The sequence below is a fragment of the Chiloscyllium plagiosum genome, unplaced genomic scaffold, assembly GCF_037043375.1.
Source record: "Chiloscyllium plagiosum isolate Xiang-an unplaced genomic scaffold, Cpla_swu_hap1 HiC_scaffold_17, whole genome shotgun sequence".
In the NCBI taxonomy this organism is placed as follows: Eukaryota; Metazoa; Chordata; class Chondrichthyes; order Orectolobiformes; family Hemiscylliidae; genus Chiloscyllium; species Chiloscyllium plagiosum.
The window spans coordinates 23,409,409-23,481,497 of NW_028270155.1; the positions used below are offsets into that span (position 1 = coordinate 23,409,409).

Sequence of the window (72,089 nt, forward strand, 5' to 3'; positions counted from 1 at the left end):
TCTGAATTCCTGATTATTATTGAATTCAAATTCCACGATCTGTTATGGCAGGATTCATGCCTGGGTCCCTGGAATATTCACTGGGTTGCTGATTAACAGTGCAGCAATAATACTACAAGGCTGTCATGGAGACTCCCCAAGCAGGTGTTCTACTCCCAACTTTGCAATGGCAGGCGAGCCCTAGGTGGACAGAGGAAGTGCTTCAGGGATACCTTCAAGGCTTCACTGGCAAAGTACGGCATTTCCACTGACACCTGGGTCTCAATGGCCCAAGAATCACTGTCCAAAGTGGCGGAGGAGCACCTGGGAAGATGTCGAGAACCTTGAGACTTACCATCAGGAACAATTGGAAGCCAGCCAAAAAAACAGTGATAAGAGTGCACTGCTACATTAATGCCTCACCCACTCCTTTCAATTACCACTACCTGCCCGAAGTATAACAAAAACTGTGGTAACTGTTTCGGTCTGTACAGCCAATGTTGGACTCACCCTGAGAAATGGAAGCGAGTCATCCTCGTCAGTGAGGGACTGCTGATGATGATGATGATGATGATGAGGCTGTCACCTCCCATTCTGTGTATGGTGGAGTGGAATTCAGTATCAGAGGCAAGTTGCTAATGCTGCAGCTCTGGGAAAGAGCTGAAATGAAGCTGCTCATTAGCAAATCAGATTTGTAATGTTTGTAATCTGTACTGTGTGAATATTTCCTTATAAATGTATGCAAACATTGGCTCCAGTTCTTTCCTTCATCACCTGGCTTAATTTCTGCTGTACGTAACATGGCAGAATAAAACAGTTGCCTAAAGTTGAAGGATAGGTTCAGTCCAAGTTCTTATTTACAGATATGTATATATGACAATGATGGGCCAGCATCTGTCACCATTGTGCCAGGTAATGTATGCCCCTCAGATGCTGCATGCAATTGCATCTCACTTGGATAACATAAAATTACAGGTAACTCACAATGCAAACTGAATCAGCTAACTCCTTCAATATTACATTTATTAGCTTTGGCTTATTCTTAATATTCTGATAAACTGAGCAAGATTGTTACTCATCATCAAGCCCATTCAACACCATTCCAGTGCTCCACTGCTGCAGCTCTCAGTCCAGCAAACATACGATATTAACATTTTCATTTTTATTTTCATATCATTTGTGGTTTACCTTCTCCCTATATCCGTAACCTCCTTCAGCCCTAAAGAAATCTCTGCATTTCTCCAATTCTGAATGTGTGAACATTATTTTTCACCACTTTAGCCACCAAGCCTTCAGGAGCCAAAAGTTCAGAATTATGTTCCTGTCACTGTCTCATTTTCTAACTACTCCTCTTTTAATATGGCAATTAAACCTACCTCTTTAACTAGGCCATTGGTCATCTGCTCTAATATCTTCCTGATTTCAGTTGTCAATGTTCTTGTGCGATGGCTTGTAATGTTCTATAATCTTAAAGATGCTACACGAATGCAAGTTGCTGTTATGCCATATACTATGTTAAAAATCACACAACACCAGGTTATAGTCCACTAGCTTTCGGAGTGATGCTCCTTCATCAGATGAGCGTCGCTCTGAAAGTTAGTGTGCTTCCAATTAAACCTGTTGGACTATAACCTGGTGTTGTGTGATTTTTAACTTTGTACACCCCAGTCCAACACCAGCGCCAATCCAAAACATGCCATATGCTATGCATTTGTATCACAGGGAATATGATCAGTACAGTGAAAGGGAAAAATAACTGTAAGAGCTAACAAATACATGCCTGTTAATCACCCATGAGGAAAAGGCATTCATTATAGGAGGGTATCAAAGGTCAAAGGTGAAGGAGTTAGATTAATAGATTGTCAGATAGCATAATCAAGATTGCACTGGTGTGGCAATTGCAATAATTACGTCATTGCACCATTAAATATAAGGGCAGCTTGCTAATGAGAGACCTAATATTAATTGTATTTTTCTGTACCACCATGGTGATAAACAGTGGGAAAAAGAACTTACTCATTCTGGTTGCCCAAGCAATACAAATGCAATTTGTTGCTTTATATCTGGCCTAATTGTACTTGATACTGAGCTGCAGAATATGGACAATATTACCTTCTCAGCAGTGACATCTATTAGCTTGATGAACTCAGGAATTTCCAATGATTTAAATTCAGAAATAATCTGAAAAGTAGTAATCATCTCAGTTTCTAGGAATGTAAGATCTAAACAAAGGCACTAATGATGCCCTCTAGTCTTCACTGACATGTTGCCATTAAGTGACTAGTGAGTAAACCATGCTATTAAAATACAGCTGCTGTATCTTAGGCAATTTTACAGTTTGCTGCCTCTTGACACAATTAGACAAGTAATTATGAAAAAACTTTAAACAAAGTGACATTGAAAATATGGGACAAAACTTGTTCAGTGGCTGCTCAACAGCTTTCTCGGTGGCAATAATAGATCCTATTGAGACTAGTAAATTTAATGAGATATAATTCTCATAATAACACTTAGAGTACAAAGCTCCACTCTAAATAGGAGTTCAATAGAGGAGGCAACCATTATTTCAATGTCTAAATTAATAGGTATCAGAGATAGTTGCAAGATTCCACATTCAGTTTTGACTATAATTTGATGGTATGTAATTCATCTTTTTAATATGGTGTTGTTGGCAAGGCCACCATGTATTGCGCACCCTCATTTCTCTTGACAAAGTGGTGGTGATTTTCCTTCTGAACTGTTGCAGTTAGGTGAAGGTTGTCTCACGATGCTTTGGATCGGGAGTTGCTGAGTTTTGATGGAGTGACAATGATGATACAATTATATCTATCGACATCAAGATGGTGTGGGACTTGGAAGCATTTCAGTAAATTCTGGTGTTTACAGGCAACTGTTTTCCTTGATCTAAGTGGAGGACAACTGGAATATCAGATTTCACCTGTTAGAATCATTCATGTTGTTTCACATTGAGGAATGACGGAAGAGAATTGTGCAATCCTGCCAAGTCACGGTATGTTACACCTCACTAAGTAGAAAGAATAATAAGTGAAAAGAGTGGGAGCCTTTCAGCTTCCCATGCTTTCCATAAGGAAACATACAGAAAAGCTTGAGTGTTTTGAAGAAAAAAACAAGGGAGTGCTGAAAATAAATTGTCAGAGTGAAATAAAAGCAGATTTCTTCTAATGTCTTGGAATTAATGCACATTGTGACTTACAGTGACTGCATCGAACTTCTTTTTGCTTTCGGTCAATTTTATAAAAGGAGGAAAAAGTCTTAAGGAGAACAAGAATATATACTTGCTTTTCAAGCTTTACATTTAATAAAGTTAGGAACCTTCTCTCCCCTTTCACTTTTGTGTGTGCACAGTGTACTTGTTAGCTGTGTTTCAAAGATACACAGTCAGAAAGAATAACCAGCTGAGAGTCACATTAAAGCCTTGTATTTTAGATTCATTATTTCAAAGTTATAAGCAAAGTACTCAGAATACACCAAAGTGCTTCACAGCTGAAGTGCTATTTGAAGTGCAATCACTGTTGCTTTGTGTGTGCTCACTTCAGCCAACATCTGCACAGCTAGGTCCCAAAATCATAAATGAAATCAATAACTAAATAATGGTCAGAATGGTTTTTAGGAACAGCTCCTAATTCAAGGCTACGTATTCCTCTGAAGCATGACAGTGGCTCATTTTTAAGCATTCATTCATGGGGCATGAGCAAGACCATTCATTGGCAATTCCTATTGCCTTTGAGAAGATGGAGTAAGCCATCCCCTTGAAGAGGTGCAATCCATGTCATGTCAGGACACCAAGAATTCATGAATGTCAATGTGGTTTGATCCCAGTTCCACTGAAGTTATGATAACAGAGCAGGAGGAATTCCATGTCAATGTATTTTGGTGGTGAATGTTGCATGAAACTTTTATATCTACATGTTTCATGTGACAACACCTCTGATAATGGTGTGATCTTTATTTTACTGAATTTTAGCCAAGTATGTGTGCTCAAATTCCAAGCATGTTTTGCTTTCACAATCTTTTTAACTCAGAAGCAAGAATGCCACTAACTGAGCCATGCTAAATATATAGAGAAGCTTGTGTCTATGCCTATCTGTAGAAAGAAGACTAAGAATTGTGTTGAATTAAAAAGCTATGAATACATTGTATTCTTGATGTATTAGAGCTGTGGTTCAGGAGTCCTTCGGGTCCTTAGGTCTATAGAAGCTTTCTGGGGTCTGCAAGTTAGGGAAGGAGTAGCAGATTAGGGTGTGCTGAGAGCAAACAGAGAAGTGGAAATGAAATGTAACAGTAGGAAGAGAGCATGGTGTGAGCCAGAGGGGGGTGCGAAGTGTAGCTATCCTGAATGCAATGGAGAGTGGGCTGACTGTCTCACATAAAAATGGTGCAGGTATCGAGGTGTCCATTGCACAAACATTACCCATCAGAGTTGCCAGTAAGAAGTGTTGGATTTTTGCCATGAAGGAGGCAAACAAGAGCCAGGTCTGTTTTATTGTATCAGTAAATTGCCTGCAGTGAGAAACTGACTGAAGTGCAGGCCTTCATTATCATGGAGACATGTTTCTTGCCTAATACATGTTAGTGGATGCAGAAAAGGCAGCCTGTTTTTGACACACATCACAGCCACCGCTTATGCTGCTGGTTGTTCTGAGGGAGAAGGTTTGTGCCAAAATCTTCGACTGCTCCACAGGGAACTGACCTATCACTGGGAGGCCTGGCATCCATGAGGGAGTTGAGCAGAGTTGTCATCCAGAAGGGTGCAGGAGGAGGGTGCCTTGCCATGCAACAGGGGCACCTCTGAGTTCAACAACATAGACAGGCCTATGAGCCACCTCATCCTCTTCAAGACTACACAACCAATCATCAACCCTGCTTCTTTGCCTCTGCGGCATCTTCTGGCCTGGAATTCCAATGGCCTGGTGTGGTGGCCTGCTTCAACATTGAGGTGGGTCCTTGTGACAGCTTCTGCAACATTTTTGGTGACATGATGGTCCGGCCCAGAATTCCAATAGTCCAGGATTTGGTGTCTTCGATGTCGGCTTTCTACAGTAGTGGAGAATGTGGTTCCTTGACCTTGGAAACCCATGAGCAGGAATTGAACAAAGATGAACTTGGTCTTAATTTTTTTTAATCTATGATTTCTGTTGTTAATATAGGTGCCAGATTATGGTGATTTAAGCACTTATCACTGTATTTTTTTGTCGATATACAAGTGACAACAAATTACTATTTAAATTCAAAGCATCTTCCTCTGTCTCCAATTGTTCCTTCTTTCTTGCATTACTAAGCAGACTCAATGTGCTGAATGGCTTACATCCCATAGTCTTATCCTGCTCCAGTTCCTCTCCTGATGAATTATTGACCTCAAAGTCCAAGCTTTTCTGGAGGGTCCAGTTATGGACAATGTAGCAGACCGCCAGAGTGAGGTGGAGCCCTTTCAGAAGAATTCTGCTAGGCTCCACCTGAGGATTAAGGCAATGGATTCAGCGGCCTCTGAGCCTGCAAAATACCAACAGTTGCCAGTTCAATCTGTTTATCAGTCATGACAGAGAAAGTTTCTATTACCATACTGAAGCACTGGTGTACAGCTACCAATGAAATATTACAGAAGTCTTCACAAACCTTTCTGACTCTATTAATTGTAACAGGTCAGCCAGGTAGATCTCGTAGAATATGGAGTTACCTGTTTGGGACTGAAAACCTGGTCCAGTCAGGAAACCCAAGCTGACAGATAAGAACAAGTGTGTCAGACATTCTGTTCATTCTGAGAGCTGGCTCTGAGGGAGCAGGATAAGTGTCAAGGATTCTCCACACGTAAAGAAAGGGTAACTTAGTGATGGGATACTGACCTCTGTGAAGTTTCAGTGACCATTGTCTTCTTTAATATTGGTTTTTAAGTATCTCCAGGTATCTTCACCTCGGCCTATAGATCTTGTGTTCAGGTTATTGTCTCCTGCTACACTCCAACCTCCTGATTCCTGGCACTAAACCCTCTCATGTATGCTGCTGCTCCTCATCTGGAAAGACTCAACATCTGAGGGTTGAACACCCATTTTCCAATTACACTCACCCTGCTACGCAGATGGAGTCCAGACAGCATTGCCTACTGCTCTAATGTTGATGTGATGCCAGGAAGACAATGTCCCCCTCAACAGGCAAGTTTCGTATTGTTGGCTCCTGCCCTGACCTATGATGGGCCCTTTAGCATATGAGAAGTGTAAAAATTCTTGAAATTTTTCTGGCTTCCATGAATTTCCCCTGTCTTGTTCCTCGATTACATACCGTTAGTTGTTCAATTATGGTGAATGTCAATTGCCGCATGGAAGATTCAAAATTGTCACATAGTCAATCCCTCAACTACTTCAATTGCACAGTTTGTGAATATGGACACACATACTCACTCACTCACTGAGAGATAGAGGTAGAACAAAACGTAACATCTCAAAGTTTGCAGATGATACCAAGTTAGGTGGGAGGGTGAACAGCAATGATGATGCAGGAATGTTTCAGCATGATCTGGACAGGTTGGGTGAGAGGTCAAATCAATGACAGATGCAGTATACTTTGAATAAATGTGAGATTATTCACATTGGAAGCAAAAACAAGAAGGCAGATTACTACCTGAATGGCTGTAAATTGGGAGAGGGGAGTGTGCAGTGGGACCTGGGTGTCCTTGTGCACCAGTTGCTGAAGGTAGGTATGGAGGTGTAGCAGATGGTAAAGAAGGCAAATGGTATGTTGGTCTTCATTGCAAGAGGTTTCGAGTGCAGGAGCAGGGATGCGTTGTTGCAATGATACAGGGCCTTGGTGAGGCCACACCTAGAATATTGTGTGCAGTTTTGGTCTCCTTTTCTAAGGAAGGATGCTCTTGCTCTTGAGGGAGTGCAGCGAAGGTTTTCCAGGCTGATTCCGGGGATGGTGGGACTGACATATGAGGAGAGATTGATTAGATTAGGATTCTCATTGCCTGAGTTCAGACGAGTCGGGGGTGGGGGGGGTGGGGGTGGGATCTCATAGAAACTTATAAAATTCTAACGGGACTAGATAGGGTAGATGCTGGGAGGATGTTCTTGATGGTGGGTGTGTCTAGCACTAGGGGTCACAGAATGAGGATCATTTAGGATGGAGATGAGGAAACATTTCTTCACCCAAAGAGTGGGTGGACCTGTGCAATTCATTGCCACAGGAAGTAATTGATGCCAAACCATTGAATGTATTCAAGAGGCAGCCAGATGTAACACTTGGGGTGAATGGGATCAAAGACTATGGAGAGAGAGCAGGATTAGACTATTGAGTTGAGCAAGCAGCCATGATCGTGATGAATCTAGGAGCCAGCTCGAAGGGCCAAATGGCCTCCTCCTATCTCCTATGTTTCTATCTAATCTAACAGTGTTACTACCACGTTTCGCTGCCAGTTGCTTCCTCTCCAGCCTGAACTCGAAATCATGTTGTCAACTCTGGTGGTAAGTTTCAAGTGAGATCAGCTTTCTGCAAGACAGCAAGGGCTTTTAAAATATTTAAGTAGACACACCCAGCTCAGTATGTTCTATAAATGAACACTTGTAATCTTAAAAAAAAGCATTATGAAAACATCTCATTATTTCCTGTGAGCATCAATTAGTATTATAAGTTGGATGGGGGTTTTATGAATACTAATCTATTTGATGTGAGGCTGTTTAAGCAGGGAATTTGGAGAACCAAGATGAAGTATAGGTGGTGCTGTTCACCCACTTTTTTCTAATTTTTTTTTAGTTTTATGAGGTCAGAGCTCATTGTGCAAGATGAAAAATCCAGGAAGTTCCCATTTTTCTTTCGTTTTCAGCACTTGCTTTTCTCTTCACGATGGCTGCATCGGTGCAATTTCCTTTCGAGGAGGATCTTGGCTGTGCCATCTGTTTGGAATTGTTCACAGATCCTGTTACAATTCCCTGTGGGCATAACTTCTGCATGAACTGCATCAAGAACTACTGGGGTAAAGAGAAATCCCACACCTGCCCTGAATGTCAGGTGAGCTTTCTTCACAAGCCTTACCTTTGCAAGAACATTGCCCTATGTAATGTGGTGAAAAAAATTTCCAAAGCAGAGGAGGTAACTTCTCAAGGGACCTGTTTTGACCCAGATGATGCTGTGTGCGATTTTTGCGTTAGCCTGAAGATTAAGGCCACTAAGTCCTGTTTAGATTGCAAAGCATCATTCTGTGATGCTCACTTTAGGCCTCATCATGTAAATGCTGCACTGCGCCACCACAAGCTGGTAGATGGCATCAAAAAGATGGAGAACCGAGAATGCAAGAGACACAATAGACCACTGGAACTGTTCTGCAGAACAGATGAGACTTTCGTCTGTTGCATATGTATAGTTCAAGAACACGGAGAGCACAAGGTTGTAACTGTAGAGGAGGAGAGAATAAGGCAGCAGGAAAAGCTGGTAGGTAAAGAGGCAGCATTGAAAAGCCTTGTAAAAATAACTGAAATTGAGATTGGAGACTTGCGAAAGCAAACCGAGTCAATTAAAGACACAGTAGTCACAGTGCAAACTGACATTGCTGCCAAGTTCAAGGAATTGGTCCAAGATATTGTAAAAGCAAATACTACTGTCGCTGAAGTAATAGAGAAAGAGAAAGAAGTGGTGTTGACTAAGACTGAAGAAGCCATTGTCAAAAAGGAACAGAAATGTGATATGTTGAGAAAGAAGAAACTTCAGATAGCACAACTTTCAGGTATTAATGACAATTTCAAATTCCTACAGGAGATTAAAGCTTTAAATAATGAACATGAAACGGCTTTGTCGCAAGTTATCTGTGATACGGATATTAGTTTGGTCAGTTTAAGACAAGTTGTAGTTAAACTCAAGGAACAACTGGAGAGTAAATGCAATGAAATTGTCAAAAGTCTAGGCACCGAAGTGGCAGGACTGAGGCAGCATTGGCCAAAGCCACCAGAATCAATGTCCCGGACGGAACTTCTCATGCACTTCCGCCAATTGACGTTTGACTCAAAGACAGCACACAAGTGCCTCTCCCTGACCAATGGGAACCGTAAGGTAACAAACATCTGGCCAGAGGAGGTTTATGATGTTGATCATTCAGAGCGGTTTGATTGTTGCTGGCAAGTATTATGTGCAGAAAAGTTGGGTCAAGGTGTCCATTATTGGGAAGTTAAAATCAGTGAAGGTAGCTGTGCAGGCGTGACATATAAAAGCATAAAGAGAAAAGGACATGACAACTCATGTTTCATCGGGAAGAACGACCATTCTTGGGGTATACAGGTGTACAGTACACATTGCTCAGCATGGCATGACAATACCGAAGTTAAAACAAATTCTGAGAAGTATGAACAAATTGGTGTGTACCTGAACTATTCTGATGGAAATCTCTCATTTTATGGTGTCAATGACAAAGTTACTTTAATGTACAGATTCCAAGCTGCGTTCACTGAGCCATTGTATCCAGCTTTTAGACTTATAAATAGTCAGTCATTTTGTTATATTTTTGGCTGAACTGGGCAACATATTATTTTAGTAAGGCATAGGGGAACACTTCAATATCAACATAAGACATTCACCCATTAAAATTGTTTAAAGGTACATTTTTCCCAAGTTATGGAGTTTATCAGAGGCTAAGCCGATGGTGCAGCAGGTGCGAGACAGAGCTAAGCGATTGCATAACCAATGGATCTGTTCCAAGTTCTGATGTCCTGCCACATCCAGTGGTCAATGGATAATGGTCATGGACAACTAAACAATTCACTGGATGAGGAGGCTCCAGGAATATCCCCAAATCCATAGATGAAGGAGACAAGCACATCAGTTAAAAAAGAGATAAGCCTGAAACATTTGCAATAATCTTTAGCCAGAGGTGCCAACATCACAGATCCTAGGCTTTGGTCACTTCGATTCATTCCACCTGATATCACGAGAGGACTGAAGGCACTGGATACTGAAAAAGCTTTGGGCCCTCACAACAGTCTGGGAATAGTACTGAAGACGTGTGCCCCAGAACTTGCTGTGCCCCCAGCCAAGCTATCTTTTCCAGCACAGCTACATGACTGGTATCTTCCTGACAACATGGAAAATTCTCCGTGGATGATTTATTAATACGTGTTTCCGAGATATCAGCGTATGTACTTTCGAAAACATCTAATGTATTAGGAAACAAAACAATTTTTTAAAAACCTTTGCTAAAATTAATTGATAAAATGTTACAAATGAGACCTGGTATACTTTAAGATGGTGACTGCCAGAGATTAAACCCATGCTGTCAGAGATGCCTCATCATTGTGATCTGTATTTTAAGTGCAGTTGTTTTCTAGCCTTTGACTTTCATTTCAAAAAGAAAATTGGAAGGCATGCATGATGATGAAATCATATGATTTTACTACTGGTTTTGTAATGAGCCACAGCCTGGAGAGAGAGAGAGAGAGAGAGATGTAAAATATTTACAATAGCATTCATTGCAAAATGATCTTTTTGTTTAAAATCACGTGTGAATGGTAAACTATGATTTGCTCACAATTCGCTGCAGTTAGAAATGTGAGGGTTGGATTTTTTCCAACGAGGCAAATTGCTGGCCATAGGAGGAAGCTGCTGCCTGCATTATTTATTCCCCTGAACCATTCGCATTGTCCAGTCCCTGATGATTCTTCGGTCTAAAGACCCTGGAGCAAATCCAAATGCAGCTGCAAGCCTTTTGATCTTCCGGGATTTGCAGCATCAGATTCGAGTGCTACTTTTTTTTTGCTTGCCGATAGCAATCAGTAGCTTGGAGGTTCCCAGTGGTTCAAACAATAAACAAAGAATTGTGGATGCTGGAAATCTGAAACAATTCAGACATTTCTGGAGAACTCCGCAGGTCTGGCAATGTCTGTGGAGGGAATGAGGAGTTAATATTTTAGGAACAAAAACAGAAGTTGATGGAAAAGCTCAGCAGTTTGGCAGCATCGGTGGAGAGAAATCAGATGAAACTTTTCAGGTTAAGTGACCCTTTGTTAGAATTGTTGGTAGGAAAATGTTTTTTTATGAAGAAGATAGGGTAGGGGGAGTGGTTAAGCAGTGAATGATTGGTGGAGATGGAGCCCAAAGAGAGAGAAGAACACTTGGTCAGACAAAGGAGTGGATAACAATCTTGCTAGTGGGGTGAATAGCTATTAATGGGGACTGTTGTGGCAAACAGTGGGTTGTGTGTAACAGCAGACTATGTGATAGCAAGGTCTGGTGTGTGGGGGGTTGGGGTAAGGACATTGGAGCCATAAAGTTATAGAGTCAGAGTCTTAGAGACGTACAGTATGGAAACAGACCCTTCAGTCCAACTTGTCCATGCTAACCAGATATCCTAACCCAATCTAGTCCCACCTGCCAGCACCTGTCTCATATCCCTCCAAGCCCTTCCTATTCATATACCCATCCAGATGCCTTTTAAATATTGCACTTGTACCAGCCTCCACCACTTCCTCTGGCAGCTCATTCCATACATGTACCACCCTCTGCATGAAAAAGTTGTCCCTTAGGTCTCTTTCATATCTTTCCCCTCTCACCCTAAACCTCTGACCTCTAGTTCTGGATTCCTCCACCCCAGGGAAGAGACTTTGTCTATTTATCTTATCCATGCCCCTCGTGATTTTATAAACCTCAATAGGGCAACCCCTCAACCTCCGATGCTCCAAGGAAAACAGCCCTAGCCTATTCAACCTCTCCCTATAGCTCAAATCTTTCAACCCTGGCAACATCCTTGTAAATTTTTCTGAACCCTTTCAAGTTTCACAACATCTTTCCGATAAGAAGGAAACCAGAATTGCACGCAATATTCCAACAGTGGTCTAACCAATGTCCCGTACAGCCGCAACATGATCTCCCAATTCCTGTACTGACCAATAAAAGAAAACATACCAAACGCCTTCTTCACTATCCTATCTACCTGTGACTCCACTTTCAAGGAGCTATGAACCTGCACTCCAAGGTCTCTTTGTTCAGCAACACTCCTTCAGACCTTACCATTAAGTGCATACGTCCTGCTAAGATTTGCTTTCCCAAAATGCAGCACCTCGCATTTATCTGAATTAAACCCCATCTGCCACTTCTCAGCCCATTGGCCCATCTAATCAAGATCCTGTTGTAATCTGAGGTAACCTTCTTTGCTGTCAACTACACCTCCAATTTTGGTGACATCTGCAAACTTACTACCTATACCTCTTATGCTCACATCCAAAACATTTATATAAATGATGAAAAGTAGTGGACCCAGCACCAATCCTTGTGGCACTCCAGTGGTCACAGGTCTCCAGTCTGAAAAGAAACCCTCTACCACCACCTTTCAGCCAGTTCTGTATCCGAGTGGCCAGTTCTCCTTGTATTCCATGAGATTTAACCTTGCTAACCAGTCTCCCATAAGGAACCTTGTCCAATGCCTTACTGAAGTCCATATAGATCGCATCCACCACTCTGCCGTCATCAATCCTCTTTGTTACTTCTTCAAAATTCTCAATCAAGTTTGTGAGACATGATTTCCCATGCTCAAAGCTATGTTGACTATCCCTAATCAGTCCTTGCCTTTCCAAACACATGTACGTCCTGTCCCTCAGGATTTCCTCCAACAACTTGTCCACCACTGACATCAGGCTCACTGGTCTATAGTTCCCTGGCTTGTCCTTACCACCCTTCTTAACCAGTGGCACCACGTTAGCCAACCTCCAATCTTCCAACACCTCACCTGTGACTATCGATGATACAAATATCTCAGCAAGGGGCCCAGCAATCATTTCCCTAGCTTCCCACAGAGTTCTAGGGTACACCTGACCAGGTCCTGGGGATTTATGCACTTTTATGAGTTTCAAGACATCCAACACTTCCTTCTCTGTAATATGGACATTTTTCAAGATGTCACCATCTATTTCCCTACAGTCTATATCTTCCATGTTCTCCTCCACAGTAAACACTGATGCAAAATGCTGGTTTAGTACCTCCCCCATCTTCTGCAAAAGGCTGCCTTGCTGATCTTTGAGGGGCCCTATTCTCTCCCTAGTTACCCTTTTGTTCTTAATGTATTTGTAAAAATCCTTTGGATTTCCCTTAACACTATTTGTCAGAGCTATTTCATGTCCCCTTTTTGCCCTCCTGATTTCCCTCTTAAGTATACTCCTACTGGCTTTATGCTCTTCTTAGGATTCATTCGATCTATCTTGTCTATACCTGACATATGCTTCCTTCTTTTTTTAACCAAATCCTCAATTTCTTTAGTCATCCTGTATTCCCTACACATACCAGCCTTTCTGTTCACCCTAACAGAACGTACTGTCTCTGGACTCTCGTTATCTCATTTCTGAAGGCTTCCCATTTTCCAACTGTCCGTTTACCTGCAAACATCTGCCTCCACTCAGCTTTTGAAAATTCTTACCTAAAACCATCAAAATTAGCCTTCTTCCAATTTAGAACTTCAACTTTTAGATCTGGTCTATTCTTTTCCATCACTATTTAAAAACTAATAGAATTATGGTCGCTGGCCCCAAAGTGCCCCCCACTGTCACCTGCCCTGCCTTATTTCCCAAGAGTAGGTCAAGTTTTGCACCTTCTCTCGTGGTATATCCTCATATTGAATCAGAAAATTTTCTTGAACATGCTTAACAAATCTCTCTCCATCTAAACTCTTAACACTATGGCAGTCCCAGTCTATGTTTGGCAAGTTAAAATGCCCTACCATAACCACCCTATTATTCTTACAGATAACTGAGATCCCCTTACAAATTTGTTTTTCAATTTCCCTCTGACTATTAGGGGGTCTATAATACAATCCCAATAAGGTGATCATCCTTTTCTCATTTCTCAGTTCCACCCAAATAACTTCCCTGGGTGTATTTCCGGGAATATCCTCTCTCAGTTCAGCTGTAGTGCTATCCCTTATCATAAACGTCACTTCCTGTCCTCTCTTGCCTCTCTTTCTGTCCTTCCTGTAGCATTTGTATCCTCGAACATTGAGCTGCCAGTCCTGTCCATCCCTGAGCCATGTTTCTGTAATTGCTATGATAGCCCAGTCCCATAATCCCAACCATGCGCTGAGTTCATCTGCCTTCCCTGCAGTTTAATTTATCAGTCCTACCTTGTTCTCTGCTTTGTCTCTGCCTGCCCTGACTGTTTGACTCGCTTCTGTTCTCAACTGTACCAGTCTCAGGTTGATCACTTTCCTCACTATCTCCCTGGTCCCACTCTCTCACCTTACTAGTTTAAATCCTCCTGAGCAGCTCTAGTAAATCTCCCTGCCAGTGTATTAGTCCCCTTCCAATTCAGGTAGAATCTGTCCTTTTTGTACTCGTCACTTCTACCCCAGAAGAGACTCCAATGATCCAAAATTGTGAATCCTTCTCCTATACACCAGCTCTTCAGCCACACATTCATCTGTTCTATCCCCCTATTCCTACCCTTGTTAGCTTGCAGCACCAGGAGTAATCCAGGTATTACTACTCTCAAAGAACTCCTTTTTAAATTCCGGCCTAACTCTCTAAATTCTCCCTTCAGAATCTCATCCTTTTCCCTTCTTATGTCGTTGGTTCCAATGTGTACAATGAACTCCTGCTGGCCCCTCTCCCCCTTAAGAACATTCTGCACCCTCTCTGAGACATCCTTGATCCTGGCACCAGGGAGACAAGACACCATTCTGATTTTTCACTGCTGGCCACAGAAACATCAGTCTGTGTCTTGGACTAGCGAGCCCCCCAAACACAATGGATCTCTTGGAACCCGATGTACCCCTCATTGCGCTAGAGCCAGTCTCGATACCAGAAACTTGGCTTGCATGCTGCATTCCCCTGAGAATCCATCACCCCCTACATTTTCCAAAACAGCATACCTGTTTGAAATTGGGATAGCCACAGAAAACTCCTGCACCACCTGCCTACCTCTCTTATCTTTCCTGGAGTTAACCCATTTATGTGACTGTATCTGCAACTTTTCTCTCTTCCTATAACTGCCATCCATCACATCCCCTTGCTCTTGTAAATTCCTTATTGCCTCTAACTGTCTCTCTAACCGATCCATTCGATCTGATTGGGTTTTGGAACCAGCAGCATTTATTGCAGATATAATCCTCAGTAACATGTAAATGCTCCCTAAACTCCCACATCCAACAATAAGAGCATGTCACTCTATGAAAGGCAATTTTTGCTTCTTTCAATCTACAGACACAGAAAATAGCACCATCTTATTATTGTTAAACTTGATATTGAATCCAGAAAGCTATCAAATTCCCAAATGGAAAATGAGATGCAGTTCTTCCAGCTTCCGCTGAGCTTCACTGGAGCACTGCAGCAAGCCTGAGGCAGGATGTTGGCCAGGGAACAGGATGACTTGTTGAAGTTGCAGCCAACTGGAAGCTCAAGGTCTTTTTTCCAGACAGAACGTACGTGTTCTGGGGAGCGGACACCCAGTCTACGCTTTGTTTCCCAAGTGTAGAGACCCCATTGTGAGCAGCAAATGCAGTAGGCTAGATTGAGTGAAGAGCAGGTAAAACGCTGCTTCACCTGGAAGATGTGTTTGAGGCCTTGGATACTGAGAAAGGGTCACTTGATCTGAAACATTAACTCTGATTTGTCTCCACAGATTCTGCTAGATCTGCTGAACTTCTCTAGCAATTTTTGCTTTTGTTTCTGATTTACAGCATCTGCAGTTTGTTTGGTTTTTAAAGTATTGGAGAAAGTGAGGACTGCAGATGCTGGAGATCAGAGCTGAAAATGTGTTGCTGGAAAAGTGCAGCAGGTCAGGCAGCATCCAAGGAGCAGGAGAATCGACGTTTTGGGCATGAGCCCTTCTTCAGGAAGAAGGGCTCATGCCCGAAATGTCGATTTTCCTGCTCCTTGGATGCTGCCTGACCTGCTGTGCTTTTCCAGCAACACATTTTCAGTTTTAAAATATTGGGTCCAGTCTTCTCCAATAGTTAATTGCCTCCTGGTCGGTTGTTGTTAAAGTACAAAAGCTAGCTATTTCTTGGCTAATCCCAGGTGAATGTGGTCACCATCTTGGCCAGTGACGTCTGGAACAGTTCACAATAGCAATTTAAGTGCCTTGAGTGACCGATAAACAGAACCCACACTGGATTTGTGTTGGCTCATTTCTCTAGGCTCTTCCTGACATCGTTGGAATAATTACTGAAGACTGAAAAGTTTTAGTGTCTCTTCCTTATTAGTATAGACATGATTATGCACTAATGCCTCACCGTGTGCATGAAGATTACCCTTTGGCAAATCAAAATCCTTTGATTTAAATTTGATGAAGAAATGAGATTAACAGACCCTGGAGCTGAAAAATACAAACTTCACCATAGTCCTGTCAAACCAAAAATAATGTGGTGTCTTTTTGTTGGTAAGTGAACATCACATTTAATGGGTATGCCATTGACTTGCCTTGGGTTCTGCTCCTTCATTTTAACATCAACTGTGCCATTTTCATGCTGCAGAGCCAAACCATCTCACATTTTTCAGCCGACTTTCTCTAGCTGTCATGTATGTAATTTACTTTTTGGACATCTCATAGTTTCTTACCGTTACAGTTTTCCCAGTTGCCTGCTCTCTGCCTTTGCTCTGGGGTCCTTTCTGTTTTATTTACAATGTTACTGCTAGTTTCTTTCTTTCCATTCTCACTAACGTTATTATTTTCTTCCTGTCAGCCTCACATTTCCTCTCCTCAAATTTGGCTACGAGAACTGAAAAGTAACATATGAAGCAGAGTAATAAGTCACAGGAGTTATTATCTGCAGGACTTTGCAGGGAGTGACAATTTGTATTAATTTGTTCCTCATTAAGTGTTGTATTAACTGAACTTGTCTTCAAATTGCTGATCTAGTATCCTGGAATTTGAAGGTTAAAAAAAGGAGAATAAACATTTTACATTTTACTTCTGTTTTTATTACTTATTGAGTCAATTAGTTAATTATTATATATTGGGCAGCCTTTCTTTTCATAACAACATGTTCTGTATCACCTGGTACCAACAGTCTAACTTTGGCATGGCAGAATCACATTTGCTGCAAAGGAACACAGTAGGCTGAGAGGTTGCACAATTTAGAGTCACAGGGTCATAGAGATATACAAAATGGAAGCAGATCCTTCAGTCCAACTCATCCATGCTGACCAGATATTCTAAATTAATCTAGTCCCATTTGCCAGCATTTGGACCATACCTCTCAAAACCCTTCCTATTCATATACCCCACAATTAACATTGAAAGGGTGTTGCAAGGACACTTCTTGCACAGGGAGAAGAACCCAGTTCATGGATTAGAGGAGGCTGCATCTCAGAATTGCTTGCTGTTAACATTCACTCACGTAGCACCTACCAGCATGCTCACAGCATGTCTGCCTTCTTAACTTTGCCTTGTCTCGCCTTTTAGCTCAGCCACATGACCGAGCAGCTTGCCCTACTGGTCAGCAATCCAGTGGGGTAGATCACAGTAAGGCCTGGTGTCTCCATAGAAGCCAGGCTGGAGTAGGTAAGGCGAATGCAGTATGGAAGACAAACAGACAAAGAGTCATAGAGCTATGCATTTAACAGACTCTTCAGTCCAACTTGTCCATGTTGACTAAGTTTCCAAAGCTAAGCTAGTTCCACTTATCTGCATTTAGCCCATATCCCTCTCAACCTTTCCTATCCATGTACTTTCAGAATGCAGCTAACACTATCTCTGGCAGTTTAGTCCACATACGGACAGGAGTCTGGCACTTCTCGTCTATGGCTGTTCAGTTATGTTGCTCAAAGGAGCTGGTTATGGCCAGACCATCCAGAAAAACTAAAAGGAAAGCGAATGTGAGGAGCAAGGTGGCCGCTTTTGCAGGAATGACTCTCAGGAAGCGAATTGCGGGGATTTTCGGTTACAGGCTATGAAGATGATAGGAGAATAATAATTGTTAAAGGGGGCAAACTGTATTTGTGAAGGGGTATATGGTAAAGCATGGTTAGGAATGGGTTACATGGGAGAGGTATTCATCCACAGTCAGGAACATTCTGGCTTTCGGAGAGAGGAGGCGAGTGGTCTCAGCAGTGTCTCATGCTGACATACCAGGGAGTCAGTCAGGGAGAAGGTGGCTCCTACAGATGAGTTGGTCGGGTACTTTGGGTGGTTTGAAGACAATGGGATTTAGGGAAAATGCTACCAGAAATGGGATCTGGATGTAAGGGGCTCACCAACACCTAGAGCTGCTGGATGGAAACCACTGATCGAAGAATGTTTGAAGTCATCTTCCATTGAGCTGGAAATTGAAACTGTGCACTGGGAAAGAAAATGAGCACATGCAGAATGAGTGGGAGGTGACTGCAAAACCCATTGATGTGAGGACCTTTACAGAGCGACAAAGTTACACAGGCAACCCAAGCACTTAGAGGACACAGATCTCAAGACTCTCAATCGCTTGTGACCTGAATGCATTGGCTCCCTGTTTTCCATAGACTTCCCTGCCCCAGACATTGCTGACCACTTCATTCAACACCAACACCTTTACCCACAGGGGCCAGGGAAAAGCTAGGGATGATTAACCAAGAGGGACAATGATGCCAAAAGGACCCATTGTCCTACATCTGCCTTGTTCTCTTGCTTCCACGTGCTGCAGCAGGCTCTATCCACAGACTTTGATCCATGGTCTGTCCTGTGTGTGAACATGATGTGAGTCATCATGCTGGCACAGTTACAGCTGGGGCTACACAGTGTCTCAAACAGATGTATTACAAAAACTGTTCATATTTATGCAAATATGGGATTTCATATTCAGTACAATGTCAGCTGTGTTACCAATGAACCCTGAAGAGGATCTATTTTCCTCCCATTGCATTTTTGTGTTGTCCCGGGTTCTACAGTTGGAGCGAAGGGGTTCTGTATGGCAGAGGAGCTCATTAGCCTTGGCGGTTTGGTCAGGCAATCCTTAGGACATTTTATACTTGGATGGTCCAGATGGGCTGAGGGTCTCTTTCCCAGAGGCAAGTTGACCCTCTTTGGCTTGTACTTCCAAAGGTCTAAGGTGTCAGGAAGGGTGGAGATGGAGGGCCCATCCACCTCTGGATGACCTGAAAGGCCTATGTGTGGGTTCTTCTTCCAGCCGAGTGCATCCTGGCACCATCTTATTTTGTTGTGAGGAAGGGGCACCTGGAGTGAGTGCTCATCCCCTTGTTGCCGTGCTTTCAGTCATGAAGACCAATGGTGGGGTGATGGGGCACAAGTATGTGCGCCTCTCTGGCAAACTCTGAGATTGTTGGACTTGACTCCCCATGGCAGCCACCAACCGATCCGTCAAGATCCATAGATGACTCACCCCTGAGGCAGCTAGGTCCTCGTAGTGTAGGCACTTTCCTGCAGCCTCTGGGTTATGAGGGCCATTGCCTCCCACAAAACATTCTGCTGTTCCTGTGCCTTCCTCTGCACTTGGACAAACTCCCTGGTTGATAACAATACAAGGTCCGATCCTGTTTGGGGCTGAGCAAGTACCTGGTTTCCCATAGTTCTCCACAGGCCAGTGATCCAGGGTATTTCTTACTTGCCCTAGCAGCAGAGCTGTTGCAGTGAGGTGCTCACCGGATTCTTTTTTCTTTATATTCATCCATGAGATCAGGGTGTTGCTGGCTAGGCCAACATTTATTACCCATCCTAATTGCCCAGAGGGCACTTAACAGTCAGCCACATTGCTTTGGGTCTGAGTCACATATAGGCCAGACCAGGTAAGAATGGCAGATTTCCTTCCCTAAAGGATATTAATGAATCAAATGGGTTTTTCCAATTGATTCATTGCCATCATTAGACTCTTAATTCTAGATTTTTTAAAATTGCAACCAAATTCCACCATCTGCCACAATGGGATTTAAACCTGGGTCTCTGGATCAATAGTCTAGTGATAATACCACTAGGACATTGCCTTCCCTTTGTCAAGGGGACATAGAGTACGTGAGGTGGCAGAGCGAAGAATACAGCATTTACCTTGACAGAGTGGAAAAGATCATTGGCTTCCTTGCAGTTTTACTCACCATTCCTTCAGCCCATAGATACAGCACTGACTCAAGCAGTGATCTCAGACCAGGTTTGCATGGTCCTGGCATCATGGCCTCCTCTGGGTAGAGGAAGGCCCTCCTTTGGGCCACTCATTCCACCCAAAGGGCTGTGAAATCACTGAGCAGGTTCCAGAGAGAAATCAATAGATTTCCAGAGACTAATGACATGAAGAAATATAGAGAGTGTGCAGGAGAGGGACATGGACCTCTCATTGAACCATGGAGCAGGCTTGCTACGCTGAAAGGTCTAAATTTGTTCATATGTTCCCAGACTATGTTTGATGATTTTTCCCTTCCAGGAAAAATGGACCTCATTCCAGGTCCACTTATTCCAGATCTGTTCATGGAGTCCTCTCCTCAGCTAGCATTTGTTGCCAGAAGCAATTCACTTTAACTTTTCAGGCTGTACTTAGCTGAATAAAGAAGTCTTGCTTAGATATCTGTGAGGAGTCTGGGTAGTCTTGTAAATTAAACTGATTTACCTAGTGATCTACTTCTAGGTAATATTGACTCCTTTCTGGTAACTTTATAATTTTTATAGAATCCCTACAATATGGAAGCAGGCCATTTGGCTAATTGAGTCCACACCAACACTCCAAACAGTATCCCACCCAGACCCACCACATCCCTGTGACCCTGCATTTCCCATGGCCAATCCACCTAACCTCCACATCTTTGGACTGTGGGAGGAAACTGGAGGAAGCCCACACAGACATAGGGAGAATGTGCACACTGCACACAGTCGCATAAGGGTGGAATTGAACCCAAGTCCCTGGTGCTGTAAGGCAGCAGTGCTAACCACTGAGCCACACTAAAACTCAGTAGGCCCCAGATGTGGCTTGAAGCCACAATTGCTGGTTTAGGAGGCCAGTGCCATATCCACAGGGGTCACATTCGCTGACTGAAGGTCTGTACATGTACAACCATTTTAAGTGGTAAATTAAGATTACATAAAAATACCATTGCCAGTCTGTTAAAATCTTATTTTGTGGTTTCAACCCACTCATTAAATGATGTATTTTTTGACATGTTGCAACACACAGCCATACTGACATCTGGGAATTCTGCTACCAAAGTCGCGGAGGGAAATCTTTCACTAAGTTGGCTTTAAAAAGAAATGTCCTTATGGCTTTTTTTACAAACATATGGCTTATTGGTTTGAAAAGATATTTGAAGATTTTTACCCCTCTTATTACACTTTCTTTTGCTTTTGTGCAAATTTTGGCTTTTCAAGTTGAAATGCTCCATTGAATGAATTCAAATGCCAACACTGAGCATTCTTAAGTTAAGGATCAAGTGATTAAATGGGGGTTAACTGTTCACGGTACTGTAAAAGGACATGGCTATGTTGGTGGAATGAGTGATCAGGTACCAGATGAAGTTCAATGTAGCAAAACGTGAAGTGGTTTGTTTTGGTAGAAAGACCCACTTTGGTAGGAAGGGAGAAAGACAATATTAACTATAGGCGGCAGAAGAGGATCTGGATGGAGTAGAATTATAAAAATCCTCCAGGATGGTAGCAGCCCACTGAGTCCACACCAGCACACCCAATCCCTGTAACCCTATATTTCCCATGGCTAAGCCACCTAACTTGCATATCTTTGAACTGTGGGAGGCAACTCACACAGACACAAGGAGAATGTGCAAACTCCACACAGTCACTTGAAGGTGGAATTGAAACTAGGTGCTTGCTTGCTTGCTGTGAGGCAGCAGTGCTAACCACTGTGCCATCCAGTAGATAGAGAGAAGCTGTTCTTATTTATGAGGAGAGCATGAAAGAGAATGAGCAGATTTAAAATGATTTATAAAAGAAATAAAAGTGACTTGAAAAATATTTTTCACACAGCGAGTGATTAATTTCTAGAACGCACAACCTGAAAGAATGGAGGGGAGTCACGTTCAATTGAAGCATTAAAAAAAATTAAACTGTAATCCAAAAAGGAAGAACGCACAAGATTATAGGGAGAAGGCAGGAGAATGGCACTGCGAATTGCTCACTTGGAAAGGTGGTACAGACACAATGGGCTGCATGGTCATATTCTGCACTATAACAGTACTGTGAGTCATGACTTTCCAATAGCATGACTCAGCTCAAACCTCAGAAGATATTTTTCTTCTAAGGCACCTGTACAATATTTTCCCATTTTCACCAATAGCCATCATGAACCTTCTCTGAAAGTAATTGCCAGCTTTAGAGCTTAAAAGCACTTTGGTGTGGTGGCCTCACGCCCACTCAGATTTAAACTTGAGTTCAGAGGCAATACCCAACAGATGTGTAAGGGGAAACTTAAAAATGAAATTAGGAGAGCAAATAAGAATGCCATAAAATAAAGGAAAATCCTAAGTTTTTTTAAATTTCATGTTATTTTATAAGTACGTTAAGAGTAGAAGGATAAGAAGGAAAAGACTAGAACCCATTAAGGACCACTGTGGTAATTTGTGTGTGAAGCTGGAGAACTTAGGTAGGGTTCTAAATGAATTCTTTGTGTCAGTGTTTACTTGTGAGAGGAAGGATGTGGGTGTAGAAATCAGGGAGAAGGACTGCAACATAATTAATAAAATCATCATAGACAGAGAGAAGGTTCTGAATAGTCTGGCAGGCTCAAAAGTAAATACATCTCGAGGGCAGGATGAAATGTATCCTGTTGAGTGTGGCAAGGGAGGAGATAGTAGGAGTGCTGGCAATAATTTTCAATTCCACTCTGACCACAGCCAGAGACAGCCAAAATGGCCACATCATTCAAGAAGGGAGCAATGGATAAACCAGAAAACTATCGGTCAGTCACTCTAACCTCAGTGGTGAAGAAACTTTTGGAAGTAATTCTGAAGGAATTAATCTGACTTTGGAGAGGCAGGGATTAATCAAAAACATTCAACATGGTTTTGTTAAGGAGAGAAGCCTAACTAACTTGATTGCATTTTTCAAAGTGATGACCAGGTGTCTAGATGAAAGAATTGCATTTAACATAATTTACTTGGACTTCAGCAAGAATTTTGATAACTTCCTGCATGGGAGACTGTTTGCAAAGGTAAGAGACAATGGGATCCAAGGAAACTTAACTCATTGGATCCAGAATTGGCAGAGTGATAGGAAGTAGAGGGTGATGGTCAAAGGGTATTTTTCTGACTGGAGGTCTGTGTCCATTGGGGTTCTGCAGGGATCAATGTTGGGACCCTTGCTGTTTGTGGTATGTGGTCAAGAGAACCTAACCCTAACTCTAATCCAAAATGGGACCCTAACCCAAAATCAGACCGAACCCAAAATTGGACCCCAACCCAAAATCAGACCCGAACCCAAAATCAGACCCTTACCCAAAATCAGAACCGATCCCAAAATCAGACATTCTAAATTGGCCTGCAGCCAGCAAAATCAGACTTGACAGAAAATTAGCCAAACTAAATTAAATAGCAGCCAGCAGCTATTGGCTGCACAGAACAGTGGAAACCAAGGTCATGGAGGTCACAAAAGTTCAAGGGGAACTGGTTACAACCAGCCCAAGGGTTATGTATTGGAGAATGACTGGCATCTTGACTGCCCGAGTATGTGCACTTCATATCTCCAGTATGGCTACAGTGAATGATATTGTTGTGACCAAGTTGAATGATTTGATCCCATTGGCCAAAGGCCAAGAACATTCTGGAATGTATTGGCTGAAGGGGGATAAAGTGAAGACTCAGTGAAGGCTCAATGAAGATTCAGTGAAGACTTGACCTGGCCCAGCCCAGCGGCAGAGCTCTGATCACCTGGAAGAAAGAGAGAGAGAGAGATGGAGAGGGAGAGAGAGAGGATCCATGCTGACCAGTGAGACCCATCTTGGTGGGAGACAACCAATGACTCAACTCAAACATAGGGATCATTGCAGATAAGATCTTTTCTCAGATAGTCAGAGAGAGAGAGCAAATACTGTGGGAATTTGGGACATGTCACGTGCAATTTTAAGAAGGAACATTTCATTAATAAAATTGAGCTGAACTGCAAACTGAATTCTATGTCCCATTATCCACCTCACTGTCAAGAATACCTCGGAAAAGAGTTTTTCATACATAAACTGCCCAAGTGTTCACAGCGTGGACAACATGTATATTTAAATGATTCAAATTAAATGTAAAAGAGTTGATCAGTAAAGTCACAGATGGTATGAAAATTGGTGAGGTGGCAAATAGTGAGGAGGATAGTCTTAGATTACAGGAGAATTACTATGGGCAACTCAGTGCCAAATGGAATTCAATCTGGATAAGTGCGAGGTGATGCATTTGGGCAGGACAAGTGAGACAAGGGAATACTTGACGAATGGTAGGACCCTAGCAAGCACTGAGGATCAGAGGGACACCAGTATACACAACCACTGGCCCTTAGGATATGAGGACAAGTGAATGAAACAGTTAAGAAGGCATATGTATGTGAGAAACAGAACTCATCACAAATCAATCAGCCTGAGGCAAAGCCTTGGAAACAAAAACAATTTATTACAGGCTTGCAAGCACCGGACGCTTCTGTAATCAAGCAGAAATGTGCGCGAAAACAGAGCATGTAAGCAACCTTATTCATTTACAAGTTGCAGAATCACGCCTCCCTTTTCCCATCCTATCATATGCCGATTACCTCACTTGTTTTTCTCTCTAGTTATTTTCTTATCTGGCCATCCTGCTGTTCTTGTATGACTGCATTCTTTGTTCCTTGTTTGTTACAGCTTGTTCTTTTTATCCATTTTCTCTTGTCATACTCTAAGCTTTATTGCGAAATGTCTATGCTGCTTCTTTTTGTGGTCAACTACAACACTTTAAAGTTATTTCCTAGCTTAAAACTATTTTCTTTAAAAGACCCTCTATATTCATTAAAGTCTTAGCCTTAAGTATGCTACATGCTACAAGAATCCCGCGACCATTTGTATAATGTTCCCCTTCCCTTCCCCCCCACTACACCCCCTCACCCATCTGCAAAAACAATATTTCTAATCTTCCACATGTAATACTTATCTCTATTAGTGAAAACATAGAATTTTAAGGCAGAGAAGTTATGCTGGAATTGTATACAAGGTTAGTTAGGCCACATCTAAGGTATTGTGCGGTTCGGGAATCTATAGGATGTGATTGCTTTGGAGATGATGCAGAGGAGATTTACCAAGATGTTGTCTGGGCTGGAGAGTTTTAGTGATGAAGAGAAATTGGGCTTGTTTTCCTAGAAACAGAGGGGGCTAAGTGAGGACATTCATTTGATATGTAAAATTAATAAGGATTTAAGAAGGGCGGACAGGAAGGAGGCCCCTTGACAAAGAGCAGGAGGTTAAGAGGGGATTTGAGGAAAAAAAAAAGTTCACTTGATGGCAATCTGGAACTTATTCCTCATGAAAATTCCTGGCCTGAAACATCGATTTTCCTGCTTCTCGGATGCTGCCTGACCTGCTGTGCTTTTCCAGCAATACACTCTCAACTCTGATCTCCAGCATCTGCAGACCTCACTGTCTCCCATCTGGAACTTATTGTCTGTAATGATGAGAAGCAGAAGTCCTCATAACAGTTAAGAAGTTTTTAGATGTGATACTTTTGATGCCAAGGGAAACAAAGCAATGGGCCAACTGCTAGAAAATTGGATTAGAAATGGTGGTTGTTTTATATCAACACAGACTTGATGGGCTGAAGAACCTTTTTCTGTGCTGTAGGTCTCTATGACTCCATGATATTGAATTGGCACTGAAGAAGCTACCTCTTTTTTACAAGAGGGGAAGGACTTCATAGGTCATAAACACCTCTACATAACTGACTAAATCTTTCTACCATTGAAAATTACAATTAGTATATTGTGATAAAATAGATATAAATTTGAACATTTTACTAATTTCGATGTCCTGGTTTCGCAGTTCTGGAAATTTCAGGGAAGTTTAATTTTAATATCATGAAAATGTATGAGGCTGTCTAGGTTAATCTGCTACTAGACTGCCAGAGAGATTTGAATGAATAGGCATGTGGTTTAATCAACAGACCTAAGATACCATCAGTCAACAAGCTACTTTGAAAAACTGATAACAGGATTATAAAAATGATCTCCACACCACAGAAATGTTATACTTATCTGCATGTATGGTTCATGGTGGTATATTGTGGAAAGTGGCGTCGACCATGTGTAGTGGAGGGTTCAACAACTATATATAAAAACAGCTCAATTTGCTGCTTAGTTGAGCTTTCATCTTTGTTCCATTTATAATGAACTATTTGTCGTGTCAAAATGGAAATCTAGCATCAATGGATCAAGAACTGTCCGAATGATTAACTACATTAGGATGTTTTAACCTTCGTTTCATAAAGGGATTTTGATTGTAATAAGGTTTCATTGTAGTCATAAGGGAAGAAATGTTAATTCTCATTTAAAATTAAATTAAAAATGCTCGCTCATTATAAATCCATTTCAAATTATAAAATTAATGAAGATTAGGGTTGATTACAGATCCAGAGAATATTCATAGTTTCATATAGGTCATTAATTAGAATATAGGAAACTCTGCAATTAAATATTTATAACTAAGCTGCACTAAATTAATATTTCTCATGCTATTAATTTGAGATAGCTGCACCAATGCTTTTAAAAAAAATCCAGTTTTGAAATTCAAAAAGACATTTATATTTTCTTCAAGAGCCTGACCCTTCTTTCGTTGAAATGACAAAGAAAAGCATCCTTCGATTTAAAAAATAGCTTAAAAAAGAGTTCTGAGAGACTTTGAGTTGCCAAATAAAGACTTGCATGCAATGATTGGTGGTCATAAAGTTGAGCATGTAAGGCTGTGCATTTCCTTGCTGTTTATGGGCATGAATTAGGATAAATAATAAGACCATGTTATCTAAAGGATAGTCTCACTAAAATAATCAAAGAACACTTTATACTTAGCAGTTCTGTTTCCAACCAACATTCAAGATTCATTCAGACCCGTTGGGTAAATAAGTGCCCTCTTTTGAGGTTGGATTAGGTTAGATTCGCTACAGTGTAGAAATAGGCCCTTCAGCCCAACAAGTCCCCTCCGACCCTCTGAAGAGTAACCCAATCAGACTCATTTCCCTACATTTATCCCTGACTAAGGCACCTAACACTATGGGCAAATTAACTTGGCCAATTCACCGAACCTACACACCTTTGGACTGTGGGAGGAAACCGGAGCACCCAGAGGAAACTCATGCAGACACGGGGAGAATGTTCAAATTCCACACAGACAGTCACCTGAATCCAGAATCGAACCCAGGTCCCTGGTGCTGTGAGGCAACAGTGCTAACTACTGAGCCACCGTGCTGTCCATGATGAGGTCTGTTTAAATACATGTTAGCGTGTTTAAATTATTTTGTGATAATTTTTCATTTTTGTGCCTTGGGATCTTTTCCCAACATTAATGTTCTTCAACTGGACAATCAATGCCTTTGGATGATGAAACCTCTCCAGGAGCCTGCATGCAAACATTACCAAGGTTTATTTACAGGATTCCTGCAATGTGACAGCTCTGTCCTCTGCTGGTTGAATACCCAAGTATGAGTTCCAATTAGCAATGGTGTAGATGGGAGACCATCACACCCCACCCCCCACCTACAAACTCACTGTGGAGGAGGGCCTTAAATTCCACGCTTGATTTCCACAGTGTTAGCCACCATACGTTATAAAGATATGAGACAAAGCTCAAATATTTTGATTACATCCATCAATTCCTTGACATCATGTTCCCAGAGGAAAATGCCTGTCTTTGTCATCTTTGATTTGCAAGGACAAATGCACTAAACATCTGCCAATACATGGTCTGATTGTCTTGGTTCTGTACTCAGATGTGTTGGCATTTGCAGGTTGATGCGAAACACCTCTTGTGCAATGTGAACAACCTCACGTTCCTTCAGTGGTCCTCCTCTTCTTCCAGATATCTCAGACAAAGGACAAATTTTACTGGGAAACTAATAATGGTGCTGAGGAGAAAAGGATAGCTAAAACAATTGACAGCATGTCTAGTTATGAAATTAGTGCTATGTGAGGGAAAAAATGAGTCAAGCATTATGTCACAATTGCTGCATCAATCTTACTTTCTTTAACTTCATTAGTAAGGCCTTCCCATAAATGTGGTACAGGTCAAAATAACAATGTAAGAAATGGATCTTAGAATTAAATCTGAAAATTACTGTTGTAAATAGGAGCTTTTGGTGCATGCCTACCAGAAACACATGTCGTGCATATAAAGGGTGAGGACTGAGAATGTTGAAATGTATGCTCCTCTTTACCATTCTGTGTCAGACCCCACGAACTGGCTGATGTGCATTACTATGAATGGAAAGCTCAATTCTATGGTCCAAGGAAGATGCATTTGAATTGTTGTTGCACCTGAGTAAATAATCCCCAGTAACCGGATATATATTAACAATTATAATCACATAGCAGATGAAGATAACTTGTATTTCAAGATATTTTATTAATAAAAACTTGCTTTTGTTGTTTCTATGTTAAAAGCAATCACTTTTTTAGCTGATTAAAAGCATTTTGTAACTGATTTCTGGCAGTAGACAACAGTCTTTTCATTTGACTGAATATTTAATTCTCCTCATGGAAATTATAACCAGATGCAAAAGCTATTATAATTTAGGATACTGGGACCATGGTGTTCTGTTCTATTCTAAAATATTTTAAACAATGAATAAAAATGATTTAACTCAGTATATGTTGGAATCCAGATCCTTGGTCTGCATCTGAAATCCTCCTTTCAGTTGTATGTGTTCTTTGAGCATGAACTACAGCTGCTGTACTTCTGCAGTGTTACAGCCTAATATCACACATCTGCCACGGGATTTATCCAGAAACCATGACACACCTTCGGAGATTGTCAGTTACTTTTTTCAGCAAATCCGGCTATGCATTCAGAAATTGAATCGGTTTAAGTTGGATCATAGAGGAAGAAAATCCTACAATCAAAATTATCAGAACCAAAATGTAAACATGTAAAATGCTATTGCAGCATCACTGGAGAGCTTCAACCTCCTGCTGGATGGTAACACTCTTGGAACCGTGAAACTCATTAAAAGACAATTCAATCCAGTACACCCCATTACCCTAAATATGACTTACATATGGTGAGCTCCTTCAACTGTCACTGCAAAGTGATTTGAACATAAAATGCTTCAAAAAGCTTTGCAGTCAATCCATACATTACTGATTGAAAATGCTTACTGAGCATCACCATCAATAAATACATATATTAACTCTTATGCAATTAAGTAGTAGCAAATATTGGTTTGTATTTCTTTCTCCTCCTCAAATTGTCCAAATTATTTGATCAAAATTCTTTGTCATATTGTTCTATAATTTACAAATGCTAGGAACTTATTGCCATCTCAATATGCATCCCAAAGTGTCTCAATTCTCTGCTACACAGAAACATATGCCAAGTAGGATTGTCACCAGAGCAGCAGAAAAATACTCATTAACAGTCCAGCATTTCATGTCTATGTTAGAGTTTACTCAGGAAGTCTGAGTTGCTGTGGCAACATGTACTTTTATAGGCAATTTACAGTCTGGATAGTGATGGTAGAAGGTCCAACTTTCTTTCCATGACATGGCTGTTCAGGAAACTCTGCCATTCCTACCTCCTGCCATTAGTGCATTTTGGAAAGATTTACCGGTTGATAGTTGTTGTGCATTTATGTACATATGTTGGACTGTCAGTTTAAGAAGGCAAAAGTGAGGACTGCAGATGCTGAAAATCAGAGTCTAGATTAGAATTGTGCTGGAAAAGCACAGCAGCTTAGGTAGCATCTGAGGAGCAGGAAAATCGACGTTTCGGGCAAAAGCTCTTCATCAGGAATGAAGGCAGAGAGCCTCCGGGGTGGAGAGATGAATGGGAGGGGGGTGGGGCTGGAGAGAAGGAGCAACGAGTACAATAGGTGGATGGAGGTGGAGATGAAGCTGATAGGTCAGAGAGGAGGGTGGAGCGGATTGATGGGAAGGAAGATTGGCAGGTAGGACAGGTCATGAGGATGGTGCTGAGCTGGAAGGTTGGAAATGGGGTAAGGTGGGGGGAGGGGAAATGAGGAAACTGATGAAGTCCACGTTGATGTCCTGGGGTTGAAGTGTTCCGAGACGGAAGATGAGGCGTTCTTCCTCCAGGCGTTGGGTGGTGAGGGAGTGGCAGTGGAGAAGGCACAGGACCTGCATGTCCTTGGCAGAGTGGGAGGGGAGTTGAAATGTTGGTCCACAGGGTGGTGGGGTTGATTGGTGCAGGTGTCCCGGAGATGTTCCCTAAAGCGCACAACCAGCACAACTCTAATCTAGACGCTGGCACTTTAAGAACCCAACCACATGATGTAATTATGATGCCATTGGCCAGTTTGGAGGGAAGCAGTTAAGTCTAGCCTGTTGTCGTGTACAGCAAACAACTTGTATAATAGAGCTCTTGTTGTTCTTAAACACTTTGGTCTCCTATCCTCTTGAATTGTATACAATAAGAAAACTGGTGAAAAGGATAAAAACTTCTTTGAGATTCACCAGGTGAATCCAATGATTCATCCAAACAAATTATGTCCGAATTGTAGATCATGGAAGTGCTTTCAAAAAAAGTAGAAAAGAAGCCAAAAGACTTCATTGGTGCACTGAAGCAGGTACCATCAGTAAAAAAACAAGGAATTTATTCCAGGGAAGAGGACAACAGTTCAAAAGAAGCTTGTGCATGTTCTCCACCCTGAAGGAACATGGAGTAATGATGACCCTATACAGACAGAAATATTTTGAGCTAGGGAGATACACTAGGAAAAAAAACAGGGAGCGACAGGAGTACCTGGTTTTAAATGAAGATGTAGTGATTGGAACCAGGGCTAGATGGAGCTCATTGACTATGAGATGAGTCCGGTCTGACAGATAGAAACAGGAGAATCAGAAGGTTTCATCAGTCTAGGGACTGGCTTTGAGCTGGCTAGTCAGAGACCATGTGCACATGTAAATAATGGGTGACTTGGTGATGGGGTACTGATCTCTGTGCAGTTATTTCAGAAAATAAAGTAGTGATAAAATCTTCATGGTGCATCGTGCTATGCAAGCCCTTTCCATTTAAAGAAATATACAAAAGAGAGGGAAATGTTGACTCTGTCCGACTGTATGATAAAAATACAAAGAGCTGGAACTCTGACAAAGAGAGTTATTTGTTCAAACTAACAAAATTGAAGCAGATACAGTCATCCCTGCATTCCTGAGTCTTATGGCAGCAAACATTTCTAATCTCCTGTGGAGTCTGATACAATGACAGAAGTTGAGTTCCAAAACTTACGAAGAATTAATAGGGATTCGACAGGATGACTGCTCACTCATGCCTTTGGTGATTGCTGAAAGGCTAAAATTTCACAAATGCAATGAGCGTAAAGGTGAATCTATCCCCCAGTTTGTAGCAATGTTAAAGACGTTAGCAGAATTCTGCAAATCTGGAGACATCTTAAATAATGCCATCAGAGTCATGCTGGTGTTTGGTTTAAGTTGTGAAGAAATCCAGAAAAGATTACTCACAGAAAGGACCCTAGATTTAAATAAAGCGCTGGAAATAGTCTCGATTGAACTAGCAACCAAGGAAGCCCAACAGCTAAGCTTGAATACGAGGGGTCACAAAGTGGTGCTGAGAAAGGTCACGAAACGGTGGCTGAGGGGCAATCACTAACAGACTCAAAACTGCCATCGATGTCAGAAAAAATCACGCAAGTTGATGGTCTAAATAAGCTGTTTGCAGAAGCTGTTGAAAACAGGGCACATTGAATGGGTATGTTTGAGAATCAAAAACAATGTGAAGAAAAATAAACTCATGCAGAAAATGTATAGAAACTGAACAATAATAAGAAAATCTCCGTGGTGCAAAAACGACATGAGAAAAGCCCATCTTGTGACATCAAGCAAGATTGGGTCACTCCCTTTGAATGACAAACTAGCAATGGAGGTGGACACTGGAGTGGGGTCTCTTTGATAACTGAGAGTGGGTTTCAGAAGCAGTTGAGCCAAATTATGCTGCAGCCCTCAAAAACTGTACTAAGAATGTGCACAGGTGACGTGGCGCCATTAAGAGGTTATATTGATGTGAATGTTAACTTATATGGTCTGTCTTAGGATTTATCCTTAGATGTCACCAAAAGAAATATTACAGCTATATTGGGAAAAACATGTTTGGAGAAAATCAAATGCAACTGAGCTTATCGGATTCTGAGACTGATCTCTCTCACAAAATCTAAACGTGCAATTGTTTTCAGTGGAGGTCTAGGAAGCATGGAAAAGACCTCTGTCAAGTCGAGAATCAAGGATGAGAATCTTTGGAATGCTGCGTTCAATCTGGTCTCCCTGCTATCGGAAACATGTTATTGAACTTCAAAGGGTGCAGAAACAGTTTACAAGGATGTTGCTGGAGTTGGAGCATTTGAGCTACAGGGAAAGGTTGAATATACTGGAATTGTTTTTTCCCTGGTGTGTTGGAGGTTGAGGGGTGACCTTGTAGACAGTTATAAAATCCTGACAGGCAGAGGTAAGATGAATAGCCAAGATCTTTTTCCCAAGGTGGGGGAGTCCAAAACTAGAGGGAACAGGTTTAAGGCGAGAAGGAAAGATATAAAATGGACCTATGGGACAATGCTTTCACACAGACGGTGGTGTCTGTATGGAATGAGCTGCCAGAGGAAGTGAAGAAGCTGGTACAATTACAACATTTCAAAGGTACCTGGATGGGTACATGAATAGGAAGGGTTTAGAGGGAAATGGGCCAAATGCTGGCAAATGGGACTAGATTATTTTAGGATATCTGGTCGGCATGGGCGAGTTGGACTGAAGGGTCTATTTCCGTGCTGTATATCTCTATGACCCTATGATAGTCTAAGCAAAATATTGCAAGGCTAGGTCAGTGCCTTATACAAACAGACCAAAGATTGAGACAGAGCCTGGTCAAAGCTGGAGTCCTTGAACTGATAAATGTGAGTGATTAGGCCATGTTTATTGTGCCAGTGATGAAAAAAGATAGCTTGGTACACTACTGCGTTGAACCCAGGATATTATTCAACCATAAAGGTACAGCAACTAAATTAATATATAAATTATACTGCAGCCAGAGTAAGCTCAATTGTGTCAAAGTAGCTAAGCAGTAAACAGTTCTGTTACCTGCACTAAAAGTGAAACTTAAACCCATGTGGATGGGTAGTAGGACCCTGGGAAGCGTTTTACTGCTGGTGGCCAATTATGAAGCTGCTGCTGAAGACACTGCCCAATTGAGGTTGATGGTCCACCTTCCAGATGTGCCAGTGTGGTCAGAGGATCAGGAGCTCTCCTGTCTCAGCAATGTCAGCATTAAATGTGATCACTGCTGAGGCTGCAGAATTGAGAGACCATCAAGATAAAGTTGAAATTTTGTCTTAACATGCTGGGGCAATCAGATTGAGCATCTTCTCACAATGGCACCAGAGCCAGATGGACAGCCTAGCTGGCACAGGTGCCTTCATTGTCCATGCAGCAATCTTTCTGAGGGAGACTGGGTATGTTTCAGGAACACTCTTTGGGATTATGAACAGCTTGTCCGACTGCCACATACAACTTGAATATCTGGCACCATTGAAGGCAATCCAGAGATGTACATCTGTCAACCCAACTAAAGGATGAAAATAGTCATCATTCACAATTGTAACTGTATCAACAAAATGCTCACCAACTTTAATGACTGGTTCAAACTCCTATCTATTGGGCCTATCATATAATAAATATGATAGAGTTTCTCCTCATGGCTCATGGCATTCACATATGTAATGTCAGCTAAAAGGTAGTGTTCTTTTACACCCTATTTTAGCAATAACAATAATTGCACACCATGAATTGGCCAAGTGATTCGGCAAATTGCTACATCCAGTTTTAACCAAGTTTTCTATATACTCATTAAAGGATTCCTTCCCTTATATGAGGACCATACAGGACATTTTTTAGTAATACTGTTTGCGTGTCCTCATTTGATTTGCTAGCCCATTCACCAATACACCACTCAAAGGAACATAGAGTTGCAATGACCAGAATTGGACACAATGTTTGACTGTGATCTAACCAGAGCTTTGTCAAAGAGTGTGTTTGTGCAGTGCAGAGGAGAATGAGCCAGCGTGGCACCGAGAGAGGTCCTGCAGCATCTGCAGTGGCAGCATACACAGGCAGCCTGAGGTCTCCCAGCATTTGCGGCAATGTTGAACATGGGGGAAATTGAGCCATGCCGGGAGAGGAAACCCATTGTAGTAGAAGAGATCAGTATGGAAGAGATCGAGCCCTTGTGGACATTGTAAGGCCTGCATGGCTAAGCACTAAAGAACAACTGTAATGTTGGACATGCAATTTTATGTCTTTATTTTTCTATCATATAAGGACTATAATGTTGAAGTTCTAACTTTATTTCTTTTTTTCTACTTTATACATAAGATTTTGTACTGAAGTATCTTTGTACCTAAGATGGCACCAGAAATGGCGACTTTGTACACTGTTTACAGTACTCCAGTATCCCTGTACTTGACTACACATGACAATAAACCTAATTCTAATTCTCGTTCTAGATATTTGCACTGCATCTTTATGTACAGGTGATCTAGACCTACTACCATTACATGAATCAATATATATTGAAATTATGTACTCATGCAGTTATGTTCAATTTTAATGACATCATGTATGTAAACATTGATAGTATTGCCATGAGAACATTTCTGGACATAGCTTTCACAAGCATCTTTGTTAGGTTCCATGACACCTTTAATGGAATGATATCTAATCTCCAACACCCAGCATGTTTCTGATATGTAGATGGTGCATTGCTATACTTAAATCCACAGCTGCATATTAGAATTTTGTTACATGTCTCAAATGAGCTTCCTTTCTGTTACATTGAGAAATCTGTAACAATTAATCTTATTGTCAACCTTGCAAATAGGGCCCAAGCCATTTGCCCACAATGCAAGCTTGATGCCGAAATAGGACGCATCAAAGACATCCTGCAGGATAATAGCTATCCTAATCAGATAATTTCTCACTCTATTTCATGCAAACTAATAAATGGACATGAGGCCATCACTCTGCAGTCTTGGAAATTGCCCAATTCACCTCAGATTAATGAAAAGTTTTCTCAAATTTTGTGTGACAGATGAAGCAAAGATTCACTCTTGTTCTATGTAATAGCAACCCAAGTGGTATTTGCCACTATAGAATGCTCCCATCAAACCAGAAAGATATTTTGCCGATCATGCATATGAGTAATGTGAGTATTTTAATTTCAATGCTAGGTGCGTGGGCTGTGCATCACAAAGAATGACAAATCATATCAAACAGCAAATCCCTTTAGGTGTTCACAACACACAAGGCATTGACTGTACCCAGTCAGCTAATGCTTGCAAAACTCATGGCACAGTCTCCAACATCAGAAATAATTTTGTGACTGGATTGCTAAATAATCCGGAATGGGCTAAGGATGATGCTGGAAATTGAATTAATTTTTGTCAGTCAGACGTGCAGCATGATTGACTTATGGCTGCAAATCCACTAATATCATTTATTGTATCCGTTGCTCCCGATGCGGTCTCCTCCACATTGGGGAGCCTGGGCGCCTCCTAGCAGAGCGCTTTAGGGAACATCTCCGAGACACCCGCACCAATCAACCAAACCGCCCTGTGGCCCAACATTTCAACTCCCCCTCCCACTCTGCCGAGGATATGGAGGTGCTGGGCCTCCTCCACCGCCGCTCCCTCACCACCAGACGCATGGAAGAAGAACGCCTCATCTTCCGCCTCGGAACACTTCAACCCCAGGGCATCAATGTGGACTTCAACAGCTTCCTCATTTCCCCTTCCCCCACCTCATCCTAGTTTCTAACCTCCAGCAACACTGTCCCCTTGATTTGTCCGGACTTGTCCGACCTGCCCAGCTCCTTTTCCACCTATCCACTCCACCCTCTCCTCCCTGACCTATCACCTTCATCTCCTCCCCCACTGACCTATTGTACTCTATGCTACTCTATCCCCACCTCCACCCTCCTCTAGCTTATCTCTCCACGCTTCAGGCTCTCTGCCTTTATTCCTGATGAAGGGCTTTTGCCCGAAATGTCGATTTTGCCTGTCCTCGGATGCTGCCTGAATTGTTGTGCTCTTCCAGCACCACTGATCCAGAATCTGGTTTCCAGCATCTGCAGTCATTGTTTTTACCTTATGGGAATTGAAAGCCAGCTATGTTAAAACACAGAACCCTGCTCTTTACAGATAAAAAGAAAATGCGAGTAGTTCACCTTTACCTTGGTATTCTAATGAATGTCCTGATGAGTGCAAGATGAAAAGCTTTACCTTTTTTCAGCAACATTTCAGGTGTGTATCAGCAAACAATTAGTTCTTTAATAGTTTATTGAGTAAAAATGAAATAGATGCATATAATTCACTTTAATTAATCAACACATTTGATGCCGAGAAAAATTTTAAATTAAGACCATTTTTATTTTCAAACCTTATTCAACTATTAACATGTCATTGCTTTCCTGTTTATTTCCCTTGATATAATGGTAATTGAAAGCTAGGAAGTCTGGTTCAGGTAATCTCAATATTTTGAGTCATTTATTTTATTTTGGACTGAGAATACACCAGTCTCTGATCTTGGTTCAAAGAAACTGCAGAGCAAACTGCTTCAATTCCAAGTAATTCAAATCCCTGGTTCCTTCCACCTCAAGAGTCAATGCACTTCCATTGGACTGACAATCTGATACTGTGTGGTAGTTGAAAAGGACTAGGATAGAATCAAATTTAAAAGTTGAGAGATTGCAAATGACTGAAGATCAATTTGATCTAAACTAAACATGATACCTGATCTTAAGCCAAACTCCAGTGTCAGTAATAGAAATCTTTTGGAACGTGCACATCAGTTTAACTCCTTCAACACCTGAATACTTTGTAAGCTGGAGTAGTCACTGTATAGAATATTTTTCTTCTGTACTTTAAGTTGACTTTATGTGAACTTTGCCTATTATTTTGAGTGACAGTAATTTCTGTTGGATAAAATTCTAATCAGGATTATTTATTATTATTTTCTTTTTGATTAGGAAACTTGGTGATCTTAAAATTAGAACTGTTCTTTCAGCTGTCACACTATGGATAGGTTCCAGGATATTTATTCCATGTTTTTCTTTTATTTTAACATAAACCTATTGCAGTATGTTCTGCTTGTATTACATGTTTAATTATACTAATAAGTAGCGCCTCGACTTACGAACTTAATCCGTTCCGGGATCCGGTTCGCGAACCAAAAAGTTCGCGAACTGATTCAATTTTTCCCATTGTTTGGATAGTGTAAGAATGCTTGGACGGCTGTTCACAGCACACGCGCCAAAGACGAACTGAATGAGATCACGCCTGAGAGCTTTTGCGTTCAACAAGCGCGTAGCAAAGCAGAACAATGAAATCACGTGGTCGCACACAGGCTTTTTGTGTTCGTACCTTCATTCGTACCTTGAATTTCGTATGTACATTGAAGCAAAATTTTATGCTACAATCCTGTTCGTAAACCGATTTGTTCGTGAACGGGGTCGTTCGTATGTCGAGGCGCTACTGTACTCTTTTTGTCATAGCTCCAACTCACTTAGAATTTCACAGAATTCCACTCAGTTAGCATCCATGTCCTTGACACCTTCCATTGACAATCACATCTCCTCTTCAAATCCTGTCCATTGATTCCCTGCACTTTGAATTTACATTCCACAATCTAGGGTAGAGTCTTGCGCCCCTCCCCTCAGATGAGTTTGGTGGAACAGTTGTCACTTAATCAGGCAGCAGGGTGGCTAGTGGGTCTGCCACACAATGAATTAAGGATCATTAAGTAATGCCTACTTAAATTTCCCATCACACGTGTTGTGGACTTAGCCAGCCCACTCAAAACATTCTTAAGCAGGCCGCTCAGACCATAACTTTGCAATTTGTTTCGGTAAGTGTACAGTGAAAATTACCCAGATTAAGTTAGCTAGGTTGACTACTAGATTTTAAAACAGACAAAAATTTGATGCACAGGTTGCACTGAAACAACACTGCCAGTAGCATTGAGGGTGAACATGGCAACATGAAATCTCCCCTTCACATATATAAGCTTACTACCTTTGGTGAATCCATGTCTTTCTACATAACCATGTATTCTGAACATTTTCCAATAAGTTTCCCACCACTGAGGTTACATTAGCTAGCCTTGTTGCTCTCAATTTTGCCTTATTTAAACATAACTATGTCCATGAAGGATTCAAAATGATGGGCCAGACCTTCTGGTCAGAACCTCTGCTGTTGTATCCTCCGGCTTTCCTTAACAACTAATACAATTAAGCATAATACATAAAATACAGAAACTTTAATCATAACTGTAATATATACAGTCTGGACCTGGTCATTTATCTACTGTTAAAGCTAATAAATCCCTTAATTTTTTAATTGTTAATTGCACCTACTATCACACTCCTGCTTTCTGATTGAAACTGTCTGTATGGTCTCTCCTGAAAATGGACATAAAGTATTCACTGAAAACCATCACCACATCCTGTACCTCCCCATGCATTCCCTGATATGGCCTACTCTCTCTTTAGTTCTTCTTTTCTTTAAGTAATTATATAAAATATCTTTGAGTTTTCCTTGATTTTACTTGTCAATGCACTGCATGAACTTTCATTAATTTCTAATTTCTATTTTAATTTCAACTCTACACTTTTTATATTCTTCTAGGTTTTCTGCAGTATTGAGCCCTCTGGTATCTGTCTTGAGCTTCCTTTTCATTTCCTTTATTCACTCCTCAGCTATCTGATTGCAAATCACACCCACTGAAATCCAGCAGGAAGTGAAGTTATTAGATTCCTTTTAACAAAGCATCAATCATATTTCTGATCCCTCTGAGAACAGCTATATGGCTAAGGCAACAAACGTTGCCAGTGACAGCCTGGAAGGAGCTGGAGGCTAAAAGTTGATAGTCATGTTCACCTTCAATGCCACTGGCAATGTTGTTTCTATAGTGTAGACTGGCTGTAAGATTCTCTGAAATAGCTGTGTAACTCTCTCCTGCTGAAAAGATAACCTGCAGACCATGTGCTCAACAGCTGTCACTCGGCTAGCTGGAGAATGACTGGCACATTGGTGGATACAAGCAGATTGTGCCTGGTGCTTTTAGGATTCCTCAGTTTCTATAACTGGTAAATATATGACAGAGTGACTTCACACAGGTCAGTTCTTGTACCAGTGATTTCCTGCATATCTGACAGCAGAATTTGAATTAAATTCACTTTTTAACAAATACCTAAGCTGATAATTATTTCAGTTGGCAATTTATATTATGTAGCTCTTCACAATTCCTTCAAGGTCAACGAACTTGTAAACAACATAATAGTAAAAATATTTTATGAATCATTTGAAGCGCACTTTATTTGTCAGTAATAATTTCCTCATTATACTTGTTCTCTATGGACAATGTCAGTTTGCCTCTGTCAGACAAAATATGAATATTACATGCATTTATGGAATTCATTATGTTTAAACAAATTACATTTTTGATCTATTTTAATAAGGAAATCATGTACAACATTGATGTATTGTGTATTATAGTCAGAAGGTAACTTTGAATAATTGCTATGTTACAACATACCTATTTCTTGGTCCATAGCCTTCTATGTTAGAGTAGAACTGTTTATTATTCAAAAAAATGTCAGATCTTACAATATTCTTGCAACTCATGGACTTTAAAAAAAATCATTTATTTACCAAGCAGCTTTATTATAATTTGCTTGACCTTTTGTGGATGTCTCAAGTGCTCATTATTTAAATGAAAAATACCACCTCAAGCACTCCCAAGAGATTAATCAGCAGAAAAGCTTAAATGCTTGTGAGGAAGGGAAGGAAATGTCAGAAAACATTAATTTAGAAGTAAATCTGTTAAAAGGCAGTGTAAAGTGGAAAATAGCAACACCAAAGTGTAATTTTTGAACCAGTTCTTGTGGACCTATCTCTAAGTGCATTTTAATGTCAACTTGTGGAGGTTGAGAGTTAGTAGTTTTGAAGCATTTGAGATCATACATTTAAGGGTTAAGGCTCTGTAATCAGGCTTACAAAGTTTGAGTCCATCAAAGTTTCTGTTCTGTGTTTTGGGGAATTTCAGAAGCATATCTAAAGAAGGCTATGCCTTTAATATTCTTGCTCATTTCGCCTCTCTTACCATTTGCCATAGAAATAATAATCACCCCAAAAACCTATGCCAATATCTGATTCCTTTTCACTAAGAAAAATTATTCCATCAATAGAACACTTGGAAATGATTGACACCTTCATTTTATTGGTAGCATCAACCCAGTGTTTGCATTTCCTCTCTCATGATTAGATAACCTGCAGCCAGATAATGCCAACAATTTAGATTTATAGTGCTCTTAACATTGCAAAGCATCGCAAAGACATTTCGTTGTAAGTGATTGCCAAAGATGTGGCCAAAATAGAAAATTTGTGGAGGTTGTTGGATGTGGTGAGTCAAGCAAATTATTTGGTTTTGACACTGGTGGTGAAGTGGAAAGGGAATGGGGACAAGGTTTTATTGTTTAAGGGATTGTAGGAGAAGAGGTGGTGAAATAGATTGGATTTGGAAAAAGCAGCTAGTATTGTTAAGAGTGTAGTGCTGGAGATGGCTTGAAGAAAGATTGATTTTGGCCATATAGAATGTATCGGCGAGGGCTGACATTTTGTGTAGGTGTCAGAAGTCTCAGCCATCAGCTGAAAGTGGACAGGAGTCCTGTGTCACCTGTTTTAGGGAAGGGCCACAATTTTCTTTCAATGAAACATTAAAAGTTCTTGGATCAACATTAGAATTACTTCAACCAGAAGGCTATGAATGAAAAGCCTGAATGTAGAGCTAAGCTAGATGGCACTTTGTTGATCTATGCAGACACAAAGGGCCACATTACTTTCTTCCATGCTGTAGATGTCTGTGACTTTATGATTTCACGTGTTAACCCCTGAGATGACCCTGAGATTTACAGGTAGTTCTCCTATAATGCTATGGTGCTTTAGAAACAGTGTTTAAAGTTTTGGCAATGTAATCACATTAGAGCCAATACACATTTTAAATGTTTGTGGTTTACAATTCATCAATCACCTTATAGCGAATTCATGTTAATGAAACCCGCAGTATTGCAGAATGATTTGTATTCAGGTACATCTGCTGCAGTTACAGTTGATTAGTTTTGCCCACTTATTGACACCTCTGAAATAATTTGGACTTGATGTGTCAATATGCCATTAACTAGAGAGATAGAAGCCCAATTGCTACTTTCATATGTGTACTCCTGTAAAATCTCCAGTGATCAATGACAGAGCTGAGTTTGGGCTGAAAGGGCATGTGAATCTCTGACTCAAAGTTATCCTCATTAATCGATAACATTGCTTCTTACAAATTTGTCCATGACTGCTGTAGTAATGGGTTGATCTTTCACAGCTGTGCATAGTACATATCTTCATGAAGCTTTATGGCAAATGCTTTTGCAGTTGCCATACCCTTTGTGATTGGTGCACTGTTGAGAACTCTCACATTATACCCCCCACAGATACAGCTAGTGAATTGCATTCTTGTTAGACCTTACAAGATGTTTTGGATAGTTCCAAGTGACTCCTGTTAAATCGTAATTTTCCAAAAGCTACAGAGCTGGCAAGTTTAAAATCACCAGGAATCTCTGCTGAAAAAGGCCATAAGTTAACCCTCCGTCTGGCAAGTTTCTACTTCTTCGGGCATTCCCACTTGTTTTACCTCACCACATGTTCTTCCTCACCTGGTACAACAAAGTCAGAAGTCATATGACACCAGGTTATAGTCCAACAGGTTTATTCAAAATCACAAGTTTTCAGAGCACACTCTGAAAGGTTGTGGTTTCAAATAAACCTGATGGACTACAACCTGGTGTCATGTGACTTCTAACTGTCCACCCCAGTCTAACACCAGCATCTATACATCCTGGTACAACAAGCCTGAGGCATATATTTGCTGCAGTGCAACACAGTTTTAATGGGTGAAAATTGGTTATTATGATGCTGTGAGATTGCAGACTACTTTTTCACTATTCACATGGTAACAAAAAAACATATCTTGTAATGTACTTAATATCTTTAAAAGATACCTTCACATAGTACTTGCATTACAGTTTATTTTGTATAATGATGTGGCTTTGTGGCTGAGTGAAAAGGGGATCAAAACAAGGCAAGAGCAGCATGCTACCATCGCTTAAGGCAAGCATCTAGCTTTGTACTCCAATATTCCTTTGATGTTATAACAGACACCCATGTCTCATATGATCAGCTCAAAAGGAGTCAAAGGCTTGTAACATCTTGGCCTTCTTCCAATTTAAGTCCGTTCTTTTTTTTAATATGTCAGTTTGAATTCCAAGCACAACAGTCGCCTTTAGATGTTAGAAGATTAAGGAGGACTTGTGACACATATGCCAACCTGTATATCTGCCTGTAAATAAATAAGCACACATTATGCAGCTTGATGGTGTTAGAAGATTTTATTCTGTGAAGATGATCTGCTTGAATCAAACCAATACCAGGCAGGATAGGTTAAACTTAACCCTGAGAAAATGCTTCAATTTGTAAAATATCGTGATAGATTTGATGGCAGATTTATACATTTAATGTTGTACTACGTTAGTCAAATCAGAATCTCAATCTAGAGTTTAAAAAGGTGATTTTCTGTTCATGTTCTTCCAATCATCAGTCTTAAATCTCATACAGAATTATAGAATTATGCAACAGCCTTGTGTGCTGACAGAAATGTCAAGGAGCCGGTGAAAAATTAGCATTTACATCATTTCCTCGTGGGTTTCTGTGGCTTTTCTGCAGAATGTACAGCAGGTCTAACAAGCTCACCCCAGAGAAATATCAACTCCAAACAGCTCTGCAGTGATGCACCTGGGAATGGTATAATAACTTCTTAAAGACACTGATTAAGCCAATCATTAAAGGCTATAGCAGCCTAACTAGGTAAATTTAGCATCCATGGAGAGAGAAACCAAGTCAATGTTTCGAGTGACTCTTCTCCAGAACTGAGAAGACTGGATTCAAAACATTAACTTTGTTTCTCTCTCTGCAAATGCTCCCAGAGTTTTACAAGCATTCTCCCTCTTTGTTCCAGATTTCCAGCATCCACAGCATTTTAGTTTTAACTAGGACACTTTATGTGTTAAAGACTCACAGAGGGAAGGAAATTAAAGATGTTCATTATGATACAATTTTTGATGCATTGTAATTGACTATTTATATATTTTTCTGAAAGGTTTTTTTTCTGTTTCTATGCTCTAATGAAGAGCACTGAATACTGGAAACACAGAATGCTGGTAATGGAGAATAATGCAGCCATTGGATATTTCTTCTGATTCTTTGACCACTAACTTAAACCAATGTGCCAATAGACCACATAAAGTAAGCATCTGACAGTATGGGCTTCTGTCAAAATACCTATGTGGAATATAGGTAAAGTAGTATTACTTCTGCAATCATAATTACTTATGCAAGGTAAATGAACTCACACCAGTGTATAATTGTTTCAGCCAAGAGCTGAGTTAACAAGAATGAAAACTATGTGAAGGAAATACATAATTGTTTTTGTATTAGCTAAAATGTGAATGCAAGAATGAAATGTGCCTGCAAACAATGGTAGATGTTACAGACAAATAGATAAGGTGCTGTGAGGGGAGGGAGTTAAGCTAGATATGCCTGTACAAACAGTAGTTACAAGCATCTGTTTCCCACTTCTGCAAAAACATGAACAAACCACAATCAAGAAGTCATGAGGTCATAAGGTCATAACAAGTGAGGGAAACAGATGGTAGTGAAGAAGGATAAACCTAACAATGGACCACAGCGGGATGTGGTTAAACGGCCTTGTGAGGCCAGAAATAAGCATTTTGTCACAGACAAGGCCGGATAAGGCAAGAGATAAACAAGAGTAATGGGCGCCGGTCCTAGAGAGGTGGGAGATGTAAACAGGGGAGGAGCAATGGGATGAAAGAATAGGAACCAAATTACATAAATGTTGTGTACTAGTTGAATTCAGTGTGCGTGTGTCCCTGCCTTGTGGACAGTGGATGCCACACCCTCTTGCAAGAGTGAAATAAATGACACTACTGATTCAGATCTTGTCTCGGACTGAAATTATTGAAGTGAGTGAGCTTTGTTTCCCACAATTGGGGGCGGTCTGGGATATTCTTCCATCTCTGGGGTGGGAGGGGGGGAAGTGGCTGGCCCTGGACACTGGGAAGACACATCCCGTTCCCGATTGAGGAGCGGTCGCGTGTCCCAGTTTGGTCCGCTCCCTTGGGCGACTGGTATGAATCCCACAAGAGAGACATCTGAATCAGACAGCTAAAGGAGGTTGATAGGAAATACGGCAAAAAGGGGCCAGACAACTCTGTGTACAGATCAAGGTAAGAAATTTGACTTTTAAGTACTGCCTTGGTGGCCGGGATTGAGTTTTAGTAGTTAATAAGGGACTAACGCAGGAGCTCAATATGGGCTGTGCCGTGGGTAAGGAAAAAGCCTCCGGGAGAACAAAAGAAGAAAAAAGCAATGGAAATGGAGGCGGGGCTCCTTGCAACATACCTCCAGAAAGTTTGTTGGGCAGGATGTTGTGGAATTGGAAAAATAATACTTGTACAGTTGAATAATACAGTTGAAGGGAAAAAGATAGGAAAAAGATGATTAAATATTGTTGCTTTGTATGCACTGAGGAATTCATTCTTCGTCCCGCCGTCTTCTGGTCAAAGTACGGGTCGGACGAAGACTGGGTTTATAAATATTTGAATTTATATGTCAATGCAAAACAGCCTTACAGTCAAGAGGAATCAGATTATGCTTCAGGTCGGAAAGGCTAGTGGCTGAAGGGCTACTGAGGGTACACTTTGTAACTAAATTATGGCCAGACATCCAGAAAAATATTCAAAAGGTAGAGGGCTGAAGCGGGAAGAACCCAGAGGTGTTGTTGCGAGAAGCTCAGAAAGTGTCTGTGAGATATGGTGTGAGAGAGAGAGAACAAAAAGAGCTGTACAGCTGGTAGAAAGTTTAACCCTTTGTGATTTGGTTTGCACATTTGTTTGTTGGTGATTGAATGTTTGTGCTTTATTCCCTGGAGCTTGAGTTCCAGGACTGTTTTGAATCCGATATTTATTATGGAAACTTAACATGATTTCTTTTAAGGTTAAGGATTCTATAGTGATTATGAAATAAAATGATAACATGTTCTTTTTACAGGTCATGACCACCTTACTATCAGTTTCTAACTAATCTCTTTTATCCTTACATAAAAGCGATTTATGGAGGACAGTTGAAGTTTCAGTTCAACATTAGATTGTAGTAAAAAAAAATCCTTTGGTTAATATCTGTGACCTTGGATTCGGCCATTGTTCATGCATTAGAAGTTTTTTTAAAAACTTGAATAGACAAATCCTTTTAAGGCAGCTCGATTATTTCACGACCTATAGCATTGTAATTGAGCAATGATTAGTCAGAACTATTTAAGAAAACTAATTTTGGATTTAAATTAAGGGACTAAAACTGGGTAATTATAGTGGATTTCAAAGTTGGGAACTGTATGCATTTTACATTTTAAATATTGAATACTGAATAAATGAATTTATAATATATAAATATATATTTACAAGTTAGGAACAGGCTTTAAAGTTAGACAAGCATAAATTGATGAATTGGTATTTGAAGTTATGGGGAGCAAAAAATATTGCAATATTTCTTAAAAAAAAATTCTGAAGGTCTAAATAAAACATTGGGTGATGAAGAACGGCCATTAGGTGGCCCTAAGGCTGTTCAGTTGGTTAAATCGGGTCAGCAATTGATCTGGCAATGTAACATGAGAAGTAGAAACAGAAGGCAAAAATAATGATAAACCACGGTTGATGAAATAATAAAGAAAAGGACAAAACTAAAAGGAGAAAGAAACTGGAATAGTCAGGGAGGAGATGTTAAGGGGTCTGGTGGACAGGAACAAGGATCGAAGTGGATAATCCCCACAGGTGGGATGTTATTACTGTGAAAGGACGGGTCACTTTAAGAGAGAGTGTCCAGATTTGAAAAAGGAAGTAAAGGCAGTGCCATTTATGAACCTTGATGAAAAATAGGAGTGTCAGGAGTTCCTGCCTCCGGGGACCCACCAGGAACCCTTGATAAATTTAAAGATGGGACTTTATAAAGAGGACGCAGTTTTCCTAGTCGATACAGGGGCAGCAAGGTCATCCTTAAAATTTAAGCCCAAGGCAGCGGGAACGAAAGAGTTAATTGGATTATGGAGATAGTTTTGTGATAAGAGGCACGAAGAATCAGTTTTGCGCTCATGACAAGATACTGCCACCAAATTGGGATTGAATTAACTGCAAATGGTGCTATGAGGTTCTTAAAAATGAATGTGCTCGAGCAAAACAATTACAGAAACAGAATGAGAAATCACAAGTGACTGGTAAACAAACAGAACTGCGCAAAACTGATTCTTCGTGCCTCTCATCACAAAATTATCGCCATAATCCAATTAACTCTTTCGTTCCCGCTGCCTTGGGCTTAAATTGTGCTAGCCTGAATAAATATTAATTGGCAGGATCCCTTCACACATTCTCAGTGACCTGTCATATTGATTCATGGTTAATTTAAAACATGACTGCATTAATTCATTGTTAATTAAAGAATGGAAAGCTACATTACTGGCCGATGAGATAACTAAAGAAGCAGCCCTGAATCCACAGGAAGCGGTGGTTTATTCCCTAATACCTACTGTCCCAGGTCCTCGGGAAGCTCCTATCTCTGGCCACTGCCAATCCCAGAAACTGAAGATTTGTTCTTAAAGAAGTATATACTGGGCTTGTCCTCCTCTTTGTCTTTCCTCAGGAAACAGGGTTTATTGGCACAGACTCTGCCCCGCTGTTCATCCGATTCGACCGGGAGATTGGGTCTTAGTAAAATCATGGACAGGGACTAAATTGCAACCGGACTGGGAAGGGCCGTACCAGGCTCTTTTGACCCCTGAAACAACGATAAGAACGGCAGAAAAAGGCTGGACTCACTACACTCGGATCAAATGGCCAGTGGAATCTCCAGTTGAGGAAGAAGTCTGGACAGCCGAATCAACGCAAGAACCACTGAAACTCAGGCTAAAGAGACTTTGAGTAACCGATTATACAGTGGCGACGCGAGCGTGGGATTATTTCTATGGGATTGTATATTAAGTCTTTTGGTGCTTCAACACTTTTTAGAATGCTGGGGATGCTTAAGGTTATGATACAAGCTCTCTTAATATTGGGATTTTAGATTAGATTAGATTACTTACAGTGTGGAAACAGGTCCTTTGGGCCAACAAGTCCACACCGACCCTCCAAAGAGCAAACCACTCAGACCCATTCCCCTACATTTACCCCTTCACCTAACACTATGGGCAATTTAGCATGGCAAATTCACCTGACCTGCACATCTTTGGACTGTGGGAGGAAACCGGAGCACCCGGAGGAAACCCACGCAGACACATGGAGGATGTGCAAACTCCACACAGACAGTTGCCTGTGGCGGGAATTGAACCCAGGTCTCTGGCGCTGTGAGGCAGCAGTGCTAACCACTGTGCCACCATGCTGCCCTTGTTTTGTCAAACATTATTTTCATATGTGTTATTAACGGTTCCTGAGTCTGATAATCCGCAAGTAATAGACCTGATGCATGTAGCTTAGTAAATTGTGGGGATGTAGATAATCAGAGACAGTACAGCAGCTCTGAGATACATCTTAAGTCCTTTGGGGATGGTACTTGTTATAATGGTCTTGTCACAATACACTGGGCCCCCTTCTGATCAGCTCTCGATTGTCCCGATAAAGAGCATAACCCAATATACCTAACGATAAAGAAAATCACTTGGCATGAAGCAATTCTGGGGGGGGGCACCTATGAGATACAATTAGATGAAACATTTGGGATAGGAATGTAAGCAAATGGGAAGGATTTCTCGGGCTGTTGTTTTTGAATTAGCGTAGGACAGGGAAAACGGGCAGAACTACTGGATAATAAGATACAACCCTTCACCCCTCCCGATGACTTTAAAGTAGTAACAATTATAGAGGTAAAGGACTTGAAACAGACCATCGAAATAGAAACTGGATATGGGGATGCAAATTCCTGGGTTGAATGGGTAAAGTATACTGTAAAAAGTCTGAACAAGAGCAATTGCAATGCATGTGCCTCCGGTAGGCCAGTGGCCCAGGTGGTTCCTTTTCCGCTCAGGTGGAAGCGAGACAGGAAGGGCATGAAATGTATGACAGCCCTGTACCAGGATGAGGCTGCATGAAATGATAGGAACTATGCCGCCCTATCTCTGAAGTTCCCTCCCTTGGAGAAGACAGACTTAAAAGCACCCCCCTACATTTTCAGCCACAGTTGGAAATCACACGTCGCATGTGCGTAGACCGAGGTACAAATCGGTCCAGAGATTTGGGGGATCTGAAAGTATGTACAGAGATTAAGAACGTCACTGAAATGGGCAAGGGAGGGAACTACTCAGCACTAAAGGTTCCCCGAGCGGATCTGTGGTGGTACAGTGGAGGCAAAATATTGAGACCCACCCTACCTCTGGATTGGAGAGGGATATGTGCAATTGTACAATTGGCTGTTCCATTTACCCTGGCATTTGAGAAGGAAAAGATAGTAGAGAAAAAGGGAAGGGTAAGAGATCACTGTTAGACACATCTTTCTATGGCAGGATTTATCTCGACTCTATAGGAGTCCCTTTGGGGATTACCTGATGAGTTCAAGGTTCGCAACCAGATTGCAGCAGGCTTTGAGTCAGCTCTCTTCTGGTGGGTAACAATTAATAAAAATATAGATTGTATAAACTACATTTTCTATAATCAACAGTGATTTATAAATTATACAAGAGATGCGGTTAAAGGAATATCAGAACAGCTTGATGCAACAAGTAGGATGGCATGGGAAAACAGAATGGCCCTTGATATTATTCTGGCGGAAAAAGGGTGTGTGTGTGTGTGATGTTAGGAGGAAGCTGTTGTACCTTTATTCCTAATAGCACTGTGCCTGGTGGTTCAATTACTCAGGCCTTAAGGAGATTGACTATCTAAGCGGAAGAACTGGCTGAGAATTCAGGAGTAGACACATCTCTCATGGGATGGCTTGAATCATGGTTTGAAAAATGGAAGGGGGTGGTGGTCTCCATCCTTACTTCCCTGAGAGTAGTAGCAGGGGTATTGGAAGCCATTGGCTGTTGTATCATACCCTGTATGCGCGGGGTTACCCAGAGACTGATTGTGATGACCTTAATGAAACAAATGCCCCTAAAGAGCAATCGGAGAGAAGGGCTCTACCTGTTAAACAATGAAAGAATAAGTGACCTCAGAGAGATTTCCAAAATAAATGAAATTTTGGGTAAGATGCTCGTCAATTTGGAAGTGACATATCAGAAAAATGCAGAAGGTAACAAATAATAATTAAAGAAAAAGGGGGAAATTATGGGATATAGGTAAAGTAGTGTTACTTCTGCAATCATAATTACTTATGCAAGGTAAATGAACTCACACCAGTGTATAATTGTTTCAGCCAAGAGCTGAGTCAACAAGAATGAAAACTATGTGAAGGAAATACATAATTGTTTTTGTATTAGCTAAAATGTGCATGCAAGAATGAAATGTGCCTGCAAACAATGGTAGATGTTACAGACAAATAGATAAGGTGCTGTGAGGGGAGGGGGTTAAGCTAGATATGCCTGTACAAACAGTAGTTATAAACATCTGTTTCCCACTTCTGCAAAAACATGAACAAACCACAATCAAGAAGTCATGAGGTCATAAGGTCATAACAAGTGAGGGAAACAGATGGTAGTGAAGGAGGATAAACTTAACAATGGCCCACAGCGGGATGTGGTTAAACGGCCTTGTGAGGCCAGAAATAAGCATTTTGTCACAGACAAGGCCGGATAAGGCAAGAGATAAACAGGAGTAATGGGCACCGGTCCTAGAGAGGTGGGAGATGTAAACAGGGGATGAGCAATAGGATGAAAGAATAGGAACCAAATTACATAAATGTTGTGTACTAGTTGAATTCAGTGTGCGTGTGTCCCTGCCTTGTGGACAGTGGATGCCACACCCTCTTGCAAGAGTGAAATAAATGACACTACTGATTCAGATCTTGTCTCGGACTGAAATTATTGAAGTGAGTGAGCTTCGTTTCTCACACCTAGTATACACAGGACAAAACAAGATCTTGAGCCCAATTATTTGTGCTGGTCTTTCTATTGTGCAAAAGTCTTTATCCACACCATCCATCTTGTTTTCAAAAAGGTATCTGAGATATGCCAGACCAATTCATGAAAGATTCATTTCAGTGGATAGCCTGGAAACACTGGGACTGTTCTCCATTTAAAGTCCTGTATCAAGGTGAGAGCACGCAAATCAAGGCTCCACTCCAGTACTGAGGGAGGACGTCATTGACATAAGTGCTGTATTTCCAGGTGAGATGTTGAATCTCACTGCTGCCTGCTCAGGTGAATGCAAAAGGCCACGTGGCAGCATTTCATTGAAGAAAATATGTTGGCCATGATTGGACTGGCAGAGCAGATTTGATGGGCTGAATGGTTTTATTTTACCCCTGTTGGGAAGGGGGCAATGGCCTAATGATATTATCAGTGGTCTGTTAATCCAGAGGAACTGAGTTTGAATCCTGTGATGGCAGATGATGGAATTTGAATTCAATAAAAATCTGCAAGTAAGAGTCTAACAATGACTATGAAACCATTGTCAGTTGTTGGAAAAGCCACTGGGTTCACTGGTGTTCTTTAGGGAAGGAAACTGCAATCCTTACCTAGTCTGGCCTACATGTGATTCCAGACCCACAACAATGTGGTTTACTCTTAATTGCCTCTGGGCAATTAGGGATAGGTGATAAATACTGGCCAGTGATTCCCTCATCCCATGAATGAATAAAAAAAGACTTGTGATCTGAGAGTTAGGGACACTGCCATTACACCACTAGAGCTGTACGTTTGCCCTGTCCTTATTCAAGCCCTTCCTGGGTTGTCTTTTTATCCTAGGGGTCCTGGCCATTATTTAACACCCAATTATCATCACAAAAGCAAATTATATAGCCCTTACCATATTGCCATTTGTAGGAATGTCCTGCATGCAAATTAGCTGCTGGGCTTTCACCATAATAATGGTAATTGTACTTCCAAAGGTATTTCATTGCTTGTATGATGAATCTGTTCCTTTGACATGGTTAGATTGTCCTTGGTTTTCTTCAGAGAGGTTCTAAACGACCCAAGGTTCCATCATGTCTGAAGTTTGAATGGTTCATTGGGGTCTTTTTGTTTACCCCTAACAGATAATGCCTTCGGCCTAAGCCTTTCATGTCTTTAAAAAAAGGTATAATCTGTGTAGCTAGCCTTTGCTTAGATTAGAGTTTTTTGATTCATTTGCAGCAGGGGATGTGTGGAAAAGGCTGCTGAACTCTTTCTTCTGACTTCATAACCTGTAAGCTGGTTCTTTCATTTTTTACTCTTTGTGCTAAGGAAAGAGTTTATTGGGATTTCTGCAAGTATCTTTGGGGCAGCATCATTAAGTCAGGATTGTCTGCCCGGTTTTTGGGATAGGATAAGTTATCTGGTATTCTATTTTCTGTTCTTTGCGTTTCATTCCGTAATTTTGTAAATAAATTCTGTTTGTTTAAAATTTGGCAGTCAGACCAGCTGATTCCCTCCAGGAATATCTACTATTCACTTACCTGAAACAAATGGCAAAGCTATGGTCTGGGTTACCTACTTGAAAATGTTTTGAGGAGTCCAGCCTGGTCCATAACACTTGTAAAGCATTTTGAGACAGCCCATGGTTGTAAATAGCATTATTGTAATGCAAGTCTTTATTTCAAATGGCTAAGTAAGGATTTTATAGAGATATATAAATGCATGAAGGATTTAGGCAGAGTAATAAAAAGAAACATAATTCTAATGGCCAGATTTGACAACTAGAGAACACAGTTTTAAGACAATTGGCAAAAAGAAAGAGATGGCATAAGGAAACCTCTTCTTATGATATAAGATTTGGAATGCCATGGCTAACAGGGTACGGGTACAGGTTCAATATTAGCATTCAGGAGGAAAATTGATCAATACAGATTTTAAGGCCTATGCTTTGAAAGATAAATCCAAATGAGTTATTAGTATATTTACTTTCCTTGCAAGCCTGGAATGCTGCTTGTAATGAATCTAAACCTGGCAGAAGGATTTTTTTTTAATGTGTAGAATCAGGCTGTTCGGCCAGACAAGTCCACACCAACCCTCCAAAGAGCATCCCACCCAGACCTATCCGCTCACTCTATTCCTGTAACCCTGCATTTCCCATAACCTGCACACTATGGGTAATTTATCATGGCCAATTGGCCTAACTTGCACAATTTGGATTGTGGGAGGAAACCAGATCATCTGACGAAAACCCACGTAGACACAGGGAGAATGTGCAAACTCTACTCAGACAGTCACTCGAGGCTGAAATCGAACTAGATTCCCTGGTGCTGTGAGACAGCAGTGCAAACCAGTGAGCCACCATATAACATGGGAAATGTATTAAGCACTTTGGCAGGAAGAATAGAGGAACTGAGTATTATTTAAATGAAGAAAGACTGCAGAAAGCTACAGCGCACAGAGATTTAGGAGTCAGGGAGAATAAATCATAAAAGCTAGCATACATGTTCAGCAGCTAATAAGGAAGGCAAATGGAATATACACAAGGATCTGCAAATTCTGGAAGTCTGAAACAAAACAGTGGCTAGACTGGAAGTGTTAACTCTGTTGTGAGTGTGTGCATGCATGCATGTATGTATGTGTGTGTGTGCACGTATTGGCTGGGCTGTAGATTCATGGAGCTCAACTCTGGCTCCTGTAACTCTTGTAAGTTATAACAAAAGATTTCCTTGGCTTTGTATCAGCTTTGGTTCCATATGGAACACTCTCGCTTTTGAGTTAAAAAGTTTCCAGCTTCATTTCTCACTCTAAAATATGAGTGCAAAAATCTAGGCTGACACTCCAGCATAGTGTTGAAAGAGTATTGGACAGATAGCAATTCTGATGCGCTATTACATTGGTGCCTGTCTGTCTGCTCAGGTAAATGTAAAAGATTTCATCGCATTATTTTGAAGAGGAGCAAGGAAGTTATCCATTGTGCCCAAGCCAATAATTATTCCTTAATTAACATCAATAAACATTATCACATTGCTGTTTGCTGTTTGCTGTTGTTTATCCAAATTGGCTGCTGCATTTCCTAACTTACAAAAATGACTAACTGTCAAATGTAATTCATTGGCTAAACTTTGAACATGAAAGGCCTTTACTCCTTCTTTTAATAGGAGGTTGATACTTACTATGGTGCCATGACATTGTAAACTGTACTGCTGTACTTTTTACTTGAGTACACATTACAATAAAACCCAATTCTAATTCTACTTTTCGTAAACATCAAGCAACATTGAGCTATGAAATACTACTTATGCCAAAGGAAGACTTCTTGGCATTTCATAGTCATTGATTGTCTCACTGCTGCAAATTTCAAACAAGCTGTGATCTGTGATTCTGATAAATATGCTGACTAGCATAGAGAAGGAAAAATATTTCCTTTTAGTTTACTGTTTTCTCATGATTATTTTCACTTGCTTCAGAACCAGTGGTAAAAATGCTGCTAGTGTTTCCTTCTGATCTGTGTATTTTGTGATCTTAATTAAATGATTAAGATTTTCTGTGCCTTATATTAGACTGAACCTAATCTATTAGGTCAGATCAAAACTGTAGACAATTACAGCAATTACCTGTTGGTTTTCAATTAGCAGCACAATTTTCCTATCCCACCTAAACCCATTCCCCATTACTGTGCATTTACCCCTGACTAATGCTCCTAACCTACATATTTATAGGCAATTAAGCATGGCCAATCCACCTAACCTGCACATCTTTGGATTGTGGGAGGAAACCAGAGTAGCCGGTGGAAACCCACGCAGACATGGAGAAAAATTGCAAATTCCACATATACAGTTGCCCGAGGCTGGAATCAAACCCGGGTCCCTGCTGCTGTGAGGCAGCAGTGCTAACCGCTGAGCCACCGGGCTGCCCTTTTTTATACCAATGTGGCATCTTGGCAAGTAAAAGAGCTTAACCTTCTTACTCGTTGTTGGAACTAAACACTCTTTGATACAGAAGTATAAATTTTTTCCTGACTTTGCATGATGAGAAGCTAAACTTGCCAAGAGTGCAGATTGGAAATTCAGGCACACAATTCTCATTATTTCCCTTTAAATGTAAAATTGTATCGTGTGCAACACATCATTGAAACTCTGCCTGCACTACATTGTATTGGTCTTTCAGTTGATTCATAGAATCATAGAATCCCTACAGTTTGGAAACAGGCCATTCAGCCTCTTGAGTCCACACTGACCTGAGAAGCATCCCACCCAGACCTACTTACCTACCCTTTCCCTGTAACCCTGCATTTCCCATGCTAGTCCCCTTAGCCTATACATCCCTAGACACTATTGGCAATTTAGCATGGCCAATTTGTGTAACCTGCACATCTTTGGACTGTGGAACAAAACTCACACAGACAGAAGGAGTATGTGCAAACTCCACACAGACAGTCACCTGAGAGCTGAATCGAATTGTGAGGTACCAGTGCTAACCACTGAGCCACAGTTCCACCTACTAAATCATCCCTCTTGGAATGCTTATTACTTTCTCGATGCTACATCTTTTGATATTGTAGTGAAATCCAGCTGGTAACCGAGGTAACAGCATAAAACTCAGAAAGCACAGCTAAGAGTGGCATCAATCTCCTCAGAGCCACCCAAACATTTAGTATTCGGGCCTAGCTCAAAATAATGGAAATCTGCCAGTTTTTAGTAGGGCATTTGTCAAGATCCCATGTAACAGGTAGGTCAGAAAACTAAAGGGAGAATGTAGTGAGTTGGATCCATAATTGGCTCAGCTATAGGAAATAAATGGTAATGGCTGGTAGATATTTTTGCAAGTGAAAAGTGATTTTCTGCAGAATTGCTCAGGGCTCAGAGTTGGGCCCCTTGGGGTTTATACTTTATATTAATGATTTGGACTTAAGTGTGGGAGGCATGATGGGGAAATTTGTAGATGACAAATTTAGCCCTGTCATTGATAGTGAAGAGGATAGTTGCAGCTCCAGATGATATTGATGTGTTGCTTGAACACGCAGAAAGATGACATAGAAATTGTTCTGGAGACGATGAAGAAATGTTTATAGGAAGGACAAAATAAAAGCTAAAGAATACACAATAAATGTGAGGATGTTAAGAAGGGTAGAGAAAATGAGAGACTTTGGAGTCCATGTCCACAATTCTTGAAAATGTCAGGATGGGTTGTTATGATCCGAGCTGATGGAAATACCAGACAAATCAGATCCCACAATGAAATTGGATTGATAGACCATATTTTTAACTTTTGCAGTTGTGGTGGTGAGTTACTGAAATATATTCATAGTAGACTGAAAATACTTTTTAAACAGAACATACATTTATTACATAAAAGAAGAAAATAAACAAACAAAATTATATATACAGAAGACAGTTTGAAAGGTTTTAACACATACATCAACACAGAGATTCAGGCTGTTTCTCAATAATATACTTTTATGCATACTTGGTCCTGGAGAAATATCGTTGCTATCTCACTTTTAAAATTCTTAACTGAGTTTACCCAGTTTCTTTCTCTTGAACTGCAGAGACTGTTTTATGATTTTATTTCAAGTCTTTGGGCATGAATCTCTCACAATTCTGATGGCCTAAACCATTTCAGTCCTGACAAATTGAAGATTTTTGTATATGCTCTGCTAGTTTGGAAGCTCCACAGACTAGAACTTAGACCAACAGAGGAAACAGGTTGCCTTAAACTGAATGGCAAAACCTTGCTTTTTCTGCTGAGACAAAAACTCTTCCTAACTAACTCCAGGTCCTGTTGTACTAAGATCTTGTAACTTCTTCTGAAGTCAAAACTAAAAAGGGCTTATGCCCAAAATGTCAAATCTCCTGTTCCTCAGATGCTGCCTGACTTGCTGTGCTTTTCCAGCATCACACTCTAGACTCTGATCTCCAGCACTTGGAGTCCTCACTTTCTCCTCCTTAAGTTAGTACCTTAAGTTAGTACCTTAAGTTAGTACTCAACAGTTTATCCATCAAGATTACAGGGATGCTGTTAGACTCTTGACTAAAGTCAAATAACTTAGAAATGATGATATTGCACAAATTACTTTCTGAGTTTATGATTTGAAACATATTAGTCACAGGATTAACCAAAACCCATCTGTCTTTGGTTTTACTTTAAATCCAAATTCCAAAAGTGACAATATGGTCCACATTCCTGATGAAGGGCTTATGCCCGAAACGTTGATTCTCCTGCTCCTCAGATGCTGCCTGACCTGCTGTGCTTTTGCAGCGCCACACTCCTGACTCTGATCTCCAGCATCTGCAGTCTTCACTTTCTCCACATTTATCACAAGGTCAATAAGTTGGTAATGAAAATGTATGGAATGGTTTTGTTTATTGGATGAGGTATAAAATACAAAACCAGACAAGTAATACCAGAACAGTGTAATATACTGATTGGGCCAGCTGGAATTTTGTGTTCAGTTCCAGCCACTGCATTACAGGAAGGAATATATTGCTCTGGAGTTGGTATAGAGAAGATTAATAAGAATAATGTTTGAAAATTGCATCTCTGATGGAAGATTGGATAGGTTAGGGTTGTTTTCCTTGGAACAGAGGAAGCTGAGGGATGACTTATCAGAAGTGTACAAAATTATGATAAAGTTGGCAGGAAAACTTAGCTCCCCGACCAGAGGCATCAAATACCAGAGGACACTGATTGAAGGTAATTGGTGGAAGGATTAGAGAGGACATAAGGGAAAAGGTTTCCACCCAGAGGCTGTCGGGTGTCTAGATTTTCTGCCTAATTTAGCGGTGATGCTAAAACCCTAAACTCATTTCTAAGATACCTGGATCTACAACTGGGATGTTGCAGACTTCAAGGCTATAAATTAGGAGCTGTCAGGTAGGATTAGAATGAATGGTTCATGGCTTTACTTTGGACAGTATGGGGACACGACAAGCTGAATGGCCCCCTTTGACACTACTGTTTTTGCAGTTCTATGGTTCCCAGGAAATTGAGCATTAATCTGCTTGACTTTCTAATTGTCTATTAACCAAATTGAGAGGCTGGCACCTTCCTTCTGGATACAGTTGTTGGCTTTGTAAGAGGGAGGTTACATGACAATGTGGGTGTAAACTGTAACACTTTGGGTTTGGAGAATCCTGGCACACTGTAATGTCATGTTGTTGATGGATACCTATGAAGATATGAGTGTATGGGTTAGCTCTAGGAAACAATGCACTTGATGCTCATTAGTACAGTTGGAAGTACAGCACCAAAATTAATCTGAGGATGACACAGACTGTCATAGTCACTGGTACTAAGATATCTGTGCTGGAGGTAGCTTCATTATAATTATTTGTCAGAAATCATTGATTGATTCATAGAGAATCATAGTCTCTGCCAACACTTTTAATTGCTCAGAGTTACAAGGGCCTTGGTGAATATTAGCCAATTTGAAGGGTAGCTGCAAGTCAGGGGAAGATTCCTCTTATACAGCTTCATCCGGCATTTTTTCCACAAGGTAATAGAGATGTAAAGACATTCCTCATGACAATCCAATTATTATTTATGTAGAATGTTGGAGGCAATAAATATTGAAGCATCAGAATACAAAACAGAAAAATTACAAGCTGTTGCCACATTATTGCTGACATAATAGCAAATAAAGGCAATTTTTAAAGCTGTAAACATCGCAATTTAGTGCACTTCAAAGTTTCAGATTCCCCTTCCCCTCTAAATTAGCTGTCACTTGATACTTAGAATGTCTGGAGACTTCTACTACACTGGTTTTCTCAGCTTTGACTGAACCACAGGTGCAAATGTCAGGACTTCTGATGTTTCATATCATTTGAGGATTTAAATAGAATTTTAATGTCAATGCTGCTGTCACTTTGAGTAGAAAATTGGAAGAACCATTCTTGATAGGATTTGGAAATGCAGTTTATGATTCACTCATACTTCCCCAAAAGTTGCACAAAATCAGACAGAACAATATAAAGCTTTGATTATCCAGTTAGTGGAATTCTGCCATATTCTTGCTCATGTCAAGTTCTGGGTAAATCTGAATGTGTCCCAGATGAAAAACGCAAAAATTCACAGCAGTACCACTCTGTATTCGTTTGCTTGATCCCAAACACTGTTTTGCCTCACTGATGTAATGCATCAGAAATAAAGCACCACTATTCCCCAAGTCATCACAAAAGTTAAAGCTTTCACAAAATGCGCAGGACTTCCCAATTTACCTTTCCAGGTTGACCAAAATTATGCACCATGCTTCTGCATTTAACAAGAATTAATATTTATTACAAATAGATTCTAGCTACAGATAAACAGTTATGAACTGTCAACATTTAACTGTACTAGTTAAACCTCAAAATAACTTTAAAGTCTATAGGCTTGTGCAGACACACAAAAAAGGTTGTTATGGGCAGATTGAAAGACTGGGATAACAATTCTATGATCCCCATGTGCAAGGTTTGCTGAGATGATCCTTTGGCAGATCAAAATGCTACTCTCAATCTTCCTTCTCTAGATACTTTCACTCTATTGCAGGAGGCACAGGGTGACTGGTTCACACTTATAAATATCACTGACTTATTAAGTAAATGGCATAGTTTACTGCACCTAATGAGGGGAAAGAAGCTGACCATCTTCAGCTTGAGATGCTTTTCACTGCAGAGCAGAACCAGCTCCTTCTCTTCATGACAGCCAATGGTCTCTGCTCTGGGCATTCACATCCTCAAGCTGTTCAGCTACCCGGGAGCAACCCACATATTTGTTGGTGGACTGGAGATCTTTGTTATCGATAACTGTTCACTACTTCACAGACCAATCAGTTGCCTCTTGCCAACTAAATCTTAATTTGTACACTGGCCCTGACTCCACTTCATCTGTGTTGGGGCACAGTGATTAAATGAATCACTCAATAGCCAGGTCTACTTTCAGCATCAAAGAGTTTTTTTTTAATTTTACACTGATGGGAAGGAAACCTCTGGCAGACCAGAAGCTTCTCCACTGAACAATAAGAAACATATCTCTTTTATACATTCGCTTTTAGTCCACCCTGGTTGTTACAAACCAGTTGTGTTGCTAATTCATTTACACTTCCAATCAGAATAATTGATGAACACATTCAATCAGGTTAATCATGATTCGGAGATGCCAGTGTTGGACTGGGGTGTACAAAGTTAAAAATCACACAACTCCAGGTTATATGAATCCAAATAAGATTCTGTAAATTCCTTTTTTAGAACTAGAATCAGTCTAAACATTAGGGCACAGACAGCCTCACACAGGGCACCTCACAACTTCAATGCATTATCTGAGACAACATGGCACCTATTATTAAAGTTGACTTGAGAATGTAACTTTAAGAAAAAGGGATTTAAATACGAGATTTACATAGGAAAGAACTGAAACCAACATGGTCATTCTAAAAGATGAAAGACTTAACAAACAATCCAGGTCTTTTTCAATACATCATTTCAGTTGCATCACAGTGTAAACCTATGCTATAAATTTTGCATTTTACGATCTTGTATGCCACAACCACCTGATGAAGGAACAGTACTCCAAAAGCTCATGCTTCCAAATAAACCTGTTGGATGATAACCAGGTTAATCATGTGACTGTATGATTAGCTAATAGGCTGCTTTTAGGTTATCCTATAATCACATGATGTTTACCAGGCTCCTTTACCACATATCAAAAAAAAACAAAGAACTGCAGATGTTGGAAATGAGAAACAAACAGAGAAATTGCTGAGAAAACTCAGCAGATCTAGCAGCATCTTGGAGAGAGAGCAGAGTTACCATTTCGGGTCCAGTGACCCTTCTTTAAAACAAGGCGTGTTGTCCTGTGTTCTGAGAAGTGTTCTGATCTACCGAACCTGCTGAGTTTTCTGTGTTTGCCCATTATCACTTATCCTTGGGCCTTCACAATTTATCACATGATATCATATTCAATCCACATTCCAGATTTCAGCTGCTGTGCCAGTGATTCAGTACCTCCTGCCAATTTTAGTGATTTGATGTGCAACATTGCTGCAATATGGTCCATAATAAAATACTTTTATCCATGAGTGCTTCCACTTTCTGTCTCAGGATCTTTGGAACTTTTCGTTTCCAAATCAGGAATTCTCTATTAGGAAGGGTATTATTAAAATGGAGAGTGTTCAGAAAAGATTTACCAGGATGTTTCATTCCCTGTAGGACATTAGTGAACCAGATGGGTTTTCCCAACAATCAACAACACCTTTTCATAGTCACAATTAGACTCCTAATTGCAGATTTTTTTTTACTGAATTCAAATTCAAATTCCACTATCTGCCATGGCAGGATTTGAACCCAGCTCCCCAGAACATTATCAGGGTACTGTACTAATAGTCTGGCAGTAATACAACCAGGCCATCACCTCCCCTAAGCTAAAATATTAACCTAAAATCTGTTGAGTTAGCTGAAATTAAATAAATGAAATGGGGAGAAAACATCTGAGAAGGTGTTGCTTGGACACCTTTCATCACTTTACTGCTGATCGAGAGTTGACTGATGGGACAGTAATTGGCCATGTTGGATTTATTCTGCTTTTGTGGACAGGACATAATACACAATTCACCATATTGGCAGGTGGCTGCCAGTATTGTGACTATCCTGGAATAGCTTGATTAAAGGAGCAGCAAGTTCTGGAACTTAAGTTTTCAGTCGCGTTGCTGGAATGTTGTCAGTGCCCATAGCTTTTGCAGTATCCAATGTCATCGATCAGTTTTTGATATCACGTGGAGTGAATCAAATTGGTTGAAGACTAGTATCTGTGATTCTGGGACCACTAGATGAGACTGAAATAGATCATCCATTTGGCACTACAGGCTGAAGATTGCTTCAGCCTTATCTTTTGCAATGAATCATTAAGGATGGGGGTATTTGTTGAGCCTCCTCCTCCTCCACTGAGTTAATTATCCACCACCATTCACGAGTAGACAGGATTGCAGAGCTCAGAGCTGATCCGTTGGATGTGGGCTAACTTAGCTCTGTCGAGCACTTGTTGCTTATGTTGTTTGACATGCAAGTAGTTCTGACTGGTAGCTTCACCAGATGACACCTCATTTTTAGGTATGTCTGGTGCTGCTCCTGGCATGCCATCCTGCACCTCATTGAAAGAGGGGGTTCAATATAAAGTGTGGTATTTCTTCCTGTATTCTCTATGCTACAGTGTAGCTACTGTTAGGGGACCTATAAACTACACCAATAAGTGACACTTTCCCTCTGTTACATCTTATCTCAACCCAAACTTACTGGACATCTTGATCCTTTGAAGTAAGGTTATCTTTCATTACTGTCCCAATGTCACTCTTAATTAATAGCATTACATACCACCTTTTCATAACTCCTTGTTCTTGTGAAATGTCAAATACCCTTAAATATTCAAGCAACAGTCACTGTCACCTTGCAGCTCGTATTCATTCAGTTAATGTTTGGGTGATGAAAGTCTCACCTGTCAGTCAGTTAGCCAGCTTGGAATGACAATGGAGGTAGACTCAGGATTACACACTGAATTACACTTCAACCACTGCTTTTGAGCAGCAGAGCAAAGTGAAAGAAAAATGAGTATGTGACATCAAGAACTGGAACTCTCTTTCCTTGCCTGTTACCTTTCTCATCTCAGGAAACAACATCAGGTTAAAAAGCAACTTGGGAAAACAACCATTCAACAAAGTACAGCAAGGCCTACACAAAGGATACAAAACAAAGCTGAACAGAATAGCAGACAAAAACACATCCCTCCCTGATGCACTTAATTATTTTTGCACTTGGTTTGAGCAGAAAGCTAATGGAATGGTGTCTCTGCCCCAACAGGCCCAGACACACCTGTTCCCACAGTCACCGATGTAGACATTAGATTGGTCTTCTTGAGAGTGAACCCATGGAAAGCGATTAGTCCAGATGCGAGTGTCTGGCCATGCACTCAGATCCTGCATGTACCAGCTGGCGGGAGTATTCACTGACACCTTTAACCTGTTCTTGCTACAACCTAAAGTTTCTACCTTCTTCAATAAGACCCCCACCCCCCACCACCCTGGTACCAAAGAAAACACATGCAACATGCCTCAATAACTACTGCCTAGTGGCTTGGACCTCCATAATCAAGAAGTCCTTTGAGAGGTTAGTCATGGCCCATTTCAACTCTAGCCTCCCAGCCTGCCTCAATCCCCTCCAGATTGCCTACCAGTGCAACAGGTCCAAGGCAGACAACATTTCTCTAGCCTAACACACATCCTTGGAGCATCATGATACCTAAGTCAGGTTTCAACTTATCAAATGCAGCTCCACCTTCAATACTATAATCCCAACCAAACTAATCTCCAAACTGCCTTCTGCAACTGAATCCTCAGCTCCTTCACCCACAGGCTGCAATCAGTGAAGATACAACAACACCTCCTCCATGAAAATCCTCAACGCTGGTGCCCTGCAAGGATGCATTCTCAGCCCCCTACTGTACTCCCTGTACACCCATGACTGTGTTGCCAAATTCTGAATGAATGCCACCTACAAGTTTGCTGATAACACACTGTGGTAGGATGGATATCAAATAATGATGAGTCAGAATACGGGAAGGAGGTAGAGTGCTTGGTGTCTTGGTGCAATGATAATAAACTCTCTCCCAATGTTGACAAAACAAAAGACCTGATTGTTAACATTGAAAGAAGGAGGACACAGCCTCACCTACATCAATAGACTGGAGGTTGAGACGGTGGAGAGCATCAGATTCCTCAGAGTGACGATAATTGACAACCTGTCCTGGATGCCCCATGTTAATGTGATGATCAAGAAGGCACAAAAACGCCTCTTCTCCCTCAGGTGGCTTAGGAAATTTGGCATAAGGACGCTCACCATTTACAGATGCATCATTGAAAGCATATTGCCTGGGTGTATAACGACCTGGTATGGCAACTGCTCTGCCCAGGACCATAAGAAACTACAGGAGGTTGTGTGCACAGCCCAGAACATCATAGAAGCCAATGATGCACTCCCATCCATGCACTCCATTTACTCTTCTTGGTGCTATGGAAAGGCTGCCAACATCATCAAAGACCCCTCCAACCCCACTAATGATTTCCTAAAACTCTTCCTTGAGACAGAACATACAGAAGCTTGAACACACACACCAACAAGTTTAAGAACAACTTCTTCCCTGTCTTTATTAGACTGAGAATGGACTCTCTAACTTCAAATAATGTCAATCTTGTTAATGTTGATTTTACTTCCTTCACCTCCTGTGAGGTGTAACCTGTATACCATGCTCTGTTGAAGCAGCCTGTATGTCCATCTATGAGGCGTAACTTGTATATCCCTCTCTGTTGAAGCAGCCTGTATGTCCATCTGTGAGGTGTAACCCGTATGTCCCTCTCAGTTGAAGCAGCCTGTATGTCCATCTGTGAGGTGTAACTTGTATACCCCCTCTCTGTTGAAGCAGCCTTTATGTCCATCTGTGAGGTGTAACCTGTATACCCCTCTCTGTTGAAGCAGCCTGCATGCCTATCTGTGAGGTGTAACTTATAAGGTAAAAACAATGACTGCAGATGCTGGAAACCAGATTCTGGATTAATGGTGCTGGAAGAGCACAGCAGTTCAGGCAGCATCCAAGGTGTAACTTATATACCCATCTCTGTTGAAGCAGCCTGTATGTCCATCTGTGAGGTGTAACTTGTATATTCCTCTCTGTTGAAGCAGCCTGTTTGTCCATCTGTGAGGTGTAACTTGTATATCCCTCTCTGTTGAAGCAGCCTGTATGCCCATATAGGAGGTGTAACTTGTATAAACCTCTCTGTTGAAGCAGCCTGTATGTCTATCTGTGAGGTGTAACTTGTATACCCTGCAACAACACCTCTTCTTCCTCAGGAGGCTAAGGGAATTCAGTATGTCTATGAGGACATTCACCAACTTTTACACATGCATCATAGAAAGCATTCTATCTGGATACATTACGGCTTGGTACAACAGCTTGTCTACCCAGAACTGTAGGAAACTACAGAGAGCTATGAGAATAGCCCAGACCATCACATGGGCCAACCTCCCTTCCACCGACGCCATCTACACTTTTCGTTGCCGTGGAAAGACAGCCAACATCTTTAAAGACCCCTCCCACTGTGGAGGGGCTTCCTTCCTTTACTCGGCACTCAGGCTGGTGTCTGGAGTTTGCCGATTACTATGGTGGCCTCTCTCCAGCAGGCTCTGAAACTTTAATGACCCAGAATGCCGCACTAGGGTAATTCCACTGGGGGGAGAGAGAGAGAGAGAGAGCACTGAACCGAACTTCCTGCTTATATCCTGACCAGCGAGTCGGAAATTATCTCCACACAGTAACTGCGACCGCCACCAATGCCTGGGTGATTCTCTCTCTCGTTGGTGGGACAGCAACCAGCTGGTACCAACCCACCCAGGCAGTACCCCCAAGAGGGAAAAAAAGAGAGATCAAACTGCTTATCCTGGACAGCAATCCCCCTTGATTCGGTGGTTTGAATTGCCTGGATCACCCTTCGGTCCTTGACACTGGAATTATAGTCCGGGATCTGCAGTGAACTCAGTCAGAATTGGTGTACACAGAAGCAGCACAGATGGACTCAAATATGAGGTCAAAATTACCAGAGAACTTTATTACACGGAAACTTTAACTTGCCCAATCCATACAATACTTCTATGAAACCTATACTTTATACTACAATATAAAATATAAGAAAACTATATAAGAAAAAATAAGCAGACACAATGTAAATAATAAGCCTACCCAATTTACAGGGTACCTATACCTTAAGAATTACACAGCCACCATCCTCCCCATGCCTAACCAACTAGTCCACAGTGTCTCAGTGGAGCTCCCTCTCTGCCTCAGGTGTTGTTGCGAACGTTCGAAGTTTGAGGCCTCAGACAGGGTCGATGTCTTCAGCCCCAAAGGGTCAGTGTCTGGAGGTGCAGCGAGCTCAGATGGAGAGTGAAAACGGAAAAGAGCCCCCGATAGCAGGCCCTGCTGTTCCCTTTACCCGTGTCATTCCAAAGGGACGGCTGGCTCTGCCCTTCAGGTAATTCCATTTCATAAAGCATCTCCGGTGATTGCGGGGGCCAGATTAATCTCATCATTCGTGGAAACTAAAGGGTCGATACCGTCCCAAATTTTCTTAACTGAAATTCTGATGACTTCATGGAGCCTCCCAAGCTGTTTTCAGATTAAAGTAAATCGCCATCCCATTAACTAGACAGGCTCCATTGTTCACAGTTTCAGGGTACATTACCATTTCTATGCCTGTCCATTGATACGATGACTGGCGGGTGCTGTTTTGTTGGTCAAGTTGTCTCATACCTGTGAGGATCTCTGTCCCCAGGAGAAGGTGCATCCTCATTCTGACAGACTGCTGGGAAACCCTGCCAGCACAGATGCCAGGTTGACCAGTTTTTCACAAAAGGCCATTTCTTTCAGTCTTTCCTTTTAAAACTGGGGTTTGCCCCGAAGTTGCTACACCATCCTGGTTATAAGCTCTTCCAACCTCTTCCATCAGACGGAAGACACAAAAGCTTAAACATGCATACCAACAAGTTCAAGAGCAACGTTTTTGCTGCTTTTATTAAACTGCTGAATGAACATCTCAAATTTCAAATCGAAAGATGATCTTGCCTTTGTGCACCTCCTGTGCAGTCATAAAGTTCTATTCAATCACCCTATGATCTATATGTTCTTGTATGTTATGATCTGCATATGCTGCACACAAAACAAAACTTTTCGCTGTCCTTAGGTACATGTGACAACAATAAACCAAACCAAAGACGATATTTAGAGGTTCTGCTACCGGTGTGAATATTGTCAATGATTGATCAACTGTGGCATAAACTTTAAAATCTAACACCTAAAAGAGTCTAAATACTGTTTAACCTTCATTCCCTGTCAGCACCAGATGCTTTCCTAGTTATCTGGTTTTGATGTATGTTGAATGTCTTGTGTTTATTATTCTTGTCTTCACGTTAGTATGGTAATAAAATGCCTCATACTTTTGAAAACCTTGGCAACTTGCTCCTTTGTTTTCTGTTCAAGCTCTTTCAATTGAAGTGTGTTGGCAACTTGCTGAAAACAAAATTTGAGTTGTGAATGACCAAAGGGAAGATTGAAATTAGGAGAGATAATTTTCTCTCCTCAACAGCTGTATCACTATATTAAGCCGCACAACAATTCAACAGAAAGGTTTTCTCTGACTTTTATTCCATCTCCACTTAACCAATTAAAATGCTATTTCTTTGCTCCTCCCACTTTAACTTGTGAATGAATAGTGTTTTTAAATATCGTACAATTTCTTCTTTTATTCTCTCCAGGGCATTTTATCTGACTGGTGGCAATCCCTTTTGAATATTTAGCGCAATTCATTTAGTCTCATTTTAACATAAGTTATCACATTTGAATGAAGATTCATATCGAATAATACAGAAGGATTTAGTCTGAACATATTAAATGTATGAAGGGACTGGAAAATATATTTGCCTGTTTCTCTCACTATCACATCCTCTATGAATCTATACATATTCATTACATTACGAAAAATGTAGGCAGTCAACTTTATTACTTCATTACTGGACTATTCTTGTTTCTTTTGTGAGTCAATAAATGCATGAGAATCTTGAGTTTTATTTATTCATGGGATATGGTATTTACTGGATAGACAGCATTTATTACCCTTCACTAATTTTCCTTGCAATGCTGGTGTTGAGCTGCCTTCCTTTATCATGTTTGACCATTTCGTGAGCTAACAATATTGTTTGGGAGGGAATACCAGGATTTTAAATTAGAAACACTGAAGGAATGGTGATGTATTTCCAAGTCAGGATGGTGAGTGATTTGAAGGGGAATTTCCATGTTCCTATGTATCTGCTCCCTTCTTCTAGATGGTAATGGTTGTGGGTTTGGAAGGTGCTGTCTGAGGAGCCTTGGGTGAATCTCTGCAATGCATATTATAGATGCTACTCAGCATTGGTGGTGGAGGGAGTGAATGTTTATTGACATGTTGCCAATCAAGTGGGCTGCTTTGTCCTAAATGGTGTCAAGCTTCTTGAGTATTGTTGAAACTGCCCTCATCGAAGCAAATGGGGAATATTCCATGACAGTCTTGATTTGTGCCTTCTGGATGATGGACATGTTTTAGGGATGTAGGAGGAGAGCGAATAGCAACAGCACTCCTACTCTCTGACCTGCTCATGTAGCCACATTATTTTTATGATGGATCCACTTGAGTTTCTGGTCATTGGTAACTCCCCAAGATGTCAATAATGTGAGATACAATGATGTAATTGAGTGTTGAAGAGTAGTGGTTAGATTCTCTCTGGGAAGTAGTCATTGCCTGGCACTTGTAAGGTATAAATGTTACTTGCCACTTGTCAGCCAAAGCCTGAATATTGTCAGTATCCAAAGAGCTGTGAATAGTGCTGAACATCAGTAAACATTGCCACTACTGATCTTTTATGTAATAGTTGAAAATGATAGTGCACCATCCTGAAGAACTCATTGCAGGGATGTCCTGGAGCTGAATGACTGACCTCCAACAACGACAGTAGCCCTCCTTTGTGCAAGGTATGACTCCAACCAACAGAGAACTTCCCAAAAATAATAACTGAAAGAACTGTAGATGCTGTAAATTAGAAATAAAAACAGAAATTGCTGGTAAAGCTCAACAGGTTTGGCAGCGTCTGCAGAGACAAATCGGAGTTAATGTTTCGGGTCAAGTGACCCTGCCTCAGAACTGAGAGAGTTTCCCCTGATTGACTTTAGTTTTGCCAGGACTCCTTGATGCCACATCCAGTATAACGTAGCCTCGATATCAAAGGTAGTCACTCGTACCTCACCTCTGGCATTCAGCGCTATAGTCCATGTTTGAACCAAGGCTGCAATGATGTCAGAGCTGAGTGGCTTTGGTGGAACCCAAATATTAATATCTGTGAAAATACTGCTATAGGGTTTCCTTCAACTTTCTCTTCCCTCTCTGCTTCGACTTTGTGTTTGAAATTTAATTACAATACATCTCCCCAATTCCCCAGCTCACAATGTGAACTCAGTCCAGGCGTTATTGCAAGAGGAAACCTATTTTGTGGTTATGGCATATTAAAATCCCAAGACCCTTTCAGACTCTTCTGCCATTTCAGACACTTAATTTATTCTAGACACCTTGGAGTGTCTTTCCTGAAACTACAAACACATCATAACCCAAATTCCTCATTACTAGTAGACGCGCATCTCTTCGCAGCTAAAGGAAGTTACTGCCCTCAGAAATAAATATTTCAAGCTATGTTTCAGCTCTGTACAAAATTAACCACTGTAAACAGTGGATCAAATTATAAAAATTGAATAATTTTTAGTTCAAAGTGGATCATTATTTTGGAGTAAAACTAAACCTTAACATGAAGTGTCATTATTGTACATGTTTCTGACTTGATATCCTCTCTTCAAGAGTAAGTGCAACCAGATTAAGGGCCTGAAAATTGCTGTTAATGTATTGAAGTACTGTGCAATGAAATAAATTGTTACGGATTCTATGTTTACAAGTCAAAACAGTGAGTTTTTTTTAAATCAGTCAGGAATATCTAAAATATAATTCCTGAGGGACAGATACAATATAAAATGAAGGGTTCAGTCAATTCAAGCCACTCCAAATCAAGTACTTTACCTCCTAGCAGCTGGCTCAGAAACAAATTGGACAGGGGTTTTCTACATTTGGGTTAGTGCTGCTTGAGTCCTGAGCACCAGAGAAAGTAAACAGGTTTTCTAGATCAGAGCCACTCATATCGGTATACTTTTGGAGCCATATGCAAATTAGAAATACTTGATGCTAAAGTGTTTCAAATGATGATCAAGGCTTGGAACCGAAAACAAAGCCAACATTTCAAACAACATTTCAAACAAAATATTTTAATTTTAGTTTTGGCTAGGCTAAAGATAGATGTTGACTGTAAATCCATATTCTGTTTGGGATTGGGCATATCTCCATTGTGAGGTAAAAAAGCATAATGCTAAAGATACTTGAAATAAGAGCAGAAAGTGTCAGAAAACTTAGCAGGTCTGGCAGAATATTTGGAAATAAAACCACAAGGCCACACAAAAAATCCAGCAAGGACAATCTCTATGTTGGGAGAAACTTGCTGCATCTTTTAACTAAGTCCTAACATCAAGGCAAGATTCTTGCTAAAGTGCGATGAGTTGCCTATTATGCGGGATAATTGCTTGTTAACAAACTTATCAAATGCGTATCTCACTTCATTAAAATTGTACTCCCTATACTACCACTTGTCCAACCAATCTAGACATTAAGGAAACTTGGCATGGGTACCTGATGACCTCAGCTTGCAACTGCTCCAATAGAGCTCCATTTTGGATATTGGGCACCAGCATCTCAAGATACACTGTATGGTCACTGGCCGCATGCACCCATGTCCACAGATATTGACATATGACATATGCCAGCCTCTAAAAACCCATATGCTACATCTGGGATCCACAGCCAGTATCCTTCTGCAGTTCAAAGCTGCACCGTGAGGCATGACAAAGTTCATTATTATGCTGCAGTAAGGACACTTTGTGCTCAGCAACACAGAACCAATACATGGATTGGACTAGTCTGCATCTTGGGGCTTTTCACTTGCTCTGTTAGTGCTCACTCACTCTGAGCTTATCTGGATGCTCATGGCATGTTCCAAGGAGGCTGAAAGATCAGATGGCAAGATTCGGGAATCTTGGATGACAAAAGATATTGTAAGTTTAGTTAAAAAGGAAAAGGAAACATATGCAAAGTTTAGGAAACTGAAATCAATCAAGGCCCTTGAGGAATATAAAGGAAGGAGAAAAGATCTTAAAAGAAAAAATTAGGTGGATTTTAGAGGGTCTTGAAATATCCTTGGCAAGTAGGATTAAGGAGATTGCCAGGGCATTTTATATGTTTATTCATTATAAGAGGGTAACTGGGGAAAGAGTAAGTCCACTCAAGGACAAGGAAGGGAATTTATGCATGGAGCCAGAGAAAGTGGGTGATGTCCATAATGAGTACTTTGCATTGGTATTCACAAGGAGAGAAAGACATGGATGATGATCAGATAAGTATGTTGGTATTCTGAGGCATGCAGATATTAAGAAGGAGTAGTTATTGGGTGTCTTGAGAAACATGAAAGTAGTTAAGTTCCCATCCCTGATGAGATCTAGTTCAGGATACTGAAGGATGCAAGGGAGGAGATTGCTGGGCTCTGACAGAGATAATTGCATCCTCTTTCATCACAGGCAAGGTCTCAGAATACTGGAGAATAGCCAATGTTGTTCCTTTGTTTAAGGGCAGCAAGGATAATCTTGGAAATTATAGACCAATGAGCCTTACGTCAATGATAGGAAAATTATTGGAGAAGATTCTTGAAGATAGGATTTACTCACACTTGGAAAATAATGTACATATAGTCATCATGGCTTTGTGAGGAGGATGCTTTGTCTGACCAACCTGATTGAGGTTTTTGAGGAAGTAACAAACATGATTGAGGAGGGTAAGACAGTGGATGTTGTCTACATGGACTTTCTGAAAGCAGTTTGGATGCGAGTATAAGAGGTACAGTTAGTAAGATTGCAGATTACACCAAAATTGGAGGTGTAGTGGACAGCGAAGAGGGTTACCTAAGATTACAACAGGATCTAGACCAGATGGGCCAATGGGCTGAGAAGTGGCAGATGGACTTTAATTCAGATAAATGCGAGGTGCTGCATTTTGGGAAGGTAAATCTTAACAGGACATATACACTTAATAGTAAGGTCCTAGGGACTGTTGCTGAACAAAGTGACCTTGGAGTGCAGGTTCATAGCTCTTTGAAAGTGGAGTCGCAGGTAGATAGGGTAGTGAAGAAGGTGTTTGTTATGCTTTCCTTTATTGGTTAGAGTATTGAGTACAGGAGTTGGGAGGTCATGTTGCGGCTGTACAGGATATTGGTTTGGCCCCTGTTGGAATATTGCGTGCAATTCTGGTCTCCTTACTATCAGAAAGATTTTGTGAAACTTGAAAGGATTCAGAAAATATGTACAAGGATGTTGCCAGGGTTGGAGGATTTGAGCTACAGGGAGAGGCTGAACAGGCTGGGCTGTTTTCCCTGGAGCTTCAGAGGCTGAGGGGTGACCTTATAGAGATTTACAAAGTTATGAGGGGCATGGATAGGATAAATAGACAAAGTCTTTTCCCTGGGGTCGGGGTGTCCAGAACTAGAGGGCATAGGTTTAGGGTGAGAGGGTAAAGATATAAAAGAGACCTAAGGGGCAACTTTTTCATGCAGAGGGTGGTACGTGTATAGAATGAGCTGCCGGAGGATGTGGTGGAGGCTGATACAATTGCAACATTTAAAAGGCATTTGGATGGGTATATGAATAGAAAGGGTTTGGAGGGATATGGGCCAGGTGCTGCCATGGGACTAGATTGGGTTGGGATATCTGGTCGGCATGGACGAGTTGGACCGAAGGATCTGTTTCCGTGCTGTACATCTTTATGATTCTATAATTGACAAGTTACCTCATGGTACATTGGTCCAGAAAATTAAGTTGTATGGGATCCATGATAAGTTGTCAAATTGGATACAAAATTGACTTGGTCCTAGGAGACAAAGGGTAGTTGTGGAGGGTAATTTTCTGACTGGATGTCTATGAGCAATGTTCCACAAGGATCAGTACTGTAACTTCTATTGTTTGAATTATATATCTTATATGACATAGATGAAATCGTAGGTGGTCTGATTAGTAATTTTGCAGATGATATAAAAATTGGTGAAGTTGTGTATAGTGAAGAAGGTTACCAAAGGATATAGAAGGATACAAATCAGTTGAAAAGTTGT

General features: G+C 40.9%; 1 protein-coding gene across 1 annotated transcript; it reads left to right on the forward strand.

The window, feature by feature from the left end:
* Positions 1 to 7,832: 7,832 nt before the first annotated feature.
* Positions 7,833 to 15,721, forward strand: LOC122558264 (E3 ubiquitin/ISG15 ligase TRIM25-like). Its single transcript, XM_087995753.1, has one exon. It carries the CDS (start codon positions 7,834 to 7,836, stop codon positions 9,487 to 9,489), a length of 1,656 nt encoding a protein of 551 aa, XP_087851879.1. The 5' UTR covers position 7,833; the 3' UTR covers positions 9,490 to 15,721.
* Positions 15,722 to 72,089: the final 56,368 nt, after the last annotated feature.

Bases quoted from the DNA above. Each gene is read 5' to 3' on its own strand.
- LOC122558264 (XM_087995753.1), top strand. From the start codon at position 7,834: ATGGCTGCATCGGTGCAATTTCCTTTCGAGGAGGATCTTGGCTGTGCC.